Raw genomic sequence first — 60,948 nt, 5'->3', positions numbered from 1 at the left:
AAGAATTGCATCTTAGATCCGAAGGCGTACGAAGACGTACGCCTGTCGGATCTAACCCAGATGCCGTCGTATCTTGTTTTGAGGATTCAAAAACAAAGATACGACGCGGGAAATTTGAAAGTACGCCGGCGTATCAGTAGATACGCCGGCGTACTCGCTTTGTGGATCTGCCCCTTTGAATTCAACATTTTTAAAAGCTTGGGCAATTGTTTTAAAATGATCTTAATTATCTTAATTTTAATTTGACACTTCATTGTAATTTTATTCCAGAATATTGATGATATTTCAACAGTGAGGGGAGAAGCACATACCTGAAAATTCATTAATAAACCTAAATAACCCTGTGTGTCTAACCACAATGTCTGCTGGGAACACACCTTTAGTGCCGGTTCACACTACAGCGACTTGGGGTCCGACTTGTCAGACCTCAAGTTGCCCCAAGTCGCTGGACATAAGAAATTCCATAGAAGTAAATGAGAGCCGTCTTAATGTACACTACTGAAGTTGCTCCGACTTCAGAAAAGGTTCCTCTACTACTTCAAGCTGTGTTCTAGGCAACTTGTACCCATAGATTTCAATGGAAGTTGCCTCCAAAGTTGGATCTCCATCTTAACTAAAACAACTTTACAGAAAAATAAAATAGTTTACCCAGGCAAACCCCTCCCTCCCACAGAGCTGATTAATCTGTGATTGGCCACAGCCAAAGTCACCTGTCCTGGAGGCAACTTTAAGTTGCGTTGTAAGTTGCTCAAAGTCGCGCTGAAGTCTGGTCGCCTCCAAATCGCCTTGCAAATTCACGCTGTAAGTCCGGTTGCCCCTATGTGAACCGGTACTTATTGTGAAAAGTATTTTAAATGAAAAAATTGTGGCGCTAGTGTCACAATATTATAGTGAACAAAAATTCCTATAAAACCATGTGATAATGAAAAAAGCAATCCTAAATTGGCACCATGTGATGGTAAAACTAAAGAATGTAAAATACAATTGCATTAAGGTAAAATCCTAAATTAATACCATTTGGGTTATTGACGAAAGGTAAATCCACTTTGCACTACAAGTGCAAACTACAAATGCAAAATGCACTTGGAAGTGCAGTCGCTGTAAATCTTAGGGGTAGATCTGAAATTAGGGGGAAGCTCTGCTGATTTTATTATCCAATCACGTGCAAGCTAAAATGCTGTTTTTATTTTCCTTGCATGTCCCCCTCGGATCTACAGCGACTGCAATTCCAAGTGCACATTCAGTGCAATTTCAAGTGCACTTTGCACTTGTAGTGCAAATTGGATTTGCCTTTCGTAAATAACCCCCCATGTGATAGTGAAAATAGAAGGTATACAATAAATACGATTTATATTCGCATAGAATATAAAATATCTTAAATGTGCAGAAATTTCAATAAAAGTCCATAAAGACATAAACTCCAGGTGATTAACTCGGTGATAAATCTTCCATGGTAAAAAAAAAACTGAACTTCCTTCCACCACACCGTTTGTGACAGTGATTCCGCTCCCCTTTAAGAAATGCACCCACCACATTCAAATGACTCGCATTCTCATGCTCGGCATCATCACTTTTAAACCCATCCGGGTTAATAGTAATGCGATATCCAACCGTGCATGACAGAAGAGGATTGCTCCACATGTAAATAAAAATGAGTGCTTCCAATAGTGAAATACCGTAAAAACTATGTATTGTAAAAATGAAATCTTCACTCATTAAACTCACATCAATCCAATTCCAAAAAGCATATAAAAAGCAAACTCCTGTCTGCACACTGTAGCGGTGTATTGTGGTCAAGGCGGACCTACGATGCAGCCTCTAAACCTACGTCACAGATGGTTGCCGTACAGCCACGCCCCGACATGTTTCGTCATCAAAACTTATTCATGGGATTCATGACGAAACATGTCAGGGCATGGCTGTACAGCAACCATCTGTGACGTTTTGCCGAATGTGACATGTCGATACTGACAAGTGAGCGAGTGAGGGTGAGGTTTAAATGCTGCATCATAGGTCCGCCATGACCACAATACACCGCTACAGTGTGCTGACAGGAGTTTGCTCTTCATATGCTTTTTGGAATTGGATTGATGTGATTTTAATGAGTGAAGATTTTGTTTTTACAATAAATAGTTTTTAAAGTATTTCACTATTGGAAGCACTCATTTTTATTTACATGTGGAGCAATCCTCTTCTGTCATGCACGGTTGGATATCGTATTACTTTATAACCAAGGTGGGTTTAAAAGTGATTATGCCGAGCATGAGAATGCAAGGCATTTGAATGTGGTCAGTGCATTTCTTAAAGGGGAGCCAAATCACTGTCACAAACGGTGTGGTGGAAGGAAGTTCAGTTTTTTACCATAGAAGATTTATCACCGAGTTAATCACCTGGAGTTTATGTCTTTATGGACTTTTATTGAAATTGTTATTGAAATTTCTACACATTTAAGATATTCTATATTATATGCTAATATATATCGTATTTATTGTAAACTTTTTATTTTCACTATCACATGGTGTTAATTTAGGAGTTTACTTTAATGCAATTGTATTTTACATTCTTTAGTTTTATCATCACATGATGTCAATTTAGGATTGCTATTTTCATTATCACATGGTGTTATAGGAATTTTTGTTCACTATAATATTGTGACACTAGCACCACTATTTTTTCATTTAAAATACTTTTCACATTTTATTATTGCTTTAAGTGGCAGCTCTAGGGTAGAGTATTGTGCATGAGCGCAGTAGTGGAACATCAAGGATATAACACACCTTTATTACCTAATAGGACATTTCTTTTTTGCTCTAGGACAGACTACACATTTTACTTTGTAGAGCGATGACTCACACGTTCCTTTTCAGTGTCAGATTAAAAAACTAGCTAGTCTAGTCCAAATACTAAACATCTTACTCTTGAGTTTCAGCGTGACAATACATTTTCTCCACAAAACTTTTTTCTTTTATCTGAACAGTTGTGAAAAATATTTCTTTATTTACTAGATGCACATAGAAATGATCAGGTGGTAAAAAAAAAAAAATTATCAGGTGGTGGCATAGAAAAGGTTAAAGTGGCCCTGTCCCTATGTGATCCAAAGAAAAAACTAAAGTCATCATGTAAAAAAATAAGATGCATACAGGCATACCCCGCTTTAAGTACAATAACTAACTTTACGTACGGACATATCTGCGAGTGTACATAAAGTACCTCACAAGTATTGTGAGGTACCACGCAGCTGCAGTATGGCATGGAAGAGGCGGAGCTGCCACCTGGAGTTGTTGCCAGTGAAGAGACAAAGTTCCTGCCAGTCAGCCCAGAGTTGCCCACCACCCAGCCCAAGTTGCCAGCCAGGCATGCCCGCCAGCCCAGAGTTACCAGCCAGCCCAGAGTTGCCGCCAGTCATGCCTGCCATCCAGCCCCGTGTTGCCTGCCAGCCAAGACCACCAGCCCAGAGTTACCAGCCAGCCCAGAGTTGCCCGCCAGCCAGCCCCAAGTTGCCCACCAGTCATGCCCGCCAGCCCAGAGTTACCAGCCAGCCCAGAGTTGCCCATCGGCCAGCCCCAAGTTGCCCGCCAGCTATGCCCACCAGCCCAGAGTTACCAGCCAGCCCTGAGTTGCCCACCAGCCATGCCCGCCAGCCAGCCCTGAGTTGCCCGCCAGCCATGCCAGCCAGCCCAGAGCTACCAGCCAGCTCAGAGTTGCCCTGCCAGCCATCCCAGATTTACCTGCTAGACGTAAGTGGATTTCTGTACAGTACTGCACAGTACTATTAACTTCACTCCCTGAACCCCCCACTACAGACCTATAGGCCCTGATCCCCCCCCCCACTACATCCCCTGACCCCCCAGAAGTGAAAAAAAGGAATTGCTTCATTTTAAGTGCATCTTCGTTTTACTTACATGCTCTGATCCCATTGTGTATGTAAATGTGGGGTATGCCTGTACTTACCTTTTTGTTAACCTATTTCCTTTTCCATGTGTGCAATACCTGCCCCCCCCCCCCCCCCCCCCCGCCATGCACTGTGGTTCCTCAACTGGCTCTTACACTTAATTACCAAATGTATTGGGACACCTGCCTTTACACATGCATGAACTTTAATGGCATCCCAGTCTTAGTCTGTAGGGTTCAATATTGAGTTAGTTGGCCCACCCTTTGCAGCTATAACTACTTCAACTCTTCTGGGATGGTTGTCCACAAGGTTTAGGAGTGTGTCGTCTATAAAAATGTTTGATCATTTTTTCAGAACCGATTTTGTGAGGTCAGGCACTGATGTGGACGAGAAGGCCTGGCTCACAGTCTCTGCTCTAATTCATCCCAAAGGTGTTCTATCGGGTTGAGGTCAGGACTCTGTACAGGACAGTCAAGTTCCTCCACCCCAAACTCACTCATCCAGGTCTTTATGGACCTTGCTTTGTGCACTGGTCCAAATAATTTGGTGAAGGGGGGATTATGGTGTGGGGTTGTTTTTCAGGGGTTGGGCTTGCTCCCTTAGTTCCAGTGAAGGGAACTTTTAAGGCTTCAGCATATCAAGGGATTTTGGACAATTTCATGCTCCCAACTTTGTGGGAACAGTTTGGAGATGGCTCCTTCCTGTTCTAACATGACGTGCAAAGAGTACACAATCATGTGCAAGGAAACTAAAAAACAGCATTTGCTTGCACATGATTGGATGATAGAAGTCAACTAATTTACTAAGCTCTGGAGCAGCTGCATTTGTAGAGTGCAACTGCAAAGTGCACAGTCTATTTGCCTTTAGTAAATCAACCCCATAACATCAGTGCTTTTTAACCACCAGATCATGGCGTGACTCAGCATCACAGCATTCCTCCATCCAGTTCATCAAATGCACTGTCTTCTGCATCCCCACCTGTCCACCAGGCACATTATTACCAGGCATTGCTGTCCTTGCTGATATTATCTAGCCTGGACTAACAGGCTGTGAGCAGATGTGGATAATTTGGCTCCACCTCAAGCACTGCCCACAGCCTCTGGTACCTCCACTGCCAGGAAAAGGAGTCCTTTTCTAAGTAATTGACACTTGAGAAAAGCTGCGAGCCATAGAGGAAGAGCCTATAAAGGTTGAAGATGTGAACAGTGTTGGAAGAAGGTTGAAAAGGGTGCGGGGGTTGTGAACAGTGCTGGAAGAGGGTTGCAGGGGTAATCTTTGTTGGAAGAGGGTGGCATTAAAAGGTAACCCAGAGGTGTACTGGCCCCTGTTAGAAAACCCCCAATTCTATAACCCCATCTTATAACCCTTTTCTAAACTTATCAAAAATTAGCCGGACACCATGGTTGGGATAAACTGGACGTTTTGTACGGCCCCTTTATTAAAGTTTACAAAGGCATAATATTTTTAGCGTTAGGGGTCCTTGGAGGCACTATCATCAAAATCTTAAACTTAAAACATTCTTTTGGTCCCTGCCGCATTGCACCGACTCAGGGACAAACACCATCAGCAGATAAACCATTCCATAACCAATTACTCCACATAACTGGCATTCACCAGGGACCCATACCTCAGATGTGTCCCCATCATTAATTTTCACAGTTTATTTACCAATGCCTCCAAAGACCCAACTGCATACCCTGAAGGGAAAAACAGTAAATGAATACAACAAACCACATACAATACCCAAGCTCATAACTTGTAGGGCGGACAGGCGGGAACGTTTTTTTTCTCCTTGTGTGCTTAAACCGGAAGTAGTCACCATGACCTATCCCCTGCACTGCCTCCCTCTTGTCTTTTCTTGAGCCAATCCCCTCTGCCTGCACTTTTCTGTGTAAGAATTTTAACCCCCAATGTGCCAATCTGCCTGTGTACCCCATAATGCTGCCTTGCGCTTATTTATTTTTTTGCTACAAGCTTTCTGGAGTTGCAGGAGTGAGCTATGTTAAAATATGGGGCATGGAATGCAGAGGTGAAAAGTGTTGGAAGAGGGTGGAGGGGGTACAGAGGTGAGCAGTGTTGGAAGAGGGTAAAAGGGGGTACAGTGGTGAGCAGTGTTGGAAGAGGGTGGAAGGGGGTACAGAGGTAAGCAGTGTTGGAAGAGGGTGGAAGGGGGTACAATGGTGAGCAGTGTTGGAAGAGGGTGGAAGGGGGTACAGAGGTGAGCAGTGCTGGAAGAGGGTGGAAGGGGGCACAGAGGTGAGCAGTGTTGGAAGAGGGTGGAAGTAGGTACAGAGGTGAGCAGTGTTGGAAGAGGGTGGAAGGAGGTACAGAGGTGAGCAGTGTTAGACAAGGGTGGCAGGGGGTACAGAGTTGAGCAATGTTGGAAGAGGGTGGAAGGAGGTACAGAGGTGAGCAGTGTTGGAAGAGGGTGGAAGGAGGTACAGAGGTGAGCAGTGTTAGACAAGGGTGGCAGGGGGTACAGAGTTGAGTAGCCTTGAAAGAGCCTGGCAGGGGGTTCAGAGATGAGCAGTGTTGGAAAAAGTTTGCAGGGGGTGCAGAGATTAGCAGTGTTAGAAGAGGGTGTCAAGAAATGTAGATGTGAGCAGTGTTGAAAGGGGATGGAAGGGGCTGGAGAGAGGAGCAGTGTTGGAAGAGGGTTGCAGGGGTGAACATTATTGATTGGGTGAATCCTGGTGTTGAGACAGTGTCTCAGAAGCTGAGTTATAGACTGCCAGGAGGCTCTGTTGCCCCTTTTCCACTTTCCATCTACAGCAGTCGGGCGAGTTCACAGATTATAGGAGCAGCACAGAGACCAATAGAGTGTTGACATTGGTGAGTAGAGAAGGCCTATACTGAATGACACTCACCTAGCACTATTAAGGGATCTTCAGATGGACAGATGTATCAATTTTCTGCTATCTATGCCAATTGTTCTACCTTGCAATGTCATGCAATGATTATATGACTACACTGCATCTGAGCACCACAAACCAAAAATGTAGTTTAATTAATTTTTAATACTCAAAGCAAACTCATCCATCCATCCATGTCTTTATTTTGCTGAGAAATCACTTGGAAAAACTCCCCCTAGCATTTCTGGCTGTTGCCATCTTGAATAAAGTCAGATGATTTATGCAGCATTTACTTTCTGGAATCCATTTGCCCTTAGCTCAGACATGCAGACAGGAAGTGCTTAGTTGAGAAAACCCCTCCTCTCCTCCTAAAGTATCTATGACATCATTTGTCTAGGCCTGTAAACCAAGAAGTAACTCAAGAAATGTAAAACAAAAGTTTAAAATAAGTAAATATAATATACTTTCTTACCTATTTATTAGCTAGGATGAAAAATAATTGATTTTGTTGAAGAAGCAACAGCAAGTAGCTTTCTATATTGTGAACAATACTGTATGCATTATACCTGTCTATACCAGTAGGTGGCAATGCGGTGTTATAATATGTATTCTATGGTAAGTTAATCAGAGGAAGTACCATCCTTATTGTGTTATATGCACTTGTTTGGTGTTCACTTCCTGTTCATGTTTCTCCATGCTATAAGACATAATCTAACATCCTCCATAAAAGTAAAGCCATTTGCTGTATCAAGGAAGCCTCCAAAGCATAATTATTCAATAATAATAATAGATTTAGAGAGTGGAGATCTGCTTTAACAGCGGAGGTGAGTTAAATTCAGTGTAGGCACTCCGACAATAAAATTATAGAAATATACAGTATATTTTGCATTCCTTTACTTCTGTTGTGTGAATATAAAACATTTTTACAGATTGTTTTTTATAGTTCCGTATTGCTGTATGGTGGTGCCATTCATTTTCAATGGCAACCCAATGCATTAAGCCAACACACCTGCATTATTGCATATAGGAATGCATAGAAACACAAAGTAGTGTGATGTGTTACAAAAGAGAGTCACGTCCAATTTTACAAATTTTGAATTGATTGCCTTAAACTGTTACTTGTACCTACAGGTAAGCCTAAAATAAGGCTTATCTGTAGGTACAGTAAATATCTCTTGAACTTAGGAGATACTTACTATAGAAGCAGCTGGTAACGCCGCCAGCGAATGCGGACTATGCTCTAAATAGACGGTGGGCCTTGCCATGGCAGTGACCCCTGCGTGCATCCATCATCTCGGCTTGGCCAGTCAAACAGCCCCACATTGATACTTATAAAAATCTGAGGATCAAATTTTTCTCTACTTCTAAAATAAAATATTTTTGATTGAAGCTGAGTTGTAAAGTAAAATACACGTGTATGTGGTTTAAATAAATCACTGTGTATTGTTTTTGATGATGTTTTTAGATAATGACAAGCATATTTTATCATTTCATATTTAGGCTTGAATCCTGTCTAGCAGCGCTGCCCAATGATTGTGCAGGGAGAGGCAGCACAAATGGCTAAATAATTTATGGGCTCACAAGGAATATGCTAATAGGTAGAGAGAGCAGAGGAAAAAAAGATGAGCTCATCAGTATGTCACTTCTTACTCATTTCCCAGTCACAGTCTTGGGGTGGATAGGTGACCTGTAAGTTGATTTGGAACATATGATTTTATGTAGTGGGAAAACAAAATCACAATAAAATCATTATGTACTAAGCAAGGTTTTTGTCCCAATTATTTTTATGAAAGCTTCTTTCTGACATTTTGGTTGAAGCATTCATTTTCCTAACATTTTTGGAGTCATGCTTGTCAATGCTGCTTGAATAAGCAATATTCTTTCCTCTTCCTCTACTTTCTGTACATTTTTTTTTTTGTACAGTTTATTTTAACCCCCTCAGCGGTATTCCCGAGTCTGGCTCGGGGTGGAATTTCAGAACCAAAAGCGGTAACCCCGAGCCAGACTCGGCATCACCTCGCAGTTTCCATAGGCAGGGTTTACTTACCTTGTCCCTGAATCCAGCGATGCCTCCCCGCTGTGTGATCGAGCGGTGTCTCCTCGCTCGATTCACAGTGCCGAGTGCCGCCGTGCTCCGTTCCCTGCAACGTTATGAGGCACGGGGGCGGAGATCGGCGTCAAATTCAAAAAAGTAAATAAACACAATACATACAGTATACTGTAATCTTACAGATTACAGTGCTGTATGAAATAAATACACACCCCCTTTGTCCCTAGTGGCTTGTCCAGTGTCCTACATGCACTTTTATATAATAAAAACTGTTCTTTCTGCCTGGAAACTGGAGATTGTCCATAGCAACCAAAAGTGTCTCTTTATGTCATTGAGCGATAGTGATTTGTGGGGAAATTCGTCATCAAACACTGAAAGTAATAATTTGTATTATTATTATATTATTTGTTATAATTCTTTATATTTGTTTATTATATTATAATTTATGATTTTGTGTTTCAAATTTTATTATACCTGGGATGTCTACTAGACTCTTGTTTGGGCAGATTTGAGTAAGTTATTATGAGTAAGAATTGCAGCCCTACAATATAAAACGCCAAATTTCCATGCAAAAGAATGGTAGCGCTTTTCAGCACCTCAAATCTGAAAGAATCATAACCGCAAGGGAGGTTAAATGTAGCAACCTCTAGTGTACAAAGTTGGTAGGAAAATGTAAGTGACTCATAGTAGGTTAAGTGAGTCTGGGTAATTGCTGTGGGTTCAGATGTAGGTTAGGTTTAAGGGCTCTACAGGTCAGACTTCTGGCACCTCTCCCTGGTTCTACAAACAACTGTAAAGTTCTGGAAGCTAGTGGGCTGAGGTGAGGGGGCAGTGATCTGCATATTTATGAGAATCTGACCAATTCCTGGGCAGGAGTGGTTGGATGGGCTGGTAAATATGCAAGAGCTTGACCAGCAGGTGGTTGTTGTCGGGTGGAAGATGGAGTGTTGAGAATGGAGTTATGAGGCCTTTGAGAGGACCCTGAGGCTGGGGGGGGGGGGCTCTGTCTCCAGGTTGGAGCTGAGGAGGGAGGAAGAGAAGCTGCAGAGGGATCTCCATTAACCTAACATCTCATCCAGGAGACACCCTGCCCAGCAAGCAAAGATCTGTTCAGCAGGTAGCCTTAACAGCAGTCTATGCTAGCTTCAGGATTCAAGGGACAGTGTCAATACTTCTACCTATCAACCCTATGGTCAATAAGGGAAAAGACTGCCAGATGCAATATCCAGTATGCTTTTTATGTTACAATGTCATAACTAACCTAAATCCCTTGCTCTGGAACATTTCTCAAGACAGCCAGGTGGGCTAGTATTTGCTACAAAGGTGACATAGTGCTCCTACATACAGTTGAGTCATTGCTATTTCTACCAAGGGGACACAGTGCTCCTACACACATTTAGGTCTTTAGTATTTCTTTCAAAGGAGCATACAGCTTTTATCAAAAGATATTTGCTACTGAACCATTTTGAAATTTAAACTATCCCAAGGGGGGGGGGGGGGGGGTACAGTGTAGGATCAATGTTGCTGCAAGTGTACATAGAGAAGTTGTCCTCCAAGTTGTTGCTGAATTCAGTTTTGGGCATCCCATAATCCTTCATCCCCATCCAAGTTTTAATTCCCTAATAAAACATAAAATCAAGCCAAAGGACTGGTTTTCTGTGTCTGGATGCAAGCTGGAAAATGTGGGTTGCCTGGTTGTGCAGGAATAGGGGGGACCCCAAATCCAGAAGCCATCTAGGGGGTAGCGCTACATAAGCAAATGCTTTTTTGACTTGGCCAAGGCCAAGGCCAAAAGTGGGTGTTCTTTTATGCTGAAATTTCTAACAACCGGAATTACGTTTTTTCTCTGAATGGAATATGTTAATTCTATGGAGTATACTGTATATTTCAATTTCTTTTTTTTTCTCGAATGTGCTGTATTTTCTATCTATAATCATTTTCTAAACTTGTAAGATTGTGTCCAAAGTAAAATCCTGAGAATAATAGCCATGTTTAATTGTTCTCACACTTGTATTAAGCAAAGATTGAACTTTCATAACAAAGAGTCTTTGGGCCAGATTCACAAACGAGATACGACGGCGTATCTACTGATACGCCATCGTATCTCTGTTTCTAACTATGCGACTGATTCATAGAATCAGTTACGCATAGCTAGCCCTAAGATCCGACAGGTGTAATTACACTGTCGGATCTTAAGGATGCAATTCTAGGCCGGCCGCTAGGTGGCGAGGCCATTGCAGCCGGCGTAGAATATGCAAATGAAGACTTACGGCGATCCCCGAACGTCCCGAACAGCCCGTCGATCTAAATCTACGTCGTTTCCGTCGAGTTACGCCGCGTAAAACTATGGCTGAGCCCTAGTTCTCTTAAGCCATGGTAAGTATGGCCGTCGTTCCCGCGTCGAAATTTAAACATCAACGTCGTTTGCGTAAGACGTCCGTTAACATTTACGTTAACGTCTAGGCAAATGACGTCGGTGCAACATCAGTTAGCGCAATGCATGTCGGGTAATTTACCCGACGGAGCATGCTCAGTACGTCTGGCGTGGGAGCGCGCCTAATTTAAATGGGACTCGCCCCATTCGATTGGGCCCGCCTTGCGCCGGACGGATTTAAGTTACACCGCTGCAAATTTCCAGGTATGTGCTTTGTGGATCGGGCACTTAGGCAGAAAATTTGCGGCGGTGTAACTTAAATAGGAAAAGTTAAGTTGCGCCCACTGGTTGTGAATCTGGCCCACTGTTCCTAAAAGTGAAGACGTCCATCTATCCTGGATAACTTGTTACTTATCCGCAGAAAAGCAAAGCAGACAGGTCTCCTGCATCACTGTCGTCCTAGAAGGAAGCCTCTTCTAAAGATGATGCACAAGGAAGCCCGCAAACAGTTTGCTGAAGACAAGCAGACTAAGGACATGGATTACTGGAACCATGTCCTGTGGTCTGATGAGACCAACATAAACTCATTTGGTTCAGATGGTGTCAAGCGCATGTGGCGGCAACCAGGTGAGGAGTACAAAGGCAAGTGTGTCTTGCCTACAGTGAAGCATGGTGGTGGAAGTGTCATTGTCTGGGGCTGCATGTGTGCTGCCGGCAGTGGGGAGCTACAGTTCATTGAGGGAACCATGAATGCCAACATGTACTGTGACATACTGAATCAGAGCATGACTTTGGAGACTGGGCCGCAGGGCAGTATTCCAACATGATAACGACCCCAAACACACCTTCAAGACGACCACTGCCTTGCTAAAGAAGCTGAGGGTAAAGGTGATGGACTGGCTAAGCATGTCTCCAGACCTAAACCCTATTGAGCATTTGTGGGGCATCCTCAAATGCAAGGGGAAAGAGCGCAAGGTCTCTTACATCCACCAGCTCTGTAATGTCGTCATGGAGGAGTGGAAGAGGACTCCAGTGCCAACCTGTTAAGCTCTGGTGAACTCCATGTCCAAGAGGGGTAAGGCAGTGTTGGAAATAATGATATTCAATTTAGGCATTTTCACTTAGGGGTGTACTCACTTTTGTTGCCATCGGTTTAGACATTAATGGCTGTGTGTTGAGTTATTTTGAGGGGACAGCAAATTTACACTGTTATACAAGCTGTACACTCACTACTTTACATTGTAGCAAAGTGTCATTTCTTCAGTGTTGTCATATGAAAAGATATAATAAAATATTTACAAAAATGTGAGGGGTGTTCTCTCTTTGTGAGATACTATATATATATATATATATATATATATATATATATATATATATATATATATATATATATATATATATATATATAGTATATGGTATATTAGCTATCTAGGTATCTGAAGTTATGTGACATTTACTTCCCTGTAGACATTGAGTCCATTCCAACTCTCACCCCAGTTATATGTCGACTCTCAGCTCAATTGTAAGATGGCTGTGGGATGACGTGACACCAAAGGCAGGGACTTCTTCAGTAGGAGACACTGGTAGGAGATTACCATTTGTTTCCTATAGTGCTGGCCAATAAGAAATCTGAGAAAGCAGAAGGGTGTGGGGCAGACTCAGCTTTTACAAGATGAGCTGAAATTTGCAATTTTGCAAATCTCTTGGTTTTCTTAACCAATCCTCTTGTAAGGTATCCTTATGAATGATTTATTTATTTATCTATTTTGGTATTTTTTTTAAGTCTCGTATTCTGTTTCAATTGCTTAAAGCCCAACTGGAATGTCAGGTTACATACGCTAAATACATTCTAGGTGCATCAAAAAAAAAAGGTGTGCAAAGTTTTAGAGTTTATTTTTATTTAGAAAGCAGCCACAGCCTGAGTAGGAAAGTCTGTCCCCTGTCAGCATGTCAAAGAAATAGACTATTGCTGGGTGTGGAAGCAGTTGATCCCTCCACAAAGGTCTAACTGATTTGACATGCCCCCTGCTGTGTCAGAAGCTAGAGTTCTCCAATCAGCATAATCTTTGCTGAATGGAGAGTTCTAGCTTTTACACAGCAGGGAGCTTTTAAATCTCTGCAAAACATGTAAAAACACAGAGAATCGTCCCATAGGGAAAAGAGGTACTACTCAAGAAGATCCAAGTACTGGGACGTGATCATGTGATGACTGTTATCACAGGACACAGCCAAGACGGGATCAGGATATGGACGCTGTAATTTGCCCTCCCGATCACGTGACAGTTGTGGCCAATCATGGCCTTCTCTCCGTACATCAAGCACCACTGTCCCTGGCTCCAAACATATCTGTTTCAGTGCCCCGATAAACATCTGTACCAGTGCATAAAACATCCGTCAGTGTCCCATCACATCTGTACCAGTGCGAAAAACATCTGCAATAGTGCAATAGTGTACCATTGTGACATAAGCATCTGCCAGTGTCCGTCGGTTGCCAATCAACATCTGTCAGTGTACCAGTGTCCCACTAATAAATAAATAAAGCATTTAAAGCACCCCCATCCCCACGTGCTTGTGTGCAACGGTGAACGCACACGTTGGTCCCGTACGCGTATGTAAACAGCGATAGCACCACACATGTGAGGTATCGTACAGAACGTCAGAGTGAGATCAATAATTCTAGAGCACCAGACCTTCTGTGTAACTCCAAACGGGTAACCAATAAAGGCTTATAAAACGTCGCCTATGGAGATTTTCAAATACTGAAATTTGATGCCATTTCACAAGCGTGCACAATTTTAAAGAGTGATATGTCTACTTTCCAAAAAGGAGGAACTTGGAGAATATTTATACTGCCTTGACATGTTAGGCCCCTTTCACATGGTCGGATCGTTCAGGTCTGCCTGTTAGTTTTGTCGGCGGACCTGAACGGCCTCTCCATGCAATCCTATGGAGCGTCGGATGTCAGCGGAGACATGTCCGCTGACATCAGACCCGATCCGCCAAAAGTCGTATGGCGCTACGTCCCCATCTGTCTATTATGGATCGGGTGAGATCTGATGAAAATGGACATGCTGTACAAGCCCCTCCCCGCTCAGTGAGCAGAGAGGGACTTGTCATCTGCTGGCTCAGTGGAGATCAGTGGAGAGATCTCCCGCTGAGCTGGCGGACTCCGTAGCAATGGAGTCCACCTCCTGTGAAAGAGGCTTTAGGGCCACAAGAAATGAGATAGGCTGTCAGTACATCAGGTGTGATACATTTTTAATGACTGGTACCATAGCTTGTGTAAAATACACTCATTTGGGTTGTGTTTACCAAAGAAATGTAGCAGTATAAATTTTGGTCAAAATTTATGAAGAGAAATTACGTATTTGCAAAATGTTATAACAGAAACTAAGAAAAACTTTTTTTTTTTCAAAATCTTCTCTTTTTTTCATTTGTAGTACAAAAAAGAAAAACCCCAGTGGTGATTAAATACCACCAAAAGAAAGCTCTATTTGTGTGGAAAAATGATAAAACTTTCATTTGCGTACAGTGTTGCATGACTGAGTAATTCTCATTGAAAGTGTAAAAGCGCTGAAAGCTGAAAATGAGCCTGGGTAGTAAGGTGGGTGAAAGTGCCCAGTATTGAGGTGGTTAATAGATATCAATTTAAATTGCGAAATGTATGGTTTGCCAAGATTTTGGCTTTAGAAAAATATGAATTTTCATTCAAATATGCAAGCTAAATTTAGAGAAAAAAGGCTCTATATTAGTTTATAAACAACAAAGTACCATTGGGTTACTTGTTTTTCCTAAATCAAATCTTTTACATAGAAAATGCCCTAGTTATGCAAATAGGAAAATATAGGACACATATGAATTTATACATTTCTGAAATAAAAAAAAAAAAAAAAGGAAAATATAGTAGAATTTTAAAAATCAGGGGCCAGATTCACGTACGAGGGTGTATCTCTGTGCGGGCGTAGCGTATCCTAGATACGCTATGCCGCCATAACTTAGAGAGGCGAGTACCGTATTCACAAAGAACTTGCGCCCTAAGTTACGGCGGCGTAGTGTAAATGGGCCGGCGTAAGCCCTCCTAATTCAAACTAGGCTGGTAGGGGGCGTGTTGTATGGTAATGAATCGTGACCCCACGTAAATGACGCACCTAATGAACGGTGCATGCGCGTGCATTCTCAGTATCACGTCGAATTTTCTCCGTAAATTACGCCCGGCTCAATGTTTAGTCGACGTGAACGTAACCTACGCCCATCCCCATTCACGGACTACTTACGCAAACAACGTAAAATACGACGCTGTTCCGACGTTTCCGATGTCCATACCTAACATGACTTACCCCTGCTTTATGAGGGGTAAAGTTACACCGGTCGGACGCCTTACATAAACAGCGTATTTTAATACGCCGGGCGCAAGTACTTTCGTGAATCGGTGTATCTAGCTCATTTGCATATTTAATGCGGAAATCAACGGAAGCGTCACCTAGCGGCCAGTGTAAAAATGCACCTAAGATACGACGGCGTATCTGAGGCCTCGTACACACGACCGAACATGTCTGCTGAAACTGGTCCGCAGACCAGTTTCAGCGGACATGTTCGGTCGTCTGTACGTCCGACCGGACAATTTTCCAGCGGATCGGACAGGTTTCCAGCGGACAAAGGTTTCTTAGCATGCTAAGAAACATGTCCGCTGGAAGCCTGTCCGTCGGACATGTTCGGTCGTTTGTACGACTTACCGGACATGTCCGCTCGGCCGAAAGCCCTCGCATGCGTCAAAGTGATTGGACGCATGCGTGGAAGCATTGACCTTCCAGGGTCGCGCACGTCACGGCGAAGGCGCGGCCACCTCACCGCGTATCCTGTACGCGGGGATTTTGGTTTGATGGTGTGTACAACTATCAGACCAAAATCCGTCAGCGGACATGTCCGATGAAAACGATCCGGCGGATCGTTTTCATCGGACAGTCCGACTGTGTGTACGAGGCCTTTAGACAAATTCTGGCGTATCTGATTCTTTGAATCAGGTGGCGAGATACGACGCCTCACATTCAGACTTACGACGGCGTATCTGGAGATACGCCGTCGTAAGTCCTTTGTGAATCTGGGCCCAGATGTAAGAGGATACTGAAAGGTAATCATAATGATACCATTCCTAATCAAAATATAATTAATTAAATAACATGTTTCTAATTACAAGCATGGAATATATGATTATCTTGATTCATTTAATGGGGTTAAGGAAATTAGTCACGTTTAAATTATTATATTCTATATATGATTGATAATAGCTAAGATGCCTCACTAGTCAAAGGAATAGGAGCCCTTTTTAGTAAACGTGATATGCAATTGGTTGCTCAACAGAGACATTTTTGTCAAGTGACACATTCCACATTGTTTGTCAAGGGGTTCATCTGGCCACAAAGTATATATAAAGAAGTTGTTTAGTTTATTTAAATGTTCGGAGTACTGTTGTTCTAAAGATACAGAGTTTAAAAAAAGGCACCATGGAGAAAAAACCTGGATTTAGAATGAAGGGGCTTTGCATATTTCTCATATTCTTGCTAAATTCAGGTATGTTTTTAATTTGATATTACCATATCACGATGGACATTAGACACTAAAAGCTTGTCAAAATATTTAGTAAATCCTCACAAATTTTGTATTTAATTTTATTTTTGTACATATACTATTCATATTGTTTTGAAATGTGTTGTTAAATTAAGAATTTAATTTAAGAATTTAAAAAAGCCTGAATACAGACATATAGTACATTTAAAAAAACATAACAAGTCAATAAGATCCAACATTTTTCGATCAATATTAATTATGATATAATGAATTTAGGAAGAATAGTTTACATGTGATTACGACTTTTATTTCTTAACAGTAAATAACATTGATTGTTCATTTTTGTAGGATATCAGTGTACAAGAGTCAGGAATTACGAGGGTTTGACACAATCTTTTTTTTTTCAGTTACTTATGTTTTGTTTACTCTCTTCTTGGCTAAGACAACAAAATTAGTTAGTTAGATGTGGCTACAAGCTGTCAGTATATATAATAAGCATATTAATGGTTAGCTATTTAATAGGGTATTTCCCAAAAGCAGTATTGAGCAATGTGTGGAAATTTAGAATCAGGCTTAAAGGGGTTGTAAAGGTACAATTTTTTTTCCCTAAATAGCTTCCTTTACCTTAGTGCAGTCCTCCTTCACTTACATCATCCTCACTTACATCATCCTTCGATTTTGCATTTAAATGTCCTTATTTCTTCTAAGAAATCCTCACTTCCTATTCTTCTGTCTATAACTCCACACAGTAATGCAAGGCTTTCTCCCTGGTGTGGAGTGTCGTTCTCGCCCCCTCTCTTGGACTACAGGAGAGTCAGAATACTCTCTACTTTGCAGATAGAGAAAGAAGCTGTGTGTTAGTGGGTGTCCTGACTCTCCTGTAGTCCAAGGGAGGGAGGGAGCACGACACTCCACACCGGGGAGAAAGCCTTGCATTACTGTGTGGAGTTTCAGACAGAAGCTAAGGCCTCGTACACACGACCGTTTTCCTCGACAGAATCCATCAAGAAACTTGGTGGCAGAGCTTTTTGCTGAGGAAAACGGTTGTGTGTATGTTTTTTGTCGAGAAAACTGTCGTGGAACTTGACGAGAAAAAAAGAGAACAAGTTCTCTTTTTCCTCATCGAGAGTCTCAATTTTCTGGTCGTATTTCTCGTCGGGCTGGTTTACGACGAGAAACGCATTCGTGTGTATGCTTAGAAACCCGCACATGCTCAGAATAAAGTATGAGACAGGAGCGCACCTTCGGTAAAAGTATCGTTCGTAATGGAGATAGCACATTGTCACTCTGTAACAGACTGGAAAGAGCGAATCGTCTCTCACCAAACTTTTACTTGACATGAGATTAGTAAAAGCAGCCCCAAGGGTGGCGATAGTGGAATCAAACTTCCCCTTTATAGTGCCGTCATACGTGTTGTACATCACCGCGTTTGAGAAGGACGAGATTTTGTCTTGACAGTGTGTACGCAAAGAAAGCTTGTCAAGATTCTCGACAAGCCTGACAAGGAACTCGTCGAGGAAAACGATGTTTCATTTACGACGAGTTCCTCAGGTCATGTGTACGAGGCCTGAGTCAAAGGATGAGGTAAGTGAAGGAGGACTGCACTTTTTAGGAAAAAAAATGTACCTTTACAACCCCTTTAAGTTAGAAATGTGATCCAGTATTGGGTGACCATTGGACACATCCACCTCTGTATGTGTTACAATTTTTTTTTTACCACTCTAAGGCCTCGTACACACAATAGGTTAACCAGAGGACAACGGTCTGAAGGACCGTTTTCATCAGTCCAAACCGATCGTGTGTAGGCCCCATAGGTTATTTAACCTTAGGTTAAAACAATGACAACTTGCTTTAAAATGTAACCGATGGATTGCTAACCGATAGGTCAAAACCGATCGTTAGTACGCACAACCATCGGTTAAAAATCCACACAAGCTCAGAATCAAGTCGACGCATGCTTGGAAGCATTGAACTTCGTTTTTTTCAGCACGTCGCTGTGTTTTACGTCACCGCGTTCTGACACGATTGTTTTTTTAACTGATGGTGTGTACGCACGACTGATCATCAGTCAGCTTCATAGGTTAACCTAGGACAAAGGTCCTTCAGACCGGTGTCCTCTGGTTAACCTATCGTGTGTACGAGGCCTAAGGATTTACTGTTGAACATGTTTGAAAGACCAACTCAACCCTACAGTGATATTTTAGGCCTGCATTGTTATTGCCAAGCTAAATCACAGACTGGCTTCTTATACATCTATTGGAATCCAGTTGTCAGATTGAGCAGTGGTCCTCAGGGCCCACTAACAGGCCAGGTTTGCAAGATAACTGAAATACATCACATGTGATATCATTTGCTGCTCCATGATTGCAGTATTCTAGTCTCCCCAGGGTAATACAGAAAACCTGGCCTGTTAGCGGGACCTAAAGGACAGGGTTGATGACCACTGAGATAGAGGATTAACAGTTTCCTCCAAGCAAAAAAAAATGTTTAACTTTAAAGAACAAAAACATGCTTTATTACTGACTTTCACTAAACTTAAAAAATGTCCATCCAAAAACATGTATTGATCCTCCAAGGGATTCTTCATAAATGCAAAATAAGCAAAATAAGCAAATAGGTGGGTAATACAGGTAAGATGGACACCTCCTTGTTTTTGGAAAAAGCAACACAATCTACTGCAGTAAATCTTGCCCACTGGAGTCTATGAGAAATGAGAAGCTTGTGGTTGATTTAACAGTTGGTCTTAAAGCATTGATAAAGGTTTAAAAATGAATGGATTTTATGTGTATGTTTAAACAACTCTGCCATTATAATGTATAGGTAGCATCTGTACCAAGTATTTTCATGTTTTTGCAATAAATTTTATAGCCTCACACTTATATTGATATTTAAAACAATAGGCTTTGTACTTGAATATGCTAAATAATATACCTTACTAAAAAATCAGTTTTCATGGAGTGTTAATACAATTTTTTAACAGTTACATCCCAAAAAGGAAAAGTATTATCATAAATTAACCCACGGTTTGTTGAAAATATAAGGCTATAAAAGAAGTTGCTATGTAATTACATGTTGTGTCATGCTGTCAGTGAAGTTATATAGTTAACAATAACAAACATAAACCCATATTTGCATACACGCACACGCATATATATATATATATATATATATATATATCCTACAGCCTATGGCTTTTGGGAACTACATTTATTTTTTAAGTGAATATTAAGAAGTGAGATATCTTGTGTTTATTTGTATAGTTGATACATTAGATGATCATAATTGCATCAAATATGTCTGCTAACCAAACTGTTATCATTATTATTGTTGTGCAAATGCCTATTAGGTATACGGTATAATTTGAATTATTTATATATAATGTTTATATTCTAAAATAAAGAAGAATAGAGAAATGTATTTCAGTCAGAATATGTATTATATGCCCTGTGATGACAAAAAAAAGTCAAAGGCTTCACTGTTGAAAAAGTAGATCAAGGAAAATATTTTTTACTTTTTGCTATAATAAATATCCCCGAAAATCTAAAAAAAAATCAATCATCAGTTTAGGACAATATGTATTCTGTTACATATTTTTGGTAAAAAAATTGCAATAAGCGTATATTGATTGGTTTGCACAAAAGTTATAGCGTCTACAAAATAGGGGATATTTTTATGGCATTTTCTTTTCTTTTTACTAGTAATGGTGGTAATCTATGATTTTTAGCGGGACTGCGAAATTGCCTTGGACAAATCGGAGAACTTTTGACAGTGTTATTAAAATGCACTGATTATTGTGTAAATGTCACTGGTAGGGAAGGGGTTAATACTAGGGGACGGTCAAGGGGTAAAATGTGTTACCTCATGTGTGTTTCTAACTGTGGGGGGATGGGACTAACTCGAGGAGGAGACATATCGCTGTTCGTAATTACTACGAATAGCAGATCTGTCTCTCCTCACCGGTCAGAATGGGGATTTGTGTGTTTAAACACAAAAAAACACATTCTGGTTCTCATGCCCGTGATCACGGATGGCCAGCTGTCATCGTGCCCGCCAGGGCCGCTATTAGGAATCATGGGGCCCCGTACAGCCTACATGACCCCCCCACACACACACACCTGAGGGTATTCTATACAATATTATTAATGAACACAAAAACCACCCCAATTCCCCCTCCTAGTACAAATCTCCCCTGTCTGCACAATTCCCCTAATCCTTCCTATTAGCCCCGAATTCCCTCATCGGCTCCTGGTACACAATCAGCCGCATCTCCCCTCCCAGCACAAATCTTCTTTCTTCAATCCCGCTCCTAGCACACATTCCCACAAATCCCTCCTCCTAGTACAACCCCCTCTCGGGTCAGGGAAAGGAGCTCAGCGGTGGCTGGCCAGGTTCATTATCCCTCCATGTCTCTCTCCCAGCAGCTAAAAGCCGGCGGGAGGGAGGGAGAGGGGGGGAGAAACCTGGGTGAGAGACACAGAGGGCATTGTTCTCCACCAACCCTCCTGCTGTCTGGGCCCCTCTGAGTGCGGGGCCCCCTACAGGAGGGCTGGTGGTCCCCCCCTATCAGCGGCCCTTCTGCCAGCTATGGTTTTTAATATAGCCGACGTACGGGTCCTGCGATTCACATGAACGAGCCACATTGCCGACGTATATGTATGTGAGCTGGTCGGCAAGTGGTTAAATTATCTTAAACACATTTTAATTCTGTGAATTTTGACATTGCTTACACATATCTTACAACTGCCAATGGTAAATCAGGTTGCAAGAAGAAATTGTTCTATTTGAAAATATGCCGGTCACCGAAAAAAACAGAGGCAGGAGCTTAAGGAGGTCGAAAGAATGACGAAAGAATGAAGTCAACCAATACAGAGAGGAGAGGTGGAAAAAAATAAAAGTTTGCCGGAAGCAGGGGGGGGGGGGGGGTTGTTGTTAGATGGGGAGGGGTTGGGATTAGAGAGAGAAAAATAAGGAAGAGCAGGGAGAGAGGACAAGCTACAGAAAGCTACAGAAGAAGAAGAAGAAGAGAAAAAGAGAGAGAGAAAAAAGATGAGAAGATGAGAAGGGGATAGAAAAATGCCAGAATGAGAAGAAGAAGGGAGAGATACCGTGAGGAAAAGAAGACAAAGTGGTTTATTTACTAAAGGCAAATAGACAGTGCACTTTGTAAAGTGCAGTTGCACTCTGCAAGAGCGGTTGCTCCAGAGCTTAGTAAATGAACAGAAGTTCTGCTGACTTCCATCATTCAATCATTTGCGAGCAAAAATGCTGTTTTTTTAATTGTCCATGCACATGATTAGATATTCTTTGCAAAATGAAGATTTAACTCATTTACTAAGCTCTGGAGCAACTGCAGTCAATTTGCCTCCAGTAAATCAACCCCAAAGTAAGAGAGAAAGAAAGGCAGAGAACGATGCAGAAGGGGAGAAAAAGAGAAAGGGAAAAAAAATCAAGGAACAGTGTGCAACAACAAGATGGAGAAAGAGTCAAGAATCAAAGAAAACAAAGGGGGCCAGTTTTACTTACATAAAACAACAAGCACGCAGATAACACAGCTGATTATCATAGCCAGCATAGCTTTCTATACACAATCTCACTCTACAGCCTTTGCAAAAAAACAGCTCAAAACCTATAATTAATCTATTCAGGGAGGCATAATGAGATGTACGTTTCTTACTATGCTCTCTTATTGTAAATTACAGATTTCACTTGCTTCCAAAGAAAACACCCAAAGCCAAGCGCACTTTTATTATTGCAATGTAATGCAACTGCAAGTAAATAATAAATAAAAAGAACCTATGACTATGTAGGAAACAAACACTTCTGACTTGGTGTAAAGATGTAGGCTCCAAGCTATTAGTGGTCTACTGGTTTTACTGCCTAGAGAGTCACTGATCTGAAAGGAGTATGTAGCTAGCAAGGTCAGAAAAGTCTGAACTTGGTTCATATATGCTTGTTTCTATATTAGTGATTCATGAGGATCAATAATCCATCTTGCACCACTCTGATAGCAGAAGGGTAAGTTCAAATTGGCTACTAAGAGTTACTGTAGTAGCTATAGGAGTACCAATCTATACAGCTTAGTGATCACTGAAGGAGGAAGTCCTGCCTTACTGCAATAAAATGTTTATAGAGCAATTTACAAGTTGATGGTTACATAGTTTACATAGTTACATAGTAGGCGAGGTTGAAAAAATATACAAGTTCATCAAGTCCAACCTATGTGTGTGATTTTATGTCAGTAATACATTGTATCCCTGTATGTTGTGGCCGTGCAAGTGCTTATCTAAGAGTTTCTTGAAACCATCGATGCCCCCGCTGAGACCACTGCCTGTAGAAGGGCATTCCACATCTTTGCCACTCTTACAGTACAGAACCCTCTATGTAGTTTAAGGTTAAACTATATACAATATATATATATATATATATATATATATATAAATATACAAGGGTATACGTGTAGCCATAGCAGACTTCTGAGAAATCCTCACTTCCTGTTCTTCTGTCTGTAACTCCACACAGTAATGCAAGGCTTTCTCCCTGGTGTGGAGTGTCGTGCTCGCCCCCTCCCTTGGACTACAGGAGAGTCAGGACGCCCACTAACACACAGCTCCTTTCTCTATCTGCAATGTAGAGAGCGTCCTGGCTCTCCTGTAGTCCAAGGGAGGGGGCGAGCATGACACTCCACACCAGGGAGAAAGTGTCGCATTACTGTGTGGAGGTACAGAAGAACAGGAAGTGAGGCTTTCTCAGAAGAAATAAGGACATTTAAAAGCAAAATGGAAGGATGAGGTAAGTGAAGGAGGACTGCACTGAGGTAAAGGAAGCTATTTAGGAAAAAAAATTGTACCTTTAAAACCCCTTTAAGCTTTAGCAATAAAACCTGGAAGCTGTTTTGTTTCTATGCAGAAGTGAGACAGATTTTGCACTGTCCAGCTTTAGTAAATAAACGGGTCCTTTAATGGATTACCTTCTACAATGTAGACAGAGACTCAAGAGACAAGGGGTCATTAAATGACTTGCCTTCTAGATTGGAGTTCAAGAGACAAAAGTGTGCTTTAAAGTGTAATTAAAGGCAATTTTTTTTGTTTTGTTTTGAAGAGTGAAGAGAGATTAGTACCCCTGTCAGACTTTTTTGCTGCCCATGCCCTGTTAGGGAGATTCATCCTCTCTATTTGTCCAAATTTTGCATTGTCAGTAATAGTAACAGTAATAGAGGGTGACTCTTCCAATGGGGACACTAGTTCTGGTGACATCCCAGGATTCACTCATTTTGTAGGGATTTCCTCTCATTTCCAGTTTTGGCTATGGGACAGGAAGTGAGTGGAATCACCCCTATGGGGCACAAGTGGCAAGAAAAAAAATGACAGGGGTTATAACCCTCTATCCAAAAAAAAAAAAACAAGTTTGCCTTTAGCTACACTTTAAATCAGTGGGTTCTAGATGGAGATTAAAGAGACAGGAGTGTCCTTTAATGGTTTTGCTTTGAGGCCCCTCCACACATATTTATGGTATTAATAACAGTGGCTCTTTAATATGTTGCATTAAGGTGAAAAAACATCCGACAATACCGCCCCCCAGCCCCCGTTTTACTTTCCTGACCCTTCGAAAGTCATGCGCTTGCCCCCGTCATCCTTCTCGACTCCGAGCCTGGTCGTTGATTGGCTACACTGGATGGATTGAAAGCAGCGCAGCCATAGGCTTGCGCTGCTGTCAATCACATCCAATGACGCAGCGTGGCGGGGCCAAGTGATACAATGATCGGCAATAGAGCTTGCATGAATGTGTTAAGTTCTTGCAGGGAGGAGCCGAGACAGCCGCCGAGGGACCCCAGAAGACCCCAGAAGACCAGGTTCGGGGACACTCTGTGCAAAACGAGCTGCACAGTGGAGGTAAGTATAACATGATTGTTATTTAAAGAAAAATTATTATAACTTTACAACCCCTTTAAGTAGGAACTAAAGTAAACATTCAAAACGAGATGGCAACAAGCCAGTTCTACACTTTAAATTGGAGGGAATTAGAAGCGGTTTAGAATACAAATGGAACTACAAATGGGGAGGACTGACCTGGCAAATCTGTAACCCTTTTCTGTATGTCTGTCATACTATAATGTTAGGAATCAAAAGCTAACATCCAATATATAAAATAAAATATACGATTTAGATTGGATTTGTGCAACAAAAAAAAGCTAATATATGTTTTTTTCTTTCTAGGCTCAATATTATCTCCAATGTTGGTGATGGCCCAAAGTACGTAAGATCAGTCACACCTTTTCATTATATGCTTTCTGACATTAAATTACCGTATTTTCCATGTTTCATATACCATAAGATATAAGTTGAACCAAACCCCATTACTGAGACATACAGGTGTGTGAGGCCTTAGATAGAAGCATGGTCATCACTGCCACTACCACCCACTGAGTTGTATCTGCATAGTCCTGCTGAGAGAACTCCATGAATGAAAGAGAGGTCTGTCACATATCTGTGGTAGGAGCACACAGCAAAGTTTTATTATATATGCAGTGTTTTTTTATTTATTTTTGTTAAACAGTGATATGGTAGGAGTAGAGAGATACCACTTAATTGGACCCCTTGTTGAATATCCTAAATTCTTGTTAATTTTAAATACCCAGTCAAGGAAAATGAAAAAAAAAAAAATTAAAAAGAGAAAAAATAATTTTTGCTTAACCACCCCTACATACAGGGCACTTATACACCCTCCCGCCCAGACCAATTTTTAGCTTTCAGCGCTGTTGCACTTTGAATGACAATTGCGCAGTCGTGCTACACAAACTAAATTTTTATCATTTTGTACCCACAAATAGAGCTTTCTTTTGGTGGTATTTCTGCAAAAAAAAATACAAAAAAAATGACCGAAAATTTAGAAAAAAAAATGTTTTTTTGTTTCTGTTATAAAACATTGTAAATAAGTAAGTTTTCTCCTTCACTGATGGGCACTGATGGTACTGCACTGATGGGCACTGATAAGGCGGCACTGATGGGCACCGATGAGGTGGCACTGATGTGGTGGCATTGATGGGCACTAATATGCTCCACTGATGGGTGGCACGGATGGGCACTGATAGGCGGCACAGATAGGCGGCATGAATGGGCTTGGATAGGCAGCACGGATGGGCACGGATAGGTGGCACAGATGGGCACAGATAGGCGGCACGGCAGGACACGGATGGACTGGCACGGATAGGCGGCACGGACGGGCACGGATAGGCGGCACGGATGGGCACTGATAGGCGGCATGGATGGGCACTGATAGGCGGCATGGATGGGCACTGATAGGTGGTACGGATGGGCATGTATGGGCACTATTGTATGTGTTGTACTAATGGATGCCAATCAGTGCCAAACAATGCCTGCCAATCAGTGATGCCCATTGTGGGCACCGATTGGCATCCATTGCGGCACTGATTGGCATCCATTTTTTGTGTCCTCCTCATCCCTGGTGGTCTAGGGTGGCATCCTTTTTTTTTTTATCCCTGGTGGTCTATATGGCCATCCCTGGTGGTCCGGTGGGCATCCCTGCTGGTCCAGTGGGCATCCTCGGGGGGGCTGTGCTGATAATCGATCAGCACAAACCCCCCCTGTCACAGGAGCAGCCGATCGGCTCTCCTCTACTCGCGTCTGACAGACGCGAGTGAGGAAAAGCCGATTACCGGCTTTTCCTATTTACATTGTGATCAGCCGTGATTGGACATGGCTGATCACGTGGTAAAGAGTCTCCGTGAGAGACTCTTTACCTTGATCGGTGTTGCGGGGTGTCAGACTGACACCCTGCAACAACGATCACCGCGATGCGCGCCCCGGTCATATGACATCCAGTCAGGATTCTACAACCACTTTGCCGACACAATATGTCATTGACGGGTGCAAGTGGTTAAGAATGACTGAATGAATAACAAAATACTGGACCACCTTATTTATTAAGTGAGAATTAATTTCCAAATTGAAAAGTCTCTACCCATTTAGTATAGGAGCCTCCTGTATGAGTTAGCAAATATGCTTGTATGTATAGAGCAGTGAATTCATTCCCCAAACTTTCACTGCAGGAGTATCTTTCTGGTATATGTGTGTGAATGAGTAACATGCAGTGAATGTCAAACTGACTGCGTGCATTGGAATATTCACCAGATATAAACATACAGTACTAAAGGTCTTTTAGTTCGATATGCAAAAAACATCTTTCTAATCCATAGAGAAGTCGGCTAATAAGAGTGTGTGAAGAGAAGGGATTATGGGGAAATTGATTTCACTTTGAAATGACCAATTTTGCTATTGGCAAACATTTTTAGAACTGCAAACTGGTAAATACATTTATTGAGCTGTTTAGAGAAAATATGAAAAAAATACTCTTTTTTTTTTATTCAGAGGATGTATTTTTTTTTGTGTGTTTTTGGGGTAATTTAATTTATTTCATAGAGGTGTCCTTTTATGAAGCAGTGAAATCTATTCACTGCTTCGTTCTCCGGCATTGACAGTGGAGATTTTTTCTCCTCTGTGTGCCAGTTTATGAAGCGGAGTAGATCGCTTAACCCTTGGAGGAGTGACTTGATCTACCAACGCTTCTAACACTGCAGAACGGCCCCTGATACTGGAATCTCACGAGAATAAGGTACCAGAAATTCACAGAAACACAGAGATGTCAGTTTATTGAGCAGTGATAAATTACTGTATTTATTGGTGTATAACACTCATTTTTTACCCTGAAAATAGCGGGTAAACTGTGCCTGCGTGTTATACGCAGGGGGCTGTGGAAAGTTTTTTTTTCCTGAAACTTCCCCCTTAAAGTTAGGGTGCGTGTTATACGCCGATAAATGCGGTATCACTGCTCAGTACACTGACAGAAGGAGTGGTTAATGTTATTAAAATAACAGTCCCCCTACATTATATATACATGTATACACACACACATTGTATGTATAAATATATGTATATATATATGTATACACATAAATATTACAGGGCGAGATGGTTACAGTGTTGGGGGGTCTGAACGAGGTAGAAAGAAGTTAAAAATCTTCCTCCTTCCTCCTCAGATCCCCCGGGATTCCCTCTTCACGCCCTGATTCACCACCTCTGAGCTGGACACCCGGGAAGTATGAATTCTGACACAGATCGCCAGTGAAGCGCACAGATCGCAGCTTCATAAACTGGCCGTTACTGTGTCAGTCTATGAGACTTCTCTGTGTGTGGAGATACATCGGCGGGAAAACAAGTTCAAACACTTCTCCCCCGATTATGTCTGTTTCATAAACTGTTTATGGGCTGTGATTAGCCCCGATCCCTGGGATCACCGCTGTTCACTGCTTCATAAACGGACACCAGAGTGTTCTTTGTGTTTCACTGAGAGCAGGGGAGAATCCAAAATTTGCAGTTGATTAGAAATAAAGGGAGAAATCTTTTAATAGGGACATATGGTGACAACTGTTTAACCACCTCAATACTGGGCACTTTCACCCCCTTCCTTCCCAAGCCATTTTCAGCTTTCAGCGCTGTCACACTTTGAATGGCAATTGCGCTGTCATGCAACACTGTACCCAAATGACATTTTAATCAGTTTTCCCCACAAATAGAGCTTTCTTTTGGTGGTATTTAAACACCTCTGCAGTTTTTATTTTTTTTGCTCTATAAACAAAAGAAAAGCGAAAATTTTGAAAAAAAAGCTATATTTTTTACTTTTCCTACGTTTTGGCCATTACGTATTCGTCTACATAAAAAAAAATCGCAATAAGCGTATATTGATTGGTTTGCACAAAAGTTATAGTGGCTACGAAATAGGGGATAGATTTATAGCATTTACATTTTAAATTATTTTCTTTTTTTACTAGTAACGGCGGCGATCTGCGATTTTTATCGTCACCACGATATTGCGGCAGACACATCGGACACTTTTGACACTATTTTGGGACCATTCACTTTTATACAGCGAACAGTGCTATAAATATGCACTGTTTCTGTGTAAATGTGACTAGCAGGGAAGGGGTTAACACTAGGGGCGATCAAGTGGTTAAATGTGTACCCTAGTGAGTGATTCTAACTGTAGGGGAAGGGGACTGACTGGGGGAGGTGACCGATCAATGTTCCTATGTACAAAGGACACACCATCGGTCTCCTCTCCCTGACAGGACGTGGATCTCTGTTTTTACACACAGAGATCCACGGTCCTGCTCTGTTACTGGGCAATCGCGGGTGCCTGGTGGACATTGTGGCCGCCGAGCACATGCATCGGGTTCCCAGTGACGCGACGGGTGCCAGGTTTTATAATTTAATAAAGTCATTGCCCATGCTGGTAAAGTAACAAGTTTTCTTGAATGGCCACCCCACTTTACACATCTTCTCACTAATACTTACCTTTTGTACACATCCTCACCATTCACCTGCTGGATCCCTGAGTCTACTCCGTGTAAGCTGCTTGGCCTGGTGACCATCTCATATCCTCCCATGAAGTGATTGGGTCTACTATTGGCATAGGCGGGCGCACAGGGTGTGCCAGGTGTGCCTAGGCACACCCAAATCACCCTGTGTGGTGCAGATTGCACTGAAATATACTGTGTCAAAAGTGCACTAACGCACAGACAAATACTGCATTAAATGGCACGTAACACACTGAAATATACAACGTTAAACATGCAGTAATGCACTGAAATATACTGCGTTAAGCGTGCACTAATGCACAGAAATATGCTGCATTAAACATGCAGTAACGCACTGGAATATACTGCGTTAAATTGCAGTAACGCACAGAAATAGACCCATGATATTTCACCAAAAATAAATAAAATAACAAATAAAAAAATAAAAACTACTGACACCGTCCACGGCTCTGCTGACACCATCAGTATACTGTATATACACATGCAAATATGTTTGATCTTTGGGGTGCACACCCTAATGCAATAGGCTGCGCACACCTATGACTATTGGGGAGAATGAAAAAGGAGGTGATAAAAAAAAGGTGGGAAGATACATCTAAAACTCCAAGGTGTACACTAAAAAATGAAGGAATTATGTCAGGGAGGTTTCTGTTTGCGAATCCTAAACATATAATATACTAAGGGATGACAGCCCTCCCAGTTTAACCTATAATGAAAATGTTTTCTTTTGAAGGACTGACTTTTTAAACTCACATACAGACATAGTGGACTCATTTTTTTTAGATAAGATCACAATCTTGGTTTAAACAGGTGTTTTTTAATTTTATTTCAGGTTCTACTACTGGAGCCGCTACTACTGCAGCACCAACTACTACAGCAGCACCAACTACTACTGCAGCACCAACTACTACAGCAGCCCCAACTACTACTGCAGCACCAACTACTACTGCAGCATCAACTACTACTGCAGCACCAACTACTACAGCAGCACCAACTACTACTGCAGCTCCAACTACTACAGCAGCACCAACTACTACTGCAGCCCCAACTACTACTGCAGCTCCAACTACTACAGCAGTTGCAACTACTACTGCAGCTCCGACTACTACAGCAGCACCAACTACTACAGCAGCACCAACTACCACAGCAGCCCCAACAACTACAGCAGCACCAACTACTACAGCAGCACCAACTACTACTGTAGCACCAACTACTACAGCAGCACCAACTACTACAGCAGCCCCAACAACTACAGCAGCACCAACTACTACAGCAGCACCAACTACCACAGCAGCCCCAACAACTACAGCAGCACCAACTACTACAGCAGCACCAACTACTACAGCAGCACCAACTACTACTGTAGCACCAACTACTACAGCAGCACCAACTACTACAGCAGCCCCAACAACTACAGCAGCACCAACTACTACAGCAGCACCAACTACTACAGCAGCCCCAACAACTACAGCAGCACCAACTACTACAGCAGCTCCCACTACTACAGCAGCACCAACTACTACAGCAGCACAAACTACTACTGCAGCACCAACTACTACAGCAGCACCAACTACCACAGCAGCCCCAACAACTACAGCAGCGCCAACTACTACTGCAGCACCAACTACTACAGCAGCACCAACTACTACAGCAGCCCCAACTACTACTGCAGTACCAACTACTACTGCAGCACCAACTACTACAGCAGCCCCAACAACTACAGAAGCACCAACTACTACAGCAGCACCAACTACTACAGCAGCCCCAACAACTACAGCAGCACCAACTACTACAGCAGCACCAACTACTACAGCAGCTCAAACAACTACAGCAGCACCGACTACTACAGCAGCCCAAACAACTACAGCAGCACCGACTACTACAGCAGCCCAAACAACTACAGCAGCACCAACTACTACAGCAGCCCAAACAACTACATCAGCACCAACTACCACAACAACCCCAACTAATACTGGATCCTCAACAACTACTCCTACCTCAGGTAATACTACAGAATCATCTACTGCAGAAGCATCAACTATTACTACAGTGCCAACTACTGATGCTTCCTCAACTACTACTGCCGCCCTAAATTCTTCTGTAGTGCAAGCTACTACAGCAGGGCCCATCATACCCTTAGGTATTAATGAATTATCTTGCTTAAAGCATTTGTTAACCCCCCCAAAAAAGGACCCTTCTCCTTTCAAGCATGTTATATGACACAGTGCTTGTCCTGTGTCATTTGGCCCCCTGTAACACCTAAAAAACCTGCCAGTTACTCCCCACCCCTCTGTAAACTGACCACGGTGTATCATGGCTGCTGAGACCTGACACTGTGGTCAGTTTACGTGCCTCTGTCATCAGCAGCCTGCTATCTGCTCCCCTCTCTGCTCCTGTGTCCTCCTCCCCCCCATCTCTGTCTGTGTGTGAACCGCCCCCCCCCCTTCCTGCTGCTCTCATAACACTAACCTGTATACACATCAGCACTGCCTCCTATTGCAGTGCCCCCCTCTGTGAATGATTTATAATTATAAATGCTGTAAATATCTCCTTTAAGAGCCGAGATTGCTATCACATGATGTGCCGCCGGCCGCCCCCTGGTGGTAGCATTGACGAGCCGCTGTCCCCCCAGCAGGGTGGTTTTTTGACACCCCCCCCCTCCCCAAAAAAATAACAACCCACCAGCCACCACTGCCTGATAGCTTTTCTTGGGGGGGGGGGGGTGTTCCTAACTATTTCAGTTGAGGTTTATTCCTACTTATCCTAAAATTACCACTAATGTTACAACCACAGTTTTCCTTCTTCAACTTGCACTTCAATTGTCAAAGCCTAAATTACTCTTCTACCTTGACTGTTATTGCAGTTCACTACTCCTGCTGTGTACACCAGGGCTGTGTGACTGGCTACCACCATAATCAGTACAGTTATCCCCCTTTTTCTGTTCTCTCCGCTTTCCAACATTGCTGTCACCATGTCTCCTACATCCATTACTATTCCAACATACATTACTTTATTACAGAAATTCCTGCAGCCTTTAATGAACCCCCCACTTATACTGCTACTGTCACTTCTGCTGCCAGGGGCACCAAGTGCCAGCATTAGCAGCAGGGCAAATTTACTTTCTGGATTACTTTATGTCCTCTTGTTTTATGTCAAAAGCAACTAAATGCCTTCTGACTGTCATAGTTAAGCCAGCTATTTTCATTTGGATCCTAGTGTAGGCTGCCAGGCTATTGGCACTGCTACTAAACTCTACATTACCTTAAAGAGGTGTTCCACCAAAAAGTGGAACTTCCGCTTTAAGCACTCCTCAGCCCTTTGGGGGGGGGTTTCGGTAGGAGTGGAACTTCCTGTCCCACTTCCTCCTTCCACCCAATTTACTTTCTGGATTACTTAATGTCCTCTTGTTTTATGTCAAAAGCAACTAAATGCCTTATGACTGTCATAGTTCAGCCAGCTTTTTTCATTTGGTTCTTAGTGTAAGCTGCCAGGCTATTGGCACTGCTACTAAACTCTACATTACCTTAACCTCCCTGGCGGTATGATTCTTTCTGAAAAAACATGCTGAAAGCGGTACAATTATTTGCAAGGAAATTTGGTGTTTTATACTGTAGGCCTGTAATTTTTAGGAATAACTCACTTAAATCTGACCAAACAAGAATCTAATAGGCATCCCGGGTATGACATTTTTTTAAAAACAACATTTTAAATTATAATATAATAAATAATTATAAATAATTATAGCAAGTAATAATATAATTAAAATAAAAATTATTCAATAATGTAATCAACTCAAAATCACTGAAATTTGCTCAGTTGCAGAATTGTTGCTGTCATTATTTTTTTTTTTATGACGAATTTCCCCGCAAATCGCTATCGCACAATTCTGCAAGTGATTATAATTTATTATCGCTGTTTTCTAGCTGATCTAAAACCATTTTTGACATAAAAAGACACTTTTGGTTGCTATGGACAATCTACAGTTTTCAGGCAGAAAGAAAGGTTTTTATTATATAAAATGACATGTAGGACACTGGGCAGACCAATTGGGACAAGGGGGGTGTGTTTTTTTTTACATACAGTACTGTAATCTATAAGATTACAGTATACTGTATGTATAGTGTTTGTTGACTTTTTTGAATTTGGCGCCGATCTCCGCTCCCGTGCGTCGTAACGTCGCAGGGAACAGAGATCGGCGGTACAGGAGGACGCTGTGTGAATCGAGCGAGGTCCCGCTCGCTCAAACAGCGTGGTGACATCGTTGGATCCAGGAGAAGGTAAGCCAGCGCGCGCTGCAGGCTCTGCATATCTACCTCGAGCGTGACTCGGGGTTACCGATTTTGGTAGAAAAAATCAACCCCGAGTCACGCTCGGGGATACCGCCAGGAGGGTTAAAGAGGAGTTCCACCCAAAAGTGGAACTTCTGCTTTAAGCACTCCTCTCCCCCTTTGGGGGGGTTTCGGTAGGAGTGGAACTTCCTGTCCCACTTCCTCCTTCCACCCAAGGACCGCCTCTGCGACTTCTCCTCTCGCCTTAGGCAGCCCCTCCCTCTAGGCCATCTCCTGGGACACGTGGCCTTCTGTCCCCTTCTGTTTGGGATTGGTCAGAGCCCTCAGATCACTCCAGCTAGCTCCTCCTAGACCCCTCCCATCTGCTTCTTGAATCTTCTCCCAATTTCCAGATAGCAGGGGGAGTTACCAGAGAAGCTTCTGATGAGTCATCCTACCTACCTGAGTCACTTACCCGACCCAGAAAAACACACAGGCTTGGCTGCCTGCCAAATATACCTACACTAACAAAAAGAAAATCCTAACACTGAAGCCTCGTACACACGACCGAGGAACTCGATGGGCGAAACACATCGTTTTCCTCGTCGAGTTCCTTGTTAGGCTGTCGAGGAACTCGACAAGCCAATTTTCTCCATTCCCGTCAAGGAAATAGAGAACTTGCTCTCTTTTTGGCTTGTCGAGTTTCTCGACAGTTTCCTCGACGAAAATGTACACACGACCGGTTTCCTCGGCAAAAAAATATCTCCCAGCAAGTTTCTTGCTGGTTTTTGCTGAGAAACTCGGTCATGTGTACGAGGCTCAACACTCTAGCAATGCTAGGGGTTGCTACACATACAATTAAAGAAAAATGATAGAAAAGAAAGTGAACAGTGCAAAATTTTTACTTAAATCCTTTTTTTAGAGCATTAAATTGCACATTTTAAGAATTGTATGATATTTCATTTCATTTTTTTATGCCCATTTTGTCTTATGAAATGATTAAGTGATTTATACACACGGCACATGGGCAATACAATTTTTGATTTAATCTTATTCCCTTACAGGTTTATGGGTAATTGGTGTATGCTACTGCCAAATTATTTATGTATTTAAATTTTCTAAGCGCAAAGTTTATATATATAGATATAAATATATATACTGTATATATATATATATATAAAAAAAATATATATATATATATATATATATATATATATATATATATATATATATATATATATATATATATATATAATTTTTTTTAAGAATTTCACATTCTCTAGAATAAGGCCGGGTACTCACGACCAAACATGTATGGTGAAAGCGGTCCGTCGGACCGTTTTCACCATACATGTCTGCCAGAGGGCTTCTGTACGATGGTTGTACACACCATCGTACAGAAGTTCGCGCGTAAACAATACGCGGGGCGTGTCCGCGGTGTCGCCGCGTCGATGACGCGGTGTCGCCGCGACAATGACGCAGCGACGTGGGCGGCCCGCCTTTAAAATGCTTCCACGCATGCGTCGAAGTCATTCGACGCATGCGAGGGACGGCGGGCGCCTGGACATGTACGGTAGGTCTGTACTGACGACCGTACATGTCCGAGCGGGCAGAATTCCAGCGGACTGTTTTAAAACAAGTCCAGGAATATTTGTCTGCTGGGAAAAGGCCCGGCGGGCAAATGTTTGCTGGAATTCGGCCCGCTCGCGCCCACACACGACCAAACATGTCTGCTGAAACTGGCCTGCGGACCAGTTTCAGCAGACATGTTTGGTCGTGAGTACGGGGCCTTAGAGTGCCCTATTTTATTCTTATGATTCTTGTATCATAAAAATAGCCTTGAAATGCCCCTTCACTTAAACCAGTCTTAATAAAGTACAATAGGCCACTTATTATTGCACTAGAAAACTCTGCTGTGCTGAGCTGTGACCTAAAGTTCTTGAAACCCCTAAAACCTTGTCAATGACAAAGCTGTACAACATAAAACTGCCATACTGTTTATGTCAAATTACCAATCTGTTTGTATAATGAATGTAGTTGCATCAGATAAATAATTCTGTTTATTTTTCAACTGCAGAGTCTGGGGGTGGAGGACTTACCTACTATGATAGGCTTTTCATTGCATTGGGCAGCGCTGGAGGTGCAATTCTACTTGCATTTGGAATATTTGGGGTAAGTTTCAATCTTATTATGCATTCATTTTTGCAGTGGAATATATCTTTATAAAGAGTTATAATATCTCATCTCTTCCCTCCTCCTCTTCCTTCTCTTCCCTTTCCTCTGGCTCTGTCTGAGGCAGATTGTTTCAAAGGAGATACTGTAACTACTACTGTAATATCTCTTTAGAAAACCCATAGTTCGTGAAAAATTTGTCATAAATAATAAAAGGTTTATTTATAAAGCATTTTGTATATTGCATTTATGAAGAAAAAAAAAAACTTGACCCCAAAACATTATAACATCCCTTTAGCAGGGAAATCATATAAGCATGCAATTCTAAGGCCCCGTACACACGACCGAGTTTCTCGGCAGAATTCAGCCAGAAACTCGGTTCAGAGCTGAATTCTGCCGAGAAACCCGGCCGTGTGTACACTTTCGGCCGAGGAAGCCGACGAGGACCTCGGCGAGAAAAAAGAGAACATGTTCTCTATTTCCTCGTTGTTCAATGGCAAAAGTCGGCCTGCCGAGTTCCTCGGCGGCTTCCACACTGAACTCGACGAGGAACTCGATGTGTTTGGCACATCGAGTTCCTCGGTCGTGTGTACGGGGCCTGAGAGTAATTTGTTCTTGTTGAAAGACTTTCTACACATACTTAAATTACTTTAGATTTTTTTTACCTATTCAGATCGTATTCTGATCCACCCCAGATAGTACTAAGCCTATGTCTCTAAAGCCTCGTACACACGACTGAGGAACTCGATGGGCGAAACACATCGTTTTCCTCGTCGAGTTCCTTGTTAGGCTTGTCGAGAAACCCGACAAGCTTGCTTTGCGTACACACAGTCAAGACAAAATCTCCTCGTTCTCAAATAAGCGCCCAGAGGCGATTCGGTTCGCATGAGTAGCGCTATACAAGTCATTCATTCATACACTACACATACAACGGCAGGGGAAGTTCGATTCCACTTGCACAACTCTTGGGGCTGCTTTTGCTAATCTCATATGTTTGCGTGTTAAGTAAAAGTTTGGTAAGAGACGATTTGCACTTTTCAGTCTGTTACAGCTTGAAAAATGTGTTATCTCCATTACAAATGCTACTTTTACTCCTCTCATACTTTATTCTGAGCAAGCGCAGGTTTCTTAACATACACACGCTCAAGTTTCTCGTCGAAAACCAGCCCGTCGAGGAACTTGACGAGCCAATTTGAGACTCCCGTTGAGGAAATAGAGAACTTGCTCTCTTTTTGGCTCGTCGAGTTTCTCGGCAGTTTCCTCAACGAAAATGTACACACGACCGGTTTCCTCGGCAAAAAAATATCTCCCAGCAAGTTTCTTGCTAGTTTTTGCCGAGAAAATCAGTCGTGTGTACGAGGCCTAATAAGCATTGACCAAGATGTAGCCCCTAATTAAAAAAAAAAAGTTAATTTAATAACCCCTTCTGCTCTAAAGCATTTTATTTTTGTTTTTCATTTTTCACACATATGTCAAAATCTACATTTTTGGCTATAAAATTACCTAAAACACATTTTCTGAAAGCAGAAGCCTTGTAGAATAAAGAGATGGTGGTTGCAAATTTGTATTCTGCATGATATGTATGCAACTGTTTAACAAATCTATATTATCAGGAAAAAAATACATTAAATACATTTTATTACGCACAAACACAAATACAATTTTATTTTTTGTAGAAAATAAAAGATAAGATAGTGATGAGTAAATAGATACCAAATGGGTCAAACCTCAAGACTGCGTGCTCCTGTTAAATGTCAAAAAATTACTGTACCCAAAATTATCAATAGGCACCATGGTAAATGCTTTTACAGCTCATCCGTTTCAAGTAAACCATAAATGGTGGTTATAGAATAGAATTATTGCTCTCACTCTGACGTTTGCAGCTATAGATTTGCCATGTTTGACACAGTTGTCGTTTACATATACGTGCCACTCTGTGCTGTGTTTATATTTGTAAGTTTGTGCAGGGTGATGGAGCAGCTTTTAATTATAAAAAAAATAATAGTTATTTAAACTTTTTTTAGCATTTAACTTTATTGCTTTCACAAGGGAGCCATCTATGATGCATTGACAGATATTCTTTATGGAGACATCAGGGGTCTATTAGACTCCCAATGTCTCCCCTGCAGAGGCGTATCTAGTGAAAATGGCGCCTATGGCAAAAGCACTGAAACTGCGCCCCCGTCAAAACATTTGAAACCTTTCAGATAACCAGCGACAGAGAGGGACACAGTGCGACGAGGACAGAGAGGCTGGGGACCACTGGCGGCTGGTGCTGAATTTTGGTGCCAATAAAACGCAGCTACTGTGCCATTAATGGCCAGTCATCGGCCGTCATGGGGGCACCTGTCACTCCCCTCCCCAGGCCAAGTAGCAATATTAGCAATTGCTGTGCCGGCGCCGCGCTTCAGAAGGCCGGCCGCGATGCCAAGAGCTACATTAGTGCGGGAGGCAGCCACACGAGGACATGTGGGGTTTTTTTTGTGCGGGGGGTAGCTTTTTGCCGCCCCCCTCCCCATGGTGCCCATGGCACTTGCCATGGCTGCCATACCCTAGATACGCCACTGCTCCCCTGCCCTCTGCTCCAGTTAACCAAGCGCAGGTGTGTATTAGATCAGCTGTACACTCGGCTTTTGATAACTCTGAAAGGGAAGTGTTTAGAATCAGAACTGAGTGCTTCTTGTTCACAGTAGTGCAGGGGGAGTCAAGGAACAGAAAGATGTTCCCTGAGCTCCTCCCACTCACCATTGTGAGTGAAGATGTTTTGTTTCCTGTAAGAGATGGAGGCCCTACGAACCATTGGGAGTTGCATTGGAAGGGGGAGCAGATTGTGATTGTCATGTAAATGTGATCAGACAGCTCAACAGCCATCTTGATTACTTTTACATAAAAAGCCAGAGACCACAGATAAAAAATACTAATGCAGCTGTGACCCTGTTTTACCATGTTCATTCTTTGGACATGCGTGAACTACACTGCTCCAAAAAAATAAACGAACACTTGAAAACACATCAGATCTCAATGGGGAAAAATATCATGCGAGATATCTATATTCATATAGACTGGATAATGTGTTAGGAATGAAATAATGCCACATCATTTGATCCAAAATAAAAAGATCAACCTATAGAGGGTGGAATTCAAAGACACCCTGAAAATAAAAGTAAAAAAATGATGCAGCAGGCTAGTCCATTTTACTGAAATTTCATTGCAGCAACTCAAAATGGTACTCAGTAGTTTGTATGGGCCCCACGTGCTTGTATGCATGCCTGACAACGTCCTAATGAGTCAACGGATAATGTCCTGGGGTATTTCCTCCCAGATCTGGATCAGGCCATCATTGAGCTCCTGAACAGACTGAGGGGCAACCTGGTGGCATCGGATGAACCGAAACATAATGTCCCAGAGGTGTTGTATTGGATTTAGGTCAGGCGAGTGTGGGGGGAGGGGGGGGCGTCTCAATGCAATCAATTCCCTTATCCTCCAGGAACTGGCTGCATACTCTCGCCACATGATGCAGGGCATTGTCGTGCACCAGGAGTAACCCAGGACCCACCAGCGTAGGGTCTGACAATGGGTCCAGGGATTTAATCCCGATACCTAATGGCAGTCAGGGTGCCATTGTCTAGCCTGTAGAGGTCTGTGTGTCCCTTCATGGAAATGCCTCCCCCGACCATCACTAACCCACCACCAATCGGGTAATGCTGAACAATGCTACAGGCAGCGTAACATTCTCCACAGCTTCTCTAGACCCTTTGACGTCTGTCACATGTGCTCAGGGTGAACCTGCTCTCACCTGTGAAAAGCACAGGGCACCAGTGTTGGACCTACCAATTCTGGTGTTCAATGGCAAATGCCAATTGAGCTCCAGGGTGCCGGGCAGTGAGCACAGAGCACACTAGAGGATGTCGGTCAGAGACATTCACACCAGTGGCCTGCTGGAGGTAATTTTGTAGGGCTCTGGCAGTGCTCATCATGCTCTTCCTTGCACAAAGGAGCAGATGCTGTTCCTGCTGATGGGTAAAGGACCTTCTACGGCCCTGTCAAGCTCACCTAGAGTAAATGGCTGTCTCCTGGAATCTCGTCCATGCACTTGAGACGGTGCTGGGAGACACGGCAAACCTTCTGGCAATGGCATATATTGATGTGCCATTCTGGAGGAGTTGGACTGCCTATGCAACCTCTATAGGGTCCAGGTATTGCCTCATGCTACCAGTAGTGACACTGACCCTAGCCAAATGCAAAACTAGTGAAAAACAGTGAGATAAGATAAGTAGGGAAAAAATATCAGTGGCATCCACTTGTAAAACCATTCCTGTTTTGGAGATTGTGTCACTGTTGCCCATCTAGTGGACCTGTTTTTCATTACCATCAAAGCAGCTGAAACTGATTAACAACCCCTCTGCTACTTAACTGACCAGATCAATATGCCAGGAACTGAACTCTGGAATCTGTGGCCCAAAGAAGGCAGACAGAGGCAACAGACTAGTCACCAGTATTACCTGTGGTCTCCCTTTAGAAGAGCTCTCCCTGTTTTTAACTTTCCATGTACTGTATTCTACTGCACTCTGACTTTGTGTGGAGGTGGCATATTGGACAAAGGTGAATTTTTTCAGGGCAATGTAAATGAACAATTAACATTTATTTATATTATTTATAACATAAACACTTTTTACAGTTCAGTTTCAATTTACCTATGTTCTGGTACTTTGGATTCATTACATGCAACAATAAAGTATTTTCTGTCCAATCTATGGAGGAACAGGCGACTGATTTACCAGGATAGTGTTTCCGAATTGCATGATTCTGTGATGATCTTATAGATTTACTTGGAAAAACTTAGAAATTCAAAAATGTAATACGCTGTTGATTCTTCTGAGTTGAAACTCATGGCAATCCCTCAGATCCTACATTTTCATTATCAATCTGATATTAGGGTGCTAGTCCTAGAGCCCTCTAGTACTATAGAAATGTTAATATTATTGAGTGTAAGGACTGGGGTGGTATGTACTTGGGTGTAACCTTGTTACCTAGATTATAAAATATTTTCTAGATACTATGGAAATAAGCATATTTTAGTTTACAGAAATACTTATGAAATGTATGTATGTCTATAAGAAATACATTGACAGTATATTGCTAGTTAACATTTAAGAAAAAATACATGGTAATTGTTGTCCATTCATTTTTTCAGGTTTTGGCATTGCTAAACTCTTTAGGATTTCTGAGTTTTGGAAGTGCTGCACCTGCTGCCCTGGCTGTTGTCCCTGTCACCACGAGCATCACCACAGCTCTACCTAATGTTGCGACTTTACCTTCCACTATCCCACCATCCAATATGTATCCATCATACTATCCCCACGGTAATATCCCCCGGCCTAACTTGCAACCACCAGCTCATACAATAAGAAATCCAACATTTCATCCACCACGGCAGCCCTCATATCATCCACACCGTCAACCATCAAATTCACCACCACATCATGGATCTCGTTCCCCACCACGTCAACCATTCCCTTAATCAGGACCTAATCCTACAATTCCCAATACCCCAAACTTTAACAGAGGAGTATTTAACTATGAACCATAAGATTCAGAATCAGTCTTGAAGGTTATTTTTCATTTTTTTGTTTGTTTCAATGGTTAAGAAAACAATGGCTTACTTTTCCAATCACCAGCCAAACCAAGCAGTGTTACTTACATCCAAGGTCTACTATACATCCCTTCTACTATAAAAACAAATCAAACCAATTAGCTTGTATAATGGTCTTGCACTGTGTGGAAGAGAGAGTTATGCCGCATACACACGGTCACAATTTCCGACAAGAAAAGTTCAATGTGAGTTTTTGGTCGGAAATTCCGACCGTGTGTAGGCCCCATCTGACTTTTTCTGTCGGAATTTCCGACAGCAAAAATTTGAGAGCTGGTTCTCAAATTTTCCAATGGGAAAAGTTCTTGTCAGAAATTCCAATCGTCTGTATGCAATTCCGACGCGCAAAAAACATGCATGCTCGGAATCAATTCAACACATGCTTGGAATCCTTGAACTTTTTTCTCGGCTCGTTGTAGTGTTGTACATCACCACGTTCTTGGCGGTCGGAATTTTGTGTGACCGTGTGTATGCAACTCAAGTTTGAGCCAAAATTCCGTCTTGTTGGAACTTCAAATCGTGTGTACGTGGCATTAGACAACTACCATTTACTTTTTTGATTTGGGGTAAATTGGGCTAAGGTTAGAACATTTTTCAAGTTATTATTGCTGTCTGTGTCTTCCCCTTATTTCATGTCTCATTGACAGCTTTGTCAAAATAAAAGGGTGTGAAAGTAAGACCACAATGGCGGGGCAGAGTTGGGAACTCTTTACCCATGTACTCCAATGATATAAAAGGCTGCAGGGTGATTCATTCTACCAGGACCGATCCCACAACCTGAATTACAAAAATTGTGTAGGCAGATATAAAATGCAAAAAAGATAGTTATGTATTTATTAAAATATCCTTAAATGTGCTTCTAAACTCTGCTTTTGTATTAGCATCTTGTACTTCTCTGCACACCATGTTTGAAGTAGTAGAGATAGGGACATCACACTAAAGCCAGCCATAGATGAATGGAATCTCAGCTAGATCCATCTATGGGCAAGCTACTTGTACTGAAGTCGATCCATCGATTGACCAGCACAACCAGCCTTTAAGATGTTTTGCATGCAATAACTTGGCTATAGCTGCCAGCAGTGATAATTATGTTCTGCCAGCAGGGAAGGATTCCCACACTCCCCGCTGGCAAAAGACAACAGTGCTGTGGGAGGTACTATTTTTTTTTCCACCTATGGTCTAAGAAAAGAAAATTGCATAACCTATGGGCTCCTTTAGTCCATAGGCGTGCACACAGGGTGTGCCAGGTGTGCCCAGGCACACCCTAATCACCCTGTGCTGCACAGATTCCCCTTGCTGCTTGGCTGCAGAGAAAGGGACTGAGGAATCTCTGTCCTTAGCCCCTTTCTCTCTCTCTCAAAAGTGAGATATCAGGGGTCTGTTTAGGCCACGGTGAAGTCAGCAGGAAGTGGAAGCTGGTACCTATCAGGTATCCGCTGCCCCCCCTCCCCCCGAAAGGTGCTAGATGTGGCTGGCAGCGGAGGGGGAGAAAAATAAGCAGAGCTTTCACTTTTGGGTGGAGCTCCACTTTAACTTCTTCTTTGTAAGGTTAGTTTTAATTTCACCTTTTTACATGCTTTAAAATGTACTACTTTGCTTACGTGACCATACATGTTAAACATATTCAGATTTGTAGAATGCATTATCACATTTTATGTTATTTTATTTTATTTGTGTTTTATACCATGAATGAAAACTATATTTATTATTTTTTCACTGGAAGTGATAAATCTATTTATTTACATTGCCAACTAGTGGATCTAAATTGTGGCTTATTATACTGTAGTATACTTAATAAATAAAGTAAATGACTTCTATCTTTCAATAAATTTATATTTATACACTTGAATGGGTGAAATCAATGTCTAACATAGCTGTATAAAACATAACATTTGGTTGTTTTTGGTTTACTTGTTGGTATATCTGAAGTTGAATATAAGCTTGGCTTGAACAGAAAGAAATTGGAAATAACAAGAGGAGATGACAGCCTAAAATACATTTTGATAGTTGTATTGCTGAAACTGTATCAGCATTGAACAGGCCAAATTATGTTTTTCTTTTCCCACTTCAATGAAGAATATACATATACAGTATATAAAAAATAATATACAAGCGGAGAGAAGGTCTTTTCAAGCAGCTTGTGGGGGCATCATTGAAAAATAAACAAATCATTTAAATAACATGCTTGGGGGATATGTAACTACTTTACTCACAGCGTTGTCCTGAGATAATATCAATCTATTTATTTTACTTGTAGATCAATAAAGTGCAGTAAACTCATTCACAAAAATATATAAGTGCAGCCAATATAGTGCACTGTCATAAAATACTACTATTACAAGTTCTAAATTAAATGTTCATATGTAAAATATTCTCAATAAATCAATTATATTAAAGTGCTTCAGACGTTCTTCTTATGGTGCTCCATCTACGAAATGTTTCAGTGCAGCTTATAAATTTTCAGGGCTTAATGTAACACTCTGGGTGTCATTTACTATAGCGCTAATATACAATAGTTCCACTAAATACTCTTAAAATAGCGATAGCGAGCTAATTAGTGCTCAAATGGAATTCACTATAGCTGTGGTGGAAAAAATACTCCCAAAATCAAATTCACTACAGGGACGCGCTGTGAGGTCAGTGGCAGGTGAGGCATTGGCTAATATCAGAGCCAGATACACACAGGTTACATACGCCTTGAACATTAGAGCGAGAGCAATAATTCTAGCACTAGACCTCCTCTAACTCTAAACATGTAAAAAAAAAATTAAAGCATCGCCTATGGAGATTTTTAAGTACCAAAGTTTGGTGCCATTGCACACGTGTGCACAATTTTAAAGTTTGACATGTTAGTTATTTATTTACTTGGCTCAACATCATCTTTCACATTATACAAAAACATCCGGATAACTTAAGTGTTTTTTTTTTATATCACCCCCCCAAAAAAAAAAATTGCCAGGGTGTCTGCTAAAATATATATATGTAGATAGATAGATAGATAGATAGATAGATAGATAGATAGATAGATAGATAGATAGATAGATAGATAGATAGATAGATAATGTTTGTGGCTTCTGAGTAATTTTCTAGCAAAAAAAATAAAAAAATTTACATGTAGGAGAGAATTGTGGGAATTGGTCTGGGTGGCAAGGGGTTAATAACCAAAAGTAAGTAATATAAAAATATTTATTATATATTGTTTTTAAGGTAATTTACTATATTTTTAAAAACTGTAGTCAAGCAGGTGGCTTAACGGACAAATTACTGAAGTTTGAAGTTATAACTTCAAACCCGTAATTTCACAGTAAAAAGATAAATAATAAATTATCCTATTAGTATAACATATAGAATAATAATAATATATGAATTAGCTAGATTAAAAGAGTACATTTTCAGCAGCAGCAGCAGCAGCAGCAGATTATCATCCTCCCTCTTAACTGTGAAAAAAAACATGGGATTATGGGTAAATCTTATGGGCATAAACCCATGCTTTTTCCTTCTAGTTAAGAGGGCTAGGCTGGAAAAAAACACGTGTCTTTTAGACTAGGGATGAGCCGAACACCCCCCAGTTCGGTTCGCACCAGAACATGCGAACAGGCTAAAAAAAATTCAAACACGCAAACACCGTTAAAGTCTAAGGGACACGAACATGAAAAATCAAGTGCTAATTTTAACCACTTGCTTACTGGGCACATATATCCCCCTCCTGCCCAGGTGAAATTTCAGCTTTCAGCACTGCACAGCATTTTTTACTTTTTTCTATAATAAATATCCAATACAAAATAATAATAATAATTTTTCTCAGTTTAGTCCGATACGTATTCTTCTACATATTTTTGGTAAAAATAAAAATCGCAATAAGCGTATAGTGATTGGTTTGCGCAAACGTTACAGCGTCTACAAAATAGGGGATAGAATTATGACATTTTTTTTTTTACTAGTAATGGATTTTTGTCAGGACTGCGATATTGTGGCAGACACATCGGACACTTTTGACACATTTTTGGGACCATTCACATTTATACAGCGAACAATTATATAAATATGCACTGATTACTGTATAAATGTGACTGGCAAGGAAGGGGTTAACTCTAGGGGGCGAGGAAGGGGTTAATGTATTCCCTAATTAGTGATTCTTACTGTGGGGGTAGGGGGGTGACTGATGGTTGTCCCTATGTACAAGGGACACACCATCAGTCTCCTCTCCCTGACAGGACATGGAGCTCTGTGTTTACACACAGAGCTCCACGTCCCTGTCTCTGTGACCGCCGCTCGTGGGTGCCTGGCAGACATCACGGCCGCCAGGCACACGCATCCGCACCTGAATGATGCGGCGGCGCCGCTTGCGCACCGCCCAGTGGCCTGGAGGCCGAGACATCGCTGGAATCTTTTTTTTAAAAGAAAGCATCCTCCCCATGTTGAGGGCATGTGGCCTGGTACGGTTCAGGAGGGGGGGCGCTCTCTCGCCCCCCCTCTTTTCCTGCGGCCTGCCAGGTTGCATGCTCAGAAAAAGGGTCTGGTATGGATTTTTGGGGGGACCCCACACCATTTCTTTTTATTTCGGCATGGAGTTCCCCTTAAAATTCATACCAGACATGAAGGGCCTGATATGGAATTTGGGGGGACCCCCCCCCCCCACATTTTTTTTATATTGGTTCCCTGCACAAAATGTCATTTTTTAAGGAAAAAAAGTAATTTAAAACTACTTGCGCTATTAATAATTTGTCGGTCCCGGCAATACAGATACAAGTCATTGAAAAAAATGGCAGGGGTTCCCCTTAATATTCATACCAGACCCAAAGGGCCTGGTAATGGACTGGGGGGACCCCTGTCATTTTTTTTCAATTACTCTTCTCTGTATTGCCGGGACCGACAATTCATGAATAGCCGCTAGTAGTTTTAAATGCATATTGTAGACACCCCCAGGTACGAAATTTAAAGGAATATTTTACTTTTATTGTTTCACTTTGAGCATTATTAAAATCACTGCACCCGAAAAAACGTAAGTTTTTAAAACTTTTTTTTTGCATTGATATATGTCCCCTGGGGCAGGACCCAGGTCCCCAAACACTTTTTAGGACAATAACTTGAAAATTAACCTTTAAAATTAGCACTTTAGAATTCTCCCATTTTACAGGGTGTTTTGCAGCTTTTCGAATTTGCCGCGAACACCCCAAATTGTTCGCTGTTCGCCGAACTGGCGAACAGCCAATGTTCAAATCAAACTCATGTTCGACTCAAACTCAAAGCTCATCCCTATTTTAGACACATGCCCCCTTCTATGACACTGTTAGTGAGAGGACAGCCTCCACTGCAGCATTTGTATTGGACAGCTTGTTCAAATGGTGATTTACCAAGGTGATTTACAGTCCAAGGCTCCAAGCTGTCCATTAAGCTTAGTGTCTCTGACAAGAGGTGAGAGGCACTGTGAGCTCATTCTCACAGCCTGCCACAAAACAGAGTGTTCCAGCTTGTATTTAAAATGCCCGCTCTGTATGTAGCTTCTGACAGACTGCACAAGACGTCCTATATCTTCAGAACTGTAGGTGGCAGGAGCCCCAAATGTTGACCAGTGGTGGGTTAGGCCCCGTACACATGACCAGTTTCCTCGGCAGAATTCAGCTTCCGACCGAGTTTCTGGCTGAATTCTGCCGAGAAACCCGGCCGTGTGTACACTTTCGGCCGAGGAAGCCGACGAGGACCTCGGCGAGGAAATAGAGAACATGTTCTCTATTTCCTCATTGTTCTATGGGAGCTCTCGGCCCGCCGAGATCCTCGGCGGCTTCAGGGCTGAACTGGCCGAGGAACTCGATGTGTTTCGCCCGTCGAGTTCCTCGGCCGTGTGTACGGGGCCTTTGGACTTCAGCTTGATCTTTTTTTTTTTCACTTGCCTCCCTGATTCACTAAAGCTACCAGACAACATATAGCACCCAAACCCTTACTCTGCTAGAGTAATGCACACAGAAATAATGTTTAAAGCATGATATGATTGCCTAAATGGTACTTAAATATGTTGTATATTGTTTAAAGATAATCTGCTTTTAAACCGCTTTAAAAAGTGATATATATACACTGAAATATCTTTAAAAGTCTGAGAAGAGATAAATTCCCCCTCTCTTTACAATGATCTGCCAGCACAACTGAGCATGATCAGACATGCAAACTACTCTCATTTTAAATCTCATGCCATTTTTACCAAGAGTTATAGCAAATACCAAAATTAGCGCTGGGCTAAAAAGCTTTTTTGAGAGTGAAAATGAGAGTTATGTAGCCCAATGCAAGTTTCAGCCATTGATTATAATGGTACAATTGTAGCTTCCCCAAATAAATACTTTTAATGTTGAAGTGAACTGTATCTTTTGTCCTTGCAACAATGTTGCTTCTTCATCATCTATTTTGTTTTTAACCTCCCTGGCGGTATGATTCTTTCTGGTTTTAGGTGCTGAAAGTGGTACAATTATTTTGCATGGAAATTTGGCGTTTTATATTGTAGGCCTGTAATTCTTAGGAATAACTCAATTAAATCTGTCCAAACAATAGTCTAGTAGACATCTCGGGTGTGATAAAGTTTGAAAAACAAAATCATAAATTATAATATAATAAATAACTATAAATAATTATAACAAATAATAATATACTTATAATAAAAATCATTCAATAATGTAATCAAATCAAAAACACTAAAAATTTGCTCAGTTGCAGAATTGTCGCTGTCATTACTTTTATTGTTTAATGACGAATTTCCCCACAAATCGCTATCGCTCAATTCTGCAAGTGAGTCTAATTTATTACTGGTGTTTTCTAGCTGGTCTAAAACCACTTTTGATGTAAAGGGACACTTTTGGTTGCTATGGACAATCTCCAGTTTCCAGGCAGAAAGAACAGTGAATTTTTGCAACTTTTGCACGCATGATAAAATGTAAATTTTTGACCTGAAAATGTGTTAGAAACCCAAAACATTATATATTTTTAAGTATTTTTTAAAACAGTGACCAAATAAGTAAGTAAATAATACCATTAAAAATACACTAAAGTTGATTTTAGTGCACACAAACACTATGTATTACCCAATTCTTTAGTAAAATATAAAAGATGAGGTTACGCTGAGTAAATAGCCACCAAATATGTCAAACCTTAAAACTGCATGTGCACATGAAATGGTGACAAATTTCAGTACACAATGTTGGCCATATACAACCCTTTACAAGTCATCAGTTTAGAGTATATTACATAACTTTTAATGCAGCAGCAGATTATACATGCACATAAATCCAAGTAAAGTTGCTTGTCAGTATAGTATCCAGTTGTATAGTATAAGTTGCAGAAGGGATCGTCAGAGGTCTGTAAGCAGCAGCATGCAGTGTAAATGGAGAAGCCACGGAGCTGCTTCTCAACCAAAGCAGAGAGTTATCAGGAACCAGCATGGAATGCAGAACCGGAAATTACGCCATGCCGGGGGAAGGCCTGTAACCAAGCTAACACGTTTTGGAGCACCAATAGGCTAATTTCTCAAACCTGGTAGGGGGTGTGTGGCAGTACTTCTAATTATAAATAGAAATAATAGAACCAGCAGAGAGAGGCGAGCCATATGAGCACTAGAGGGAAAGGCATAAGGCGGCCATTGAGAAGAGCAGGGCGAACCAATGCTACAGCTGTCCCACAGGCTCGAGGGGGTGGGCTGCCTGCCCACTAATTTTTACTGACAATAACTAAATAATGAAAACAATAAAAAAATACAACAACAAAAACAATACAATAACCGTGATACAATTGGAATTAAACGAAAATAATAAAAAGGATGCGATAAAGGATATTTAGAATCTGCCAATGACAGTACACATATCCCAATAGGTGATAACTGGGAAAAAAGAAATGTATAAGATTAATCAATTATAAAAATGGATAATTATAAAAGTGAAAATAATAAATGATGCATACTACCTCCTTTACCTTTGTTTAATAAACTCTGGTTTGGAACAAAAAAAAAATGTATGCATAATAATGCATTATAACCTCCCTGGCGGTATGATTATGTAAGATTTTTGAAAGCGGTTCAATTATTTTGCATGGAAATTTGGCGTTTTATATTGTAGGCCTGTAATTCTTAGGAACAACTTAGTAATTAGTAACTTAGTAATTCTTAAGCCTCGTACACACGACTGAGAATCTCGTCGTAAATGAAACGTCGTTTTCCTCAACGAGTTTCTTGTCAGGCTTGTCGAGAATCTTGTCAAGCTTTCTTTGCATACACACTGTCGAGACAAAATCTCGTTGTTCTCAAACGCGGTGACGTACAACACATACGACCGCACTTTAAAGGGGAAGTTTGATTCCACTGGCGCCACCCATGGGGCTGCTTTTACTAATCTCATGTTACTGCGTGTTAAGTAAAAGTTTTGTGAGAGACGATTCGCGCTTTTCAGTCTGTTACAGCGTGACGAATGTGCTATCTCCATTACGAACGCTACTTTTACCTTAGGTGCGCTCCCGTCTCATATTTTATTCTGAGCATGCGCGCGTTTCTAAGCATACACAGGAACGTGTTTCTCGTCGTAAACCAGCCCGACGAGAAACACGATGAGGAAATTGAAACTCCTGACGAGAAAAAAGAGAACATGTTCTCTTTTTTCTTGTCAAGATCCACGACAGTTTTCTCGACGAAAAACATACACACAACCGTTTTCCTCGGCAAAAAAGCTCTGCCACCAAGTTTCTTGATGGATTCTGTCGAGGAAAACGGTCGTGTGTACGAGGCCTTAGGAATAACTAACTGTCCAAACCAGATTCTAGTAGACATCTCGGGTATGATAACGTTTTAAACACAAAATCACAAATTATAATATAATCAATAACTATAAATAGTAACAAATAATAATATAATGATAATAATACTTTTTATTCAATACATTTTAGTCAATAATATAATCAAAAACACTGGAATTTTTTTTTGTTGGACAAATAAGGGTGCAATATTACTAGTCATATTGCTTCAGTAAACATCCCGGGTATGGTAAATTTTAGGGTTGTCCAGATACCGATACTAGTATCGGTATCGGGACCGATACCAAGTATTTGTGGGAGTACTCGTACTCGCGCAAATGCTCCCGATACCTAAATAGAATACTTTTTTTGTATTTATCAACATGTTCTATGAAAATTCTTTGAGTTTTTTACTACTGCGTGACAAGCAAATAAAACATTTTTATTCATTTTTATTCTTTTATAATGTCTTGAGTTAGAGTTCTTCATAATTCTAAAGAAAATATCCTTAGTCTGTATTGTGGTTTGAAAACTGTCACATGACATTTAAAAAAAGTATCAGTATTCGGTATCGGTGACTACATGAAAAAAAGTATCGGTACTTGTACTCAGTCCTAAAAAAGTGGTATCGGGACAACCCTAGTAAATTTTGAAACATGGGACAGCACAAAGTCCGACGTCACAATCAGGACAATAGAACCGGGTTTCTTTTCTGATATTCCTTCCAGTGTCATCACGCTTAGAGCAACAAACCACACACATCCTTGTGGGTGCTGACTTCTTTCTGTTGGTGGGATGTGGTCCATAAAGTGACGACCAGTCAGGTGTTCTGGATTGACAACGCCAGCAGCACGACGTCCAGCTCTATTTACAGCCGTTGGTGTTTGGTGCTTCAGGAATATCAGTTTGGCAACTTTCCAAGTCTGCATGAACTACAAGCTTGTTTTTTTTTTTTATCAGAATGAAGGCATTCCACAAGCACTGTTCATGAAGATGCCTGGAGATTTTCTGGCACAATTTAAATATTGTGTATCAAATATGTATCAAAACTTATTAATATCACTATGATATAGTTTTAAATAGTGCACCTATCTTAGACACAATAACCACATTCAGTGAAACCAAAAAAAATAAACAATATCCCAAAAAATGATATCCAAAATTTTAAAAAGTGAACAGACATATAGGGGTGGATTTGCTAAAGGCAAATAGACTGTGCACTTTGCAAAGTGCAATTTTACTCTGCAAGAGCAGTTGTTCCAGAGCTTAGTAAATGAGCAGAAGCCCTGCTGACTTCCATCATACAATTATGTAAAAGCAAAAATGCATTTTTTTTTTCTTTTTCTTGCATGTGTTTGGGTACTCTTTGCAAATTGAAGCTTTACCTCATTTACCAAGCTCTGGAGCAAGTGAACAGTCTATTTGCCTTTAGTAAATCAACCCCATAGTGTCCTCATCCAGTGTTACATCCAAAAAAGGGTTAAAAAACAAAGTCCAAAAAATCTTACCAAAAGTGAAGATGCTCTATCGTATAGACAAGGCCAAGGAAAAATACAAGGAAAGATCAATGCTTTACTCACCGACCAGCCCGCTGACAACCGAATCAACCTATCTAACAGTATGTGTTAAAACAGGGGTTTAGTCTGCGCACATTTGCAAATACATACGTAAGCCACAGAGCCTTGTCACGGCACCCTGGTATCTGTGGTCTTTTCTCTAGCTTATGAGAGACTCCACAATGGAAGCACATGCATTCTGATGGATAGGTGGAGGTCAGGTGGACTGAGGGGAGCCCAACCCTTATTAAAGGTACAGGGGCACACTGAACACCCAGCAAATTGCACAATGGCTGCAAAGGTGTCAGTGTGTTGTCTGACCAATATAACAGTAATATTTCAACAAAAAACGGTGTCCACTACCCCCACCTATAACTGGCCATTGCAGCAAGTAGCATTGGAAGGCAACATATGATATAAACAAGACCAAGGATAAATCCAAGGAAAGATCCAAGCTTTACTCACCGACCAGCATGCTGACAACCGAATCAACCTATCTAACAGTATGCGTTAAAACAGGGGTTTAGTCTTTTAGCGCTCCCTGAGTCGCCTCCACTCGTACGGTATTAAAACCTCATATGGTACATTTTAGGATGTACTACTCTTTCTCTTTGTACTCCTCTTTTTCCCTTTTTTCTCTCGCTATCCTAATTTCCTGTTTTTTCCCCCCACCCCTCTCTCTAGTAGTCTTTGTTTTTTCTCTTATTCTTTCTCTCCCTTTTTCGTTCTTCCTCCTCCTCCTCCTCTTTTCCTCTCCCTTCCATGTATTCTCTATTTTAATTCCTTCTCTTACTCCTTGATGGAGGGAGAATGGAATGAGTGGCAGTGCTGGGGTGAGTTATGATGAGCCAACTTAGGTGCTCTTGATCAAGGTCATCTGCTGATCTGAGAACTGTAGTGGGGACTTTTAATGGCAACTATAATCACAGGTAGTGTTACCCACTGTGTCTCCGACTTTGTGGTGTCTCGTAGCAGTGACATCTATGCTGAAATCAGGAGATAGGGTCTCCTCCAGCCCCTCTCACCTCACAATCCTCACCAGTCAGCGGACCTCTAGTCTCTGCCCCCCAGCCATGCCATGAACTGAATGGGCGACCATGTGCTACAAGGAACAGCCCAGCTGGGTGGCCACCGGCTCAAGAGACAGCCCTGCTGAGCAGCCGCAAGAAGGCTGGGAGAGTGGTGTGGGCTTCAGGAACAGCCCAGGACTTGGTGACCCCTGGCAAATCATCATTTGACCCCCGAGGGGGTCCCGACCCCCAGGTTGAGAACCACTGCTCTAGAGTAAAATGAATATCCACCACCAGTGAGTGAAATGGCTGCTCACCTTAAGATATGACCATAACGTCAAAAAAACGCCCTTTGATCTTAATAAGGTCTCCATGTTCTGTATACTTCCACCTGCTTAATCCGTCTCACCAAAGATCCCCTTGCTGGGACTAGCTGGATCTACTCCTTATGCCCCCATTATGTGCTCCTTCCTCCAGTGCTACATCTAATGTTCTGGTTCCTTTCACATGTGTTGTTTGGCTTCTGCTCTCACCATGCATGATAATATAGCTGTATATTCAGCCAAAAAACAAATGCCATAGAGAACCTACAAAAATAACAAGAAGCAAATGTCCACCAGAGAAAAAACGAAACGTCAAAGGAAACCTACCAAAAAAAAACAACAAGAAAAAAACCTCTAAAGTAAATTTTGGATCATCAAAAAATTTAGAAACAGCAAGTTGTAAAGGTTCGTTTTTTATTTTCTAAATAGGTTCCTTTAACCACTTAAGGACCCCTTCACGCCGATATATGTCGGCAGAAGGGCGTGGCTGGGCACAGGCACGTACAGTAATGCGAGAGCCCAGCCATAGGCGTGCTCGTGACCCGGTCCAAAGCTCCGTGACCGCGCCCACGGGACCCGCGGACCCTATCGTCGCCGATGTCCCACGATCGAGCAGGAGAGTCAGGACGCCCACTAACACACAGCTCCTTTGTCTATCTGCAATGTAGAGAGCGTCCTGACTCTCCTGCTCTCCCCCTCAAGGGAGGGGGAGAGCATGACACTCCACACCAGGAAGAAAGCCTTGCATTACTGTGTGGAGTTACAGACAGAAGAACAGGAAGTGAGGATTTCTCAGAAGAAATAAGGACATTTAAAAGCAAAATCGAAGGATGAGGTAAGTGAAGGAGGACTGCACTAAGGTAAAGCTAGCTATTTAGGGAAAAAAATGTACCTTTACAACCCCTTAAAGGTAAGTACCACATAATGAGCTAGTATGCTATGCATACTAGCTCATTATGCCTTTCTCTTGCAGGTGTTTTTTTTTGGTGTTTTTTTTAAGAGGGCTTACTTTCTTTTTAAAGGAACCTATTTAGAAAATAAAAAAGGAACCTTGACAACCCCTTTAAGGAAAAATATGAGACGCAGCAGGTGGTTTAACTCCCCAGTATCTACCAAAAACTGAAAAATAAAAGACAAATAAAGCCCAACTTAATCCAAAGTTTTTTTTTTTTATTATTAATATATTTTTTGTATTGGAATGCCAGGTTAAGGGTTACATCTGTAATATTTTTTAAAAGCGGGTTCTGTCCTTATTTTGAATATTTCTCTGTCTTTCCTTTCTGTTCTGTTTGACAGTGTAGTAAACAACCTGACTATGGTGTCTGCTTGGGGAGTAATTACAAGACTCCCTGAACAGAAATATCATATCTTTGGGCAGGGAAGATATTTACTAGATGGGAATTTCACAATTTACCAAAAATTCAGCCTTTTTCGAGTTAAAAAAATAAACAAAAAAATACTTTATTAGTTTACAAATCGTTGTTATTTATTTTTCTAAAAAACAACTATTTTAGCTATGCAAATAAGCAGACAAATGTATATATCTTAAAAAATGTAATAAATGAAAAATAATTGTTAAAGTTTATTAAGCAGATGTCATGTAAAACTGAAGAATAACGATAAACACAAAAATGAAACAGAAGATTATCTTGACACAGAAAATGCCTTAGTAGGCAAACATAGGGCACATGCAAGTATATATATAAAAAAAAAAAAAAAAAAATAGTTGAAGTTTATTATTTGGATGTCCGGAAGACTGGAGGATAATAATAATGATATTATTAGCAATCATGATACAATTAATTAAATAAAATATTTTAAATTGTATTATTGGAACAGAAGATTATCTTGGCACATTCCATGGGTTTAAGGAAATGAGTCACGTTTAGGTTCAATTATTTCAATCTAAATATGTTTGATAATAGCTGAGATGTCTCACTAATCACTTGTCAAAGGAATAGGAGACCAATTTACAATATGTGATATCAATGGGTTGTCCAACACAGAGATTTTTGTCTAGTGACACATCTAACATATTTTATAGTGGGGTCATGTGCTAACAAAGGATATATAAAGAAGTTATTTAGTGTAATCACATTCAGAGTACTGTTGTCCTAAAGACAAAGAGTTGGATAAAATACACAATGAAGAGAAGACCTGGATTTAGAATGAAGGGGCTTTGTATATTTCTCATATTCTTGATAATACCAGGTATGTTTGCATATTACCATACTATAACAGACATTAGACATTAATAGCTTGTCTAAAACGTTTAGTAAATCCTCTTTTTATTAAATTTTTTTGATGAATTTGTATCACATATACTATTGTTATTGTTTATAGAACTGTATTGTACTTTTTTGACTTAAGAATACAAAAAAAAGGTAAAGGTCATAGCCAGCAGACACATGTAAAAAATATGCTAAGTCAATGTGATCCCAAGTATTTAGATTACTATTGTTTACAATACAAGTATTTAAGAGAAACTTAAGCTCCAAAAACCAAGGTGTAGTTAACTTGTGGTTATGAATAAGGATTATAATTTCAAAGAGTGATTAAGAATGCTTGGCTGTCTTGTAAGATATCAGTGTACAAGTATAAGGGATTATGAGGCTTAGAAAATAGCTTAAACACGTTGATTGATAAAGTCTTTATTTTTTCATTTGCTTATGTTTAGCTGACTCTCTTTTTGGATGAGATAATGAAATGATGGTTAGACGTGGCTACAAATTGTCAGCATTATTGAGCATGCTTGTGGTTAACTTTTTATTAGGATTACAGGCAGTCTCGGGGTTACAAACAAGATTATATAGGTTTTATTCTTAAATTGAATTTGTATGTAAGCTGAAACAGGTATATATTTTTTTTAAGTGTAACTCCAGCCAAAAACATATTTTTTATGTTTTTTTGGAAAGCATAGGGACAGGTTAACGCCTGTGTAATATTTGTTTTGCTGTCTGTGCCTCTGTTCAGAACCAGTTTTTTTGTCCCTGTGACAATTGAATTTTTAATATTTTGGGTTGTTGTGGAAACAAGGATTGGTGATAAAGCTTCAGAGACACCTTTTTCCATGATAACTCTGAGGCCTGGTACACACAACCGTTTTCCGCGACAGAATCCATCAAGAAACTTGGTGGCAGAGCATTTTTGCCGAGGAAAACGGTCGTGTGTATGTTTTTCATCGAGGAAACTGTCGAGGAACTCGATGAGAAAAAAAGAGAACAAGTTTTCTTTTTCCTCGACGGGAGTCTCAATTTCCTCGTTGTGTTCCTCGTCGGGCTGGTTTTCGATGAGAAACACGTTCGTGTGTATGCTAAGAAACCCGCGCATGCTCAGAATAAAGTATGAGATGGGAGCGCACCTTCTGTAAAAGTAGCATTTGTAATTGAAATTGCACATTTGTCACGCTGTAACAGTCTGAAAAGTGCAAATTGTCTCTTACCAAACTTTTACTTAACACGCAGTAACATGAGATTAGCAAAAGCAGCCCCAAGGGTTGTGCCAGTGGAATCGAACTTCCCCTGCCGTTGTATGTGTTGTACGTCACCGCGTTTGAGAACGAGGAGATTTGGTCTTGACAGTGTGTACACAAAGAAAGCTTGTCAAGTTTCTCCACAAGCCTGACAAGGAACTCATCGACGAAAACGATGTTTCATTTACGACGAGATCCTCGGTCGTGTGTACGAGGCCTTATAGGAGTGAATTTTTCCTTCCTAGGGGTAGATTTCCCCTCACTTCCTGTTGTCGCCCTCTGTTTGTAAGTAGGAGTCTCATGTAAGTCGGATGTTTTTAACTCAGGGACCACCTGTATTTCATAAAAGCAGTATTGAGGAATTTGTGTAAAAAGATTTATTTAGTACCAGGGCTATTAGGGCTAAAAATGTGAATTAGTATTAGGTCACCATTGGGTATGTCTGCCTCTGTACATGAGCATATTTTTTTCACTCAGAGGGGTCAGTTTACTAAAGGTTACCGCATGTGATATGACGGTCACATGACTATTTTTTCTGAAATGTCACATGAGATAATAAAACAATCATCAAAGTAAAATATTAAATGTGAGGTAAATACCACACATTTGTTAAAAAAGTGAGATAAGTACCACAAAAAAAATGAGATTAATTTATTAAAGTAAATTCACTAAAAAACACAATTATTATTTATCACCTGGTGTTTGCTGACAGTATTTTAGAAATATACAAAATAACAATAAGAGGAACTGGCCAGGAAATTAAAAAAATATACAATGTATTAGTGTGAAAACAATCTCCTCTGAGCTCAGGAATGAAAATATATTGTAACATTTCTTTTTTTTTTAATCATAAGGTTTTTTAGATTTTTTAGGAATAAACAATAAACAACAGCATACACCGTAATTACAGTGTGAAACACATAGCTCGAAATAGTAAATGAACCATGTTATAATATGGGCATTGCAGACAGTTATACAGGGTGAGAAAATTGTTTGTTCGCCCATATACTCCATGATTTGGAGAAGTTGGAGTATTTAAGGGCATTAAATGCTATAAGACGCTCAAAAGTGTAGTTGGAGTTGACCAAATTTACTACATCTGAAACTTTAGGGGATAAATTAGATTTCCAGAGTCTGAGAATGGTCAACCTTGCTGCTAATAGGATATGGGTGATAACTGGTCTATAGGTAGGAGGGTAGAGATCGATACCAATATTGAGTAGGGATAGGGCAGGCTGGGGTTTGGTTAGTATGCCAGTGCAGGTGGCTAACAGTTGGAATACCCCTGATAAGAAACTGGTAAGGATAGGGCAAATATTTTTTTAGAGGGAGATTTTTTGAATGAAATCACCCTAAAATGTTTTCATAGTTCCACAATATTGCTGAGTGCCTTCTGGTGCAGTGTTTGTGAAAATTGTGAAAAACTAGTGCAAAAAACCCTCAAAATTCAGGTGCGAAATATCGCAAAAATTTTTTTTAACACAACCAGTAAATAACGCATGTTTTTTAGTGAATTGACTACTTTTGAGATAAATACTGCATGAGTTATTTTAATTCAAAAATTCATGCAGTATTTATCTCTTAGCGAATTGACTGCTAAATCTTTACTGTTGAACAAATTTGAAACACTAACTCAACCCAAAACTGGTATGTCAGCCTTGCCGGGTTACTGCCAAGGTAAATCACACACATTTAGTGGACTCCAGTTGCAAGATAAAGGATTCTCAGATTCCTGCAAAAGCAAAATAAAAAAAGTTGAACTGCTGCTTAAAATTTACTTTATTGCTGTTTTTTCTAAGTGAAAAAATAAAAGCTCCAGCCAGAAAGACAATATCAGGCTTCTGCATTGGCCGATCCAATATGCAGAAATAAGGAAATGATTGGGTCGTCCAGGTTAGGACATCTTCATTGTGAGAAGAGGTAACAAAAGCTACTGCAGTAAATTCAGCCCACTGGAGTGTATAAATACTTTAAAATATAATCTGTATTTGAATATGCTCATGTAGTAACAAGTAGGAAAAACATTTATGTCATAAATGTTACCATTGTTAGCCAGAGGGTGTTGATCCAGTAAATATTTATCTATAAAAGAAGATACTATGTAATTACATGTTGCTCCATGCTGTCTGTGTGGTTTAAGAGGTAATACAAATAAACGGAAGATCAAATATACACACAAACATACAAACTTGTGAATGGGCAGGGATGCCCAAAACCCTTGTTCTTGTATACACCAAAGTATTGTTACCTTTGGAAATAGATTTTTATTCAGCATTAAGCAAATGCTGCACTTTTTCTGATTTGTATATGATCAGTAGCTGCCTGTGGATTTCATCCGGTATATGTAAGGCTGCAAACACCCAATTTATTTATAATACTGTAAGAAAGACTACTTGAAAACATGTTTTCAATACATCTTCTAGCCAGGTTGAAGTCTGTGTCCTACAGTTTATAGTTTATGGGAATTCTATGTATACTTGTGTGAATTCCATGTATATTTGTTGTTTGTGTACACTAGCCTAGGGCAGCAATAAATTATTCAGTGTTTGATTCTATAGTTAATTTAGTTACTATAGGATTGTATTCACATAATATTTATCTGCTAACTAGACTATTAACATGATTACTGTTATGCCAATGCCTTTTTATATAATTTGATTTATTCCTAATGCAAGCTCATTTTCTGAGAATAAAGAGGAAACAGTGACATTTATTTGGGTCAGAAATGGCTTTTATGCTCACTGGCGACCAAAGAAAGTCCAAAGCTTAATATCTAAGCATGTCATATCCCATCAAGCTTAGTACAGCAAAGGTATTTGCTCCATTGTTAAAGCAGAACTTCACCTGAAAAGGGAAGTTCCGCTGATCCTCCTCTCCCCCTTTGCTTTACTGGATTTTTTTTCCTGGGAATGGGTATTGATTTTTGACAGTATCTGTCCCCCCTTCATGCTCTCTGCCCCCCTCGCCTCCTTCAACCTCAACCACATGTCCCAGGAGACTGCAGGACCATTCAAAAAGTGCAGCATCTCTCATGCATGCACAGTGGGAAGCTGGCTGTAAAACACCAAAAAGTCACAGCAGGCTTCCCACAAGCCCACAAGGTTTCTCCATGTGAGACCATCTACAGTGAGACAAAAGATTGTAAAATAAAAAAATAAAGATGGAAATACAAGGGTCAGTGAGCAAAAGAGGCGAGTGATTAAAAAAATAGAGAAGAGAAGGAATAAAGTCAATCAAAAGAGAAGAGATACAACGCTTGAAAGAGAATGGTGTCAAGAAGGAAGGTGAGGAGGTAGAGAGAGGGAAATATAATAGAGATAGGAGAGACAGGGAAAAGAAAAAAAGAAAGAAAGAAAGAAAGAAAGAAAGAAAGAAAGAAAGAAAGAAAGAAAGAAAGAAAGAAAGAAAGAAAGAAAGAAAGAAAGAAAAGAAATACAGAGAGAGAGAGAGAGAGAGAGAGAGAAATCAAGAGAAGAATACTGATGCTCCTCTTGATTTTTCTCTCTCTCTCTGCATTTCTTTCTTTCTTTCTTTCTTTCTTTCTTTCTTTCTTTCTTTCTTTCTTTCTTTCTTTCTTTCTTTCTTTCTTCCTTTTCCTGTCACTCCTATGTCTGCTATCTTTCCCTCTCTACAACAGAAGAGAGTCAAGACTCATAGAAAACAAACAAAGATAGAGGAAAGTGAGGAGAGGAAAATAAACTTTAGTTTTACTTACTTAAAATGACAGGTGAGTAAATAGCACAGTCCTTTATCATATCTGGTGTAGCTTTCTATCCTAATCATTCTCTGCAGCTTGATAAGATTTTTTTTCTAACTTAAACCCTATAATTAAACTATTCAGGGTGGCATAATGAGGTACAAGGTGCTTGCTATCCTTTTACGGTAAATGATTGATTTGCTTCCAAAAGAAACACCCAAACCCAAACACTATCACTACGATCTTACTATATCACAACTATTATTATCATTATCGGTGTAGGCTCCTGCAATTAAGAACCTGTGAGTGTGTGAGAGCAGTAACTCCATGATGTCATCCGTGGCTAACAGCGGGATGTGTGGAGAAAAGGCCTCCATTTACACCTTTGCAGATGTGATGGAGTGTGCGTGTTTTTGCACAGCACTTACAGGGCAGTCCATTCATTTCAATAGGCTGCCCTAAGCATGAAGAATGTATAAAGACCTTTATTTTTTTTTTAAATCACACTGCGTTAAAAGGCATGGTACTTTGTTATGATGCGTCTTGGCACAAGTGAATGAGCACAAAAGTAGGGTGTGTGTTGTGCCATTAAAAATAATATCACCAATGCACACACGGCTGTGTGTTTTTGTATATTACAGGAATGTATGCAATTCTGTACACATCCCTGCAATGCACAAATGTCTGCCTAGGGAATGGGGAATGATTTAAAATAAAAGAGAGGTCTGGTTGCTAAAATTTACAAATCTCTCTCCAATAAAACATTAGACATGCGCATTCGTTTTCATCCAAATGCATTTTCGTCTGAATCTCAGGGATTTTTGCATTCGTTTTAACAAACAATGATGAATGTGCAGAATCCGAAAGATCCAACATAAAAAATGCTTTATTTTTGTTTCGTTGCAACAACAGTTCG

General features: G+C 40.9%; 1 long non-coding RNA gene across 1 annotated transcript; it reads left to right on the top strand.

Moving 5' to 3' along the window:
- Positions 1–16,536: 16,536 nt before the first annotated feature.
- Positions 16,537–30,044, top strand: LOC120914435. The gene is made up of 3 exons (XR_005743669.1): positions 16,537–16,736; positions 24,947–24,982; positions 29,957–30,044. It is a non-coding gene; the product is annotated as an uncharacterized LOC120914435 (long non-coding RNA).
- Positions 30,045–60,948: the final 30,904 nt, after the last annotated feature.

This window comes from Rana temporaria, chromosome 9 (assembly GCF_905171775.1).
Source record: "Rana temporaria chromosome 9, aRanTem1.1, whole genome shotgun sequence".
Classification (NCBI taxonomy): Eukaryota; Metazoa; Chordata; class Amphibia; order Anura; family Ranidae; genus Rana; species Rana temporaria.
The sequence above is the reverse complement of the archived record's forward strand: the minus strand, read 5'-3'. Positions and strand labels throughout refer to the sequence as shown.